The 72,089-nt window shown below is 27.0% G+C and overlaps 2 protein-coding genes across 2 annotated transcripts; both read left to right on the plus strand.

The window, feature by feature from the left end:
- Positions 1-10,661: 10,661 nt before the first annotated feature.
- LOC135930577 (uncharacterized) lies at positions 10,662-37,322 on the plus strand. The gene is made up of 6 exons (XM_065467414.1): positions 10,662-10,671; positions 10,968-11,143; positions 15,040-15,196; positions 31,775-32,361; positions 32,467-32,970; positions 37,017-37,322. The coding sequence occupies exons 1-6, from the start codon at positions 10,662-10,664 to the stop codon at positions 37,320-37,322; spliced, it is 1,740 nt and encodes a 579-aa protein (XP_065323486.1).
- Positions 37,323-46,137: 8,815 nt separating this feature from the next.
- LOC135930581 (prostatic acid phosphatase-like) lies at positions 46,138-47,378 on the plus strand. The gene is made up of 2 exons (XM_065467426.1): positions 46,138-46,440; positions 46,485-47,378. Exons 1-2 carry the CDS (start codon positions 46,138-46,140, stop codon positions 47,376-47,378), a joined length of 1,197 nt encoding a protein of 398 aa, XP_065323498.1.
- The last annotated feature ends 24,711 nt before the right edge of the window (positions 47,379-72,089 follow it).

A 72,089-nucleotide genomic window follows, 5' to 3' on the forward strand; every position in this document is an offset into this window, starting at 1 on the left:
GATACAAATATTAATTTTTATTAAAGCCATATTCAAACAGTGATTTTTTGGGTTAAGGAATTATTTAAAATTATACCAGGTTTTTGAATAGCAACTTTCAATTTATTAGATTTCGAAAAAAAAATAATATATGTGTTGTATTGACATAATCAAAAAATTCTAATAAAGCTTGAATTATGTTTTGATTTATCTTTTAAAATTAAGGGAAGAGCAATCCCAAGTTAAATTATTACCATGTCAAAAGTTTTCAAAAAATAATCGATAACATTACAAAATATATTTTGGCCAATTATAATTAAGCCCCATATATTTAAAAAAATTTTATACATTATATTTTTTACGTGTAAACATGAATTGAGTAGTTTCTTGACGATTCACACCACGTATAAACACCACTGACCTCCAGATCCCCTAAATGTCATTCAGCCATAGTCGATTCAAAAGTCATTTAAATGATCTTCCAAAATATATAGTAAAGTACAAATACAATGAATTATTTGAAATTGCTTCATATGTGTGATTATATTATATAGTATTATAATTATAATTCTATATCCGTGATATAATTTTAAAATAAAAATACCTGTAAATTATTCTATACGATATTGTTATTTATATAATTTTTAGAAAAGAGTTAATAAAATATCCTTAAGCAAAAAATTGTTAATAGTATATAAAGATCTATTTCTAAAAAATATTCTTCAAAGTATTTGTATTTAAATACTTTTCTTTAAAAATATTTTTTTGGATGTTTTGTATTTATATTTAAAGGAATTTTTTTATAAAATAAACATATAATTGTATTTATATTCAAATATTTTTTTTGAAGTGTATATTTGTATTTATATTCGAATATCTTTTGTTGAAAATTTGCCCAACCCTAGTTGTAAACTCTACCACGAAAATAAAAAATTATTTTAAAAAAATATATTGCAAATTTAAGATAGCGTGTCTAATTAAATACACATTATAAATATATACTTATATTATGGGATAAATATATATTATGTGTCTAATTAATAATTTCACACGAAAAACAAGTTAATTTTTACTATTAAAATTATCGGAAATTGGCTTATTCTTTCTTTTTGTAATTGTTATGTATAATAACAGTTAAAACTTTCGAATTAGCAATTTATCTTAAAAGAACGTGGATATTTACCATTACAAACAATTTAAGGAGTAAAAATGAGAAAGATTCTTTTTAAAATCTGTCTAACTAGGCACTTTTTCACTCTATAAGTTAATAATGATATTACTCCCAATCACCACCGCACACTATTCCTACTCAAAACCAAACGGACAGAATATTTAAAGATAATTTGGAATAGAAATTGTAAATCTAATTACACTTGTTTTGTTTTATGGATTATCTCTCTAGAATAACTATAGTTTTTAAACCATTCAGACGTTCATTGATAAAAGTATATATAACGTTTAATGCATATAAATTTTCGTCAAATTAAGAAAATAAATGGTCAAAGTAAACAATTCTTTATTTTTTTAAGTTAAACATTAAGAAATAAATATAAAATAATTATACATATTACATATATAAGCGAAAATATAAAAATAAATGAGATAATTATATAAACCACTTCCAATTGGCCAAAGGAGGTAAGCTTGCCCATCCCTCCAATTTATTTGAATATGAAGTTTATTATTTTCAGAATCGCTGGACAGGTCTCCTGGGATTCAGGGACAGTATCTCTTGTTGCATTATAAAAAAAGACGAGTAAAATCGCATAGTAAGTTAATTTATTAGAATTTCAAAAATTTTTTAAAGCATATTTGATTTGGAAAAAAAGATAAAAATTAAAAGTAAGATTGATGGATATCACAAGGGGGTGCTTTTGTGTATTGAATTTTTTATAGGTCTATAGTAATTTAAAAAGAAAAAATTATGAAAAATTTTGCCTTTGCTATACTTATAAAAATAATTTCTCTTTTTGTTTTCAGAAATGGGGTTAAGAATTTTTAGAATTGCTAATAGACTTTTCTATTAGAACATTTATAGAAATACGAGTTTTTTCCCCTCCTGGCGATTTATATTACGAAGAATTATTTATTAATTTATATATTTTTTAGATAAAAGTTGCAAATTGGATAAATTTATTTTGCCTTTGTATTTCGATCCTTGTTACAAAAAAAACCACTCTTTATTGTTATCGGCTTACTCATATGTTTTAGATTATTTTGATGATAAATATCTTTTTTTTAATGTTTTATTTGCCTTCATTTTAATTAAAATTTTATTTAATTTTTTTTTGAGAACCGGCAAATATATTCAACCACAATTTTTTAACATATTTTCACAAAATAATTTTAAAAAATTGACTAATAATGTTTATTAAAAAATAGATTATATGTTTTTTTTAAACGAAAAATTTTTTTGGCACGAGAGCACCATGTGAATTATTATTTAAACTGTAAGCGACTATTCTAAACATAGAGGTGTGATTTTGAGTGAATTTTTATTCAATTATTATCACAATTGTTTTTTTCTTAATTATTAACTATTTTTTTTTCATTCATAATCACGCCAGAAATTGCTATTCAATTTAATATTTTTTATCTTGATTATTAATTTTTTTTTTGATTCTTTATGATTCACAATATTTTTACTTGTAATTTTGAATCATTTTTAGATTAATTTTATAAAATAAATTATATATAAAATTCGATTAATTTAATATTTTATGTTATATAATATAATATAATATATTTTACTCTTGTTTTTGTTCACAATTTAAATGAAAATTTAAAGGAATTTTTTATTATTAAAAATTTTACCGATAATTTTAAATATTAAACCAAGTTCCTCTTCATCGGAAAAAGTATTTTCTTCGCACCTAATAATTTTTTATGAGCGTTTAATTTTGCCGGGCATGATTTATTTCCTTCCAAATTTAGAAGTAAATAAAATAAAAATATTTCTACAAAGAGTGAAGGAAAAAAAAGATTTAGGAATTTTTATCTAAATCCTTCATCCTAGTCGCCCTTAAAATAATTTTAAATTCACATACAGCATCTTGTCAAGAACTTGTAATGTATCATTTTAAACTTTAAGTGTAACACAACAAAAACCTGTAAAATATAATTTTAATTTTTATTTTACTTGCATCATTTCCTATGTGTAGAATAATCACTTTTAACTTATTTAATAGGTTTTAAAAAATGATGCATGAAATGAACACAGTTGCATAATATTTAAAAAGAGGGGGGGGTGGGGTTGATAAAAAATATTATAGGGTAGAATTATACGCGTTCATAATAAATATATTAGGAGAAAATTCATTCCATTAGCCTTTCTTAATTTTTTTAAATTGATGGCATACTCTTTTTTCCTGTATATTTAATATATCTCTATCCGAAATTACTTAATGTAGCTCTAATTAATTTTTTTGACTCATGACATTTTCGTTTTTCAGATTCACCATGAAAGTTCTTCTTGTGACAACATTTTAGATATTCAATTGGAAAATAAAATCTATTTATTTAATGTAATTAAAAAGTGTTGTATTTGACAGTTAAATTATTTTTATTCTACAATGAAAAATAATTTTATTCGATAAGCAAAAAAAATACTCGACAAGGAAAAAGTTTTTTACTATATATAGTATATAATGATTAGAGTCATAGGGGTAGACACCGAAAATTAATCAGATAATTAAAGAGCAATTATTTTATTTTTCTCAAATTAAAATTTACATTAACCATGCATGGTTTGGCTTTCACCAGTAATTCTTATGTAATAATAAATCACACATGTTAATAAATTTTGAAAAATAATATATGAGTAATTATTGGTAAAAATTATGTTGATTAGTCTTTGACTAAGTTAAAGAAAATTTTTGGATGATAAATAGTAGTGCTGTTAATATTTTTATAAAGGTTATAACTTTAACTGAAATGTTGTTAAATTAAATATTAACAGATGACTAATTAACAATGAGTAGATACTCTTTATGTGGAAATATAACTATGATTATATACATTTTAGATACAGAGCAGATATCAGGAAAGGTTATGGTTAAATTAAAGCGGAATAATGAAGGGAAACTAATAATTGACGAGTTGGAGCTAAAGGTTGTTAGAAGGGTAACTACCAAAAATTTGTGCCCAGATCCATTAATTAAAGAAGTGAAGAGAAAATGGTTGGTTGGTAGCATGCTAGATATCAACGCAGCGAGATAAATTGATTTATCCCAATCCTTCTCTCTGTTGGATTCTGGCGGTGGGATATCAACAACATGTGTCCACTATAGATAGCATCATCTGAGGAAAAGACATTTTTAATGGGAAATGATTGTGGGTTTAAAAAGTAGACTGTTCGAAATAAAGGCAGTGGAAGCAAGATCAGTTGGAGATCTAATAAAGCTTGAGTCCATGATGTTTAGTTATAGAATCGAAATATTTTCGGTTTATTTTCTTTTTATAAATGCTGAGAGGGATAATAAATTAAAATATGCGTTGAGCTCAGAGCATAAAAGATACATGGAATGTTAACGAGGTTTTTTAGGAGGAAGAATGATTTATACGAGAGTATCAAGTTAAGAAGATCACAAAGCTAAGGAGGATACCGAGTGGTGGAAGGCACTGATTGCAGTGAATCCGCATACAGGGGAACCTTGTGTTAGCTCTTCCGTGGAAGTAAATTTACAATTGTGAAGATTTTGATCGGAGTAGTTTACTTGCATAAATTCAGATTTTGTAGGGTTGAGAATGAGACCAACGGCCCATCCCATTTCCTTGACAATGCCGACGGCCTCATTCCAAAGTCCATTAATGATACCGTCGTCGATATACCAGACGTGGAGTGAAAAAATTTCCATTTAAAAAATATTAGAAAATATATTAATATAAAATTAAGGAGGGAAAAAGTTTGTAGTTAAACATATAGAAGCATGGAGGCTACTCATTATCTAGATCTTTCCTACTAAAATCCTATTTGCTTATCAAAATATTGCGTGTACTTTTATGTTGTCCAGAAGTAACCTTCAATGAGTGGTCAATAGAGATATGATGCTTACCGCCTTTCCATAGTATACTATACATATATTTATATTTATAACATAATACTGCTCAAGTTTGTTAAATTGTAAAATTTAATTTAAATTTGCTTTTTATTATTATATTATTATTAAAATCTGAATTTCATAGTTTTATACATAAATTATTTATAATTGGAATGAATTTAATTTAAATAGATGTTTATTCAAGAAAAAAAGTTTTAAAGTTTAATAAATACAAAAAAGATCAAAGTCTTATTTCTAAAAATAAATAAATCTTTTACATCATTTCATTATTTTAATTATATTCTCTCATTCTTTCTTTTTCCACGTCAACATTATATTTATAAGCTGGAATTCGAACGTGTGTGGCCAGTTATTTCATTTATCACATCTCTGTGCGTGTTTTTTTTTCATTTAAGAGTATATAATTGAAATCCTCCCATTTTGAAAATAATATTTCAACAGGCACGACAGGCTAAAATTTTATAAAATAGTTTTTAGAAAAAGAGTAAACAACTTAAATCATTAGATAAACTCAGGGATGAATACTTAACAGAATCGTGATATCAAACCTAAAATCTACCACTTATTTGCCATAAGCTTGCAGGAGATAATAAACAGTATCCGCTTTCTATAAAAATATTTTAAAAAAGATTAAATAAAATCCATATTTTTCTCATTAAAAAAATTAAATTAAAAAAGAAAAGAAAAGATAATTATAAAATTTGATATATTTTTCTAGGGGTTGTTTTTTTGCTATGGGATCAAAACAACTAAAATACAAGCGGAAATATTGTACCAAATTGCAATACAGATCTCATAAAACGTCTTGAATGATTTAGTAAAAAAAATTGGGTGCACTTAAAATTTATTTATGAAGACACTAATAATGCTGTTGGTAAATGATATCTGTCCCTATACACAATTCTGAGGGTGAAACGTTGTAGATTAGGTTCCAAAATCTATTATTATTGAAAAATGACAAAATATTTCTAAAAAATTTTAAATAATAAATAAACCTTTTAAAATGAATGACATATATGTCGTATTAGGATATGGAACCCATGGAGATTTGGAATCTGTCAATTTTGATCACAGAGGGTGATTTAGAAATTTTAAAATCCGATTTAACCGGAAATTTATATCCACCTCATAAATTCCAGAAAGCTTTTGCGATAAACCTTTGTGTATTTTTAAATTTACATGAAATATTTGTATAAAAATCAAAATAAATTCTAAAATTCATAACAAAATTGTGCTAGAATACATTTTCGGTCAAATCAGATTTTTTAAAATATAAATATCACCCTCAGTTAATGATTTGAAGTTGTAAGATTTTCAACCATGGATTCCTCCAAATACGACATATTTAAATTAGAAGCACTTTAGTTATAACCGCTTCTGTTCCTGTTTCTTGGATATTTTTAATTGGGTTCTGGCTCCTATAAATTTTAAGAGAGAGATTCTGGATTAGGGTTTATTTCCAGATTTATCCCAGTTTTAGGTTCTAGTTCCAAATTCAAAACTATGAAGAATTTCACCAAAGACTGGATTTCTATCTGCAGTATTTGTCGAGGGATAGTCATGTTAAAGCTTTACGTAAAGCCTGATTTCCTCTATCAAGTTTGGCTTTAATTTTAAAATACGGTTAGGATCAGACCTATTCTTATTCGGGCTTACTAAATTCGGATATTAATGCCACTTAATTATTTTTGATAGAATAGCATATTTTTGATATAAGAAAGTAAATTTTTGGCGAATGCGGAAAAAAATTATATATTATACTTTATATATTCCATCCTAAGATTCAAAATTTTTATTATTTCTTATTTTAATATCAAGATGGTGCTTGATAACTAATGGGATTTACGTGTTACGCATGAAAAATCTAAAATGTTGCTGAAAGCTGCACATATAAAAAAATTTTAATTTCTAAAATTTACAAAGGAAACTAATATTTTTTATCAGATCTGAGTACGTTTGGTCCACATATTTCTCTTTAAAATAATTGAGTCTCATAGGGCTGATAATTTTTTTAAAATTTATGAGTTGTAAATAATTTTAATTTTTTAAGTTTTTGTCAGAGTGCGTCAGACGCGAATAATTATAACAAAAATATGTCGAAAGTCTATTTTCAGACCCTATTAAATGTTAATTTCAAAAAACATATTACTTTCCCAATTATCTCAATAATTCATTAACTATCTCAATACAGATAATCACAGACTGTTATTAACACAGTTATTCAAGAAAATTAAAATCTAATAAAGCTCAGGGCATGAATAGTTTGTGAGTTTCTACAAACTAGTAACAAAGATCTGATCATAAAATTATGCATAATATTTTATAGTATTCTTAAAACACCTTAACAGCTTAAAAACAATATGATAATTCCTGTTCCTAAAAATGCATGTAATCAGGTTACAGGAAGCCTCCCCCTTGTTATTTTTATTAATTTAAATTTAGGACCCCCCACCCCGTCAAAAAATTTTAATTTTTTTCCAAAGTGTTAAATGAATTCCTTTATTTTCTTATTATTGTCATAAAAATTAAAATATTTGTATAGTCAAATATTATTTTTATAGCCACATAGAAGATAGAAAGCAAAAAATTTTATTTCTCAATATTTTTATTGAAATTTTTATAAGTCGTTGCCATTTTTGCTTTATTTAACAGAATGAGGTTCATCGCCAACAAGCTCTATCTTTAACAGGTTTTGACAACTTTAAAAGGCTTCGACTATCATTGTAGCCTTGATCGTGGTTTAACAAAATCTTTTAATTATTTAAATACAACAATATATCGATGAAGACATAATGAGAAATATTAAAAATTCCTTAAATGTGTGAATACATTATTTTATTGTCAAGTTTTATTTCAAATTTAATGTTCACAAATATCAATGGACTTTCCGGAATGGATTATACCAGATTAATGTATCAAAATATGGAAAGGGAATCATCGCGGACGAATGAAATCTTTTTAAAGGAAAATGCAGCCCAAAGAAAACAAAGTATAAAAAAATTTATCGATTTTATTTTTATTTATTACTTATATATAATATAATTTAATCGATATCGGTGTTATTAAATTTGCTACATTGAATTTAAAATATAATAAAAATAAAGAATTCATATTCACAATAAAAAAAATCGATTTCATATACATCATATTTTTTGACAATCAATATTTAAAAAATCGTAATTGCCCCCCCCCCCTCTAAGGTAAATTTTTCAGCAATATACCACTGTGTATAATTTAACCGTTAAACTTTACAACAAAATTATTTTTAACAGAATGTATTCTCTGGTGGATACTCAAATGACATCATACCATGGTTTCCACAATAGGTCCCGTTAAAACAAGTAATACAATTAGTCAGATTTAACAAAGAATATTAATCTCGCTCTTCGTGATGTTTTGATTCTAGCAAAGTCTTTGATTTACTTATATTCCAAAAAATGTTTGCGACTTAAATTTATACCTACAAAAATATAAATCGAATCGAGTATTTGCATTATTCGTAATAAATTCGTATTTTCGAATCGAAGAATTCCTTATTTGTGTTAGTATGAATAATATTGTAATATATTTTATAATTTAATTTATATGCGACATATAATATACAGGAAAATATAATGTAAAAAAAATATATTCTTCTATGCTGACGTGAGTTCGTAAAACTTTTACCGTCTGCATTTATACATTGTAAACCTTTACTAATTACTAGGCCATTTTCATATCGTCTAAGTTGTCATAATAAAAATGTACTCCAAATTTTCTTTTGTGGATATTTCCTACGATTTCACCAATGTTGTCATCATAAACATTGCTAGTTTCGTAAATTACGGATATTTTATTGGAAGCATATAGCGGACTGCCATTGTATTTTAGTTGTTGTTTGGACATAAAGAATGTTTTGAAGTGTTTGTTGCAAGATAATAATCGTGATAAAGCCCAAATATAAAAAATGATTGAAAAAATACAATAAAAAGATTGCTTATATAATAAGATATTTATTAAAATTGTTTCCGAAGGTAAAATAAAATGACCTTTCGAAGTAAATTGAAACATGAAAACTTGCATAATTGTTTTTTGAATGTCATTAATAACATAAAAACTTGTATAATTGTTTTTTGAATATCATTAACAATTAAAACTAATAGTTTTAAAAAAAGAAAATAAACAATCAAAACGACCTTTTAAACGAAATCAATATTTTAAATTTTAATAAATTAAATAATGATTCCCGAGCTTACAAGTTTATTATATAAAAATAGTATTTTATACTACTTCTAATCTATTTAAGAAAAGTGTTATTTTAGAAGAGCCGTGGAATAAAAATCTAAGCTTTAAGAATATGATCATTTGGTTAATTAAACATTAAACTTATCCTAATTGAAGTAGAAAAATGCAGAATATAAAATTTATATAGTGATGATATATTAATCTGATTTTCAAGGCATGGTTAAGAAATGTAAAGTATAGGAATAAATAGTTTAGCAAAAATTAGGTTTTGTTATCTTTGATTTTAGATTATATAGTTTATCTATAAAAATATTATTAATTCATAGAAATATTGATTTATAATTTTATTTTTGTACATGACTTATTCCCCTCCCGCCTTTACCGCTATATTTTTCATTAAGGCCATGTTTAAATTAATTTAAATAGTTATTTTAGCCCTAACCTTCTTCAAATCCTTCGGTAAAAAAATCCGCGCCATCACTGGTGACCCACAGGAAGGCTTCTATCTCAGACAGCGCATATCTATTGATATATGTAGATCTAACTGCATTGCCATCCATGGCTCTTTTTCTTGACCTCCTCCCACCCAACATACAATTTACTATACTAATTATTTAAATTTTTTTTTTTATTATACAGTTTTTTATATAGATTTTATATAAATAGTTTACATGACATTTTATATATTTTTTTAAAATTATGTATATATGTTTTACTATTAAAGAGTTTATATTTTAAATTAAAAAAAAAAAAATTTCTATAAATGTTATCTATCCTATAAATTAGCCAATAGAATTTAGATTAGATTTGAAATTTAATAAACACAATGCAGCAATCAAGGTACATTATTTTATGATATATAGTGTGTAATTTAAATATGTATTTTATTACTATAGAATTCCACGTTTAATTTCCAAAACTGATATTTCTAATAAAGTATATGAACCTTGTAGAATAGAAAATTATAAATCATTTAAAAAGGAATTTAATAATCATAAGATGCAATCAAATTTTAATCGATTTAAATTTACCAAATCCATCATCCAAGCTGGAGATACTTCCTTAAAGTTAACATTTATGATTATAATTAATAAATATTAATTTAGAATTAATGATAATAATAAACTTGCAATTTCATTGAGCAAATATAAAAGAGATTCAACAAATGAAATGTCCACACTTTCTTCATGTAATATAGTAGAGTTTTAATTAGCATATAAATATATGTCTATTTTTTTTATAAATTAGACAGTAAAACGTTGGATGACAAGGAAAATATTCCTAATGTTAATAATAAACATATGAAAGAATTTACACATAAGGAGACCAATATGCAAACTATGCAGTTAAAAAACCCTATTAATAAAACTAGAGGATCGTTATCTTTTAAAAGTAAATATGTATTTGAGTATATATTTTATTATGTTGATAATAAACAATAGACTTAGGTAGAAAATATTTGCTTAGTTGAATGACACTTTAAAATCAAAGTTTTGCTTGGCCAAGTCTCCAAGTTTGGGTGAATTGAATAGGTCTAGGCAGATAAGGATATAATAAAAAATATGAAATTGGAAGCTTACAATTTATATGATTTCAATAATGGAATAACCAAAATTCAAAAGCAGTTTTATCAATATTTATCTAAAAAAATATCAATAGTTTTTGTTGTAAATAAATTTTTTATATTTAAATTAAATTATCAAGGCAAAACTCAAAATAAAAATGCCACAGACAAACCTAATCTTAAGGTATTGACCAAAGTCAAAAATCCTAACATCAAGGCCTATTTATCTGATGGTCAAACAGTTCTGCCATTAAATTTTCAACAAAGATTTAGGGATGAAAGATCTGAAAATGAAAACCTTGAGGATTTAAATAAAGTTAATAAAATTTTACATCTAGAATAGAATATCTTTGTAAATTCACTATATATAAATTTACAACAAAATCTTTAGACCTATAATCAGAGGCATAACAGATACCCCTGTGGATAAGATAAGATACTGCCATTTTTTGAAAATTTTCACACAGGTTTGTCAAAAATTTTTAGTTTGGGGGTAGGGAGGGAGGATATTGTTTTGAAATAAAACAAATAGTCACACCTGTAAAGACAAATTTTTCGATTTTATTTTTTCCCCAACATTTTTTGCTAAAACTTAACTATTTTATATTTAGATTATTTTTGATATATATTTGTATACGTAGACATATGCGCCGCCTGTCAAATGCGCCGTCGCCGGTGATTTTTGACCATGCCGACGCCACCGCCAAAAAAGTTTCGGTGCTCAACACGCTGCTGCCAATGTAAAAATTTGGCGGTGTGGCGGTGTGATACATATTTATTATTATTAAAAATAATATTTATTTTATATATTATTTATGAATTGTAACTAGAAGAAAAATAATATTAATTGAATTATTAAAATTCAATTTTATTTTTTTAAATTAATAAATATTATTTGCTATAAATTTGATTTGTAACAACCCATATAATACACGTTGGCTCACTTTGGGCAGGTCTGTGACCAACGTGTTAGATAAGATTAGGATAGTAAAACAGAAAAGGTATTGATATTATTATTTTTTATTTTAACTGTTAAAATATTTAATTATTTTATAATAGAATATTTAAATAAAACTGATCTTATCCCACATTTTTTTTATTATTAACTTTTTAATATTTAGAAATATGGCATTATTTCAGATACAAAAGATTTACCAGATAGAACAACACTTAGCCGGAGTGGAGATGATGTGTATTTATCAATGAAAGCATACATATGACAACAAATTAATATAGGTCCTAAATTTTGTGCTATAACTTTTGATATGTGGACCGACAAATATAGACGGCGAAATTATATCACCTTTACATTTCACGAAATAGATAATAATTTTAATATGCTCAAAAAAATATACATAGTACATTATTTTTATTATAAATAATTTTGTATTTTATACATTGGCGACACATCATGGCAATCAAAAACATATCGCTGAAACTATTCTTTCCGAGATAGAAAAAGTTGAAAATGAATTTGATTTAGGGTCCAAGAAAATCAAATGGTTACGGATGCAGGACCCAATGTAAAGAAAAGTGTTCGTCTAGGAGAATATGACCATCATTTATGTTTGGGGCATGGATTACTTAATCTAGTGACAGTCGATGGAAAAAGTTAATAAAATAGAAAATCTCATTAAAAAAGTGAGAGAAATTATATTTGCCTTAAGATTCAACACAACGGATTTTAAAAATATAAACGTTATCGAAAATAGAAAATGTTTTGAATCGATATCATTTACATTGGATATTTTAGAATTGGATGATAATGATTTTTTTATGAAGATCTTTTGGGGTTTGATGATGATAGTGAATATCAAAAATCATATGAGAAAAAACCTTAAAATTAAGTGTGCCTACATGTTGGCATAGTATTTTAATAATGCTGGAAAATGTGACTGGCAATAACAAAAATCCTATAAATATTCTATTAAATAGAATGGAGAAACCGGATCTCAAATTATTTAACTCAGATTGGGACTTGGTGCATGAACTTTTAAATTTTCTTAGAACCTTCAAAGATCATTAGTAAAAAGTTTTTGTCAAAATTTGTTGAGATAGATTATTAACCCCGTTCCGCCATAATAGATATGACTTCATTTTGAATTTGAGTCGAATTGAAAATTTTTTAATATCGTTTTTATAATTTTCATTTTTTTTTGCCGTGTGCATGAAAACATTGTAATAAAAAGTCTCGAAGAATTGTAGTAGAAACAAACCCACGAAAAGGGCGCTCTAGTGTGCCGGGAAATTGAATCGAATCAAATATCTATTTTAAATAATATCGATAACTTAATAGTTCATCAAAATTATCGATATTTCAATGTCTCTTTTTATATTACAATTTCTATCAAGCCATATTGCCTTATTAAATGTCCTTTATTCATGTTTTACAGCCCTCCTTTGCAGTTAAGGCGTTTTTTTTAATTATTACGTAATTTATACATTGTGCCTCGAGAACATCGTCCTAAATGAGGATACATTAAACTTATCTAATTTTTATGATATTTTTCAAAAAATATACACCCAACAGTATAACTTCAAAAAATATACACTTAACAGTATAACTAGATAGGAAAAAATTTCCTTCAGGAGTCTAAGAATTATGAAATTTTAAAGAATTTATACCTGTCAAATTGTCACCCAGACATGATTCAATATAATCTATTCACTATCAATTTTTAAAACATTTCAATACATCTTTAACCAGTTAGAAAACAACTTCTGTAGCAATTCATTACCTAAATTTATGAATCGCAGAAAACATTTTGAATATTTTTTTAAAATTATGCTGTAGAAATGGAAAATACTTTTTAAGGTTTAAAAGTGACGCAGAAGAAATAGCTAAAATTAGGGATTTCGATTTTTACTTTTAAAAAGGGAGAGTTTCACAAGTAAAATTTTTTTTTTGACAAACTATGTCGAGATGGAAAGGTTTAATGAAAATGATTATTTTATGATTGCTGATTAGATTGTATTTATTGATATAATAACTAATAAACTGGAAAAGCGATTTGCGGCATGAAACTTATTTACCTTTAATTTCTTAAACCCGTGCAATCTTTAAAGTTTTCTAGTATTTTACAGGCCAACAATTTGATAGCAAAATATAACCATGATTTAGATCTATCATTTCGTCGGAAATAAAAAAATTTATTACTATATCTGATTTGGAGAAGCCAATAAATACATTAACATACATTTTTAACTTTACGTCTCACTAAAACCACGACGGAGCATAGTTTCTCAAAATTAAAAAAATTTATAAGCCAGATTATCTATTTCAGCAGTAGTAAGTATTGAAGTCAATATTAAATTATTCCTAATATTTTTCTAAATGGCTGAATTATTGATATGCTCACTCTTATAATAAATTTAAAAAGAAGTTTTCATGCATTTATGCAATATTTTATTCTTTTCAATTATTTAAAATGCAATATATTTTATTAAATTATCTCTTAATTAATGTGTACATATTAGTGAAGGTCAACTCTCTGATCCTATCGATTTTATAGAGTTTGCATTTGCAATTTTTCCATATAATTTTTTACTAAATTTGTCTATATTTATTTTATATACTACCTTTCTATAGGATTTACTTTAGTTTTTATGGAAAACGAAATTTGTCAAAAAAGCATTTTACTTTTAAATTAAATATTATATTTGTTATTATTTATTATATAATTTATATTTGATTTGATATATTATTAACATAAAAAATATTTTTATACTAAATAAAATAATAAAACAAGAATTAAATAAAATGATAAAACAAAAATATTTTTAAGATATCACCTCTCCTGGACCGATGTTTTTATTTAGAACCACGGTCTTGGTCAGCCTTGAGGACCATGGTCTAGTTCGATCCGTTTTTATCGCTGGCCAGACCGTACTTTCACTAGTACTTATGGAAATATTTTTAGAAAATATGTAGTTCTCCATCTAGTTATTTCGCAAGGCATTAAGAGCCTGTTACATCTCTGTCTTTCATGGTCTACAAAAATTGGGCCAAAAAATATTATATTATTTCATAACTATTAATATTTTTTGCCTTGGATTGAAGCTTGGCATGAATCGAACATTTTAAGATATAAATCCCACCCAGATCTTTTTTTTCCAGGTCAGATTTGCTGTCTACTAATCACTTTATCACTTCTAATCCAAATGTCATTTATAAAAAAAATCACTAAATTTCAATTATGTCATTAATTAAAGCTTCCGACCCGAACTACTGCATATGGAAGACAGAGCATTTATTTTAACCAGTCTCCTTTTAACTTATGTGGGACCGCTCGTTGTTCTATCCTCAATAACAATGCTAGTTCATTATCGAATGTCGTGCCTAAAAACTTTACTAATGGGAAAAAGGAAAGTAAAAATAAAATGAATAAATTAATGATTTTTATTAAAAAAAATAAGTAATTCAGATAAGAGATATTTTTTTAAAAAGAAATTTGTTCGGGCTGGGCCGGGCCTAATATTTTTTTAAAAAATTCGGGTCTGGTCGGGTCAGGCTTTGGAAATTTTTTTTTAATATATCTAAATTTATCAATTTTATGTTGAATTTTTAATATAAAATAAAAATATTAGATTTTACTTATAGAAACTAGACGTCATATAACATATATCATTTATTTTGAGTAATTATAAAAATTAATTTCTATATTTAAATAAATTCAGGCCAGGCCGGTAAATTGTTTTAAAAAAATTTCGGGTTTGGGCCGGGCTTGAAAAATTAGGCCCGATGTAGATCACTAATTCAGATATGACTACCATTTTTATTAACATTTTTTTAAAATTACTCAGATATTATGTTTTGGGGAGGGAGGGAGGAATAGGGTAAATAAACAAACTAAGAAACGAAAGAAGGAACAAAAAGGATAAATTCTTGACATGTAAGCAGTTTTTTTAGAACTATTCAGTTATGCTAATATCAAGTTGATAGCAGTTTGATAACAAATACCAAATGATCTAATATAAAAATTTATTATATATTGCACTTATAATTTAAAATATATTCCCTTATTCTATTTTATAAGTAATATAATTTAAATATCACTTTTACTACTATATCCAAATAACTTCTCCCTTTATTTTTAACTAGACCCCAAAAAAATATGAAATAAATTAGCTAAATCCAGTTTTTAAGCAGCATATTATTATATGCTAAAACAGGTTTTGTTAATTAAAAATATAGTAAATAATAATAAAAATGCTCAGCATAATATCTTTCTCACAAAAGCTTACCCACTAACCCTTTATTTTCGTTTTAATTAAAGCTTATTATAAAACATTTTTATTTAAAATGTCTTTAATTTTGTACATGTATTTTAAAAAACGTTATTACCTAAAATTCTTTCTATGTTATTTTTAGTTAAAGTATATATGTGCAATATTTATTTTTAGAAGTGTATCTTATCTAATTTTGTATTCTGTAAAGATAGCAATGGTTTTAATTTTTAATATACTTTTTATTAGTATAACATCTATAATTTAACTAAACCATGACACATTTAAATATATTATAATGATCAGTTATAGTTTAAATTCAATTGCAATTCTAAAAGTATATAAAATATTATTATTGAAAAGTCACTTATTTATATAGGTAATAACATTAATCTAGTTACATAATAAGTAATAATTATGAAATTTGAAATAAATATTTAAATTAATATTTAAAATTAATATATCGAAGATTTCTTTTTAGAAATACCAAAATTTTCAATTTATCAGAGGTCAGTCTGCGGTAATGGGAACTGTAAATATCACTAGCTTCACTAAAAGCAGATTCTGAAAAGATTATTGCACATTTTTATAAACAGAATGCGAAAAAAAATAACAATATGGCAGTATGTTTATTAATTAATTATTACTATCAAAAAAATTAAACATAAAAATGGATTTCGATTTTATTTTTAAAAATAAATTGTTTTTTAGATATAACCTTTTTTCAAAATTTTATAATATTTTACTTTTTGTTAAAAACGCCATTTTTTATCGGATCTGATCGAAAAATTTTATAATATTTGTTGATAACTGATATTTTAAAATGTGTGAAATATCGGCCCGTTTCGATATAAATTATCGGTACATCCCTATTAATTTTTATTTTGTTTGATAGTTCATGAGTTATATTGAGTTTTTGGAACTTGGGGTTGCATAGACCCCACTTAATCATGCATGTAACTTTTTTCATCTAATTTAGCATTGATATATTAAGCATAGATAATCACTTATATATTTAATATTACTAATTTATTTATACCTCAGCCAAGACCTAACCTCTTCAGTAGTAGAAGTCAACAGGATCTCTGATAGACTAATGAAGATAAAACTCTGCATTGGTCAATCAATACTACACATTCTATCAGTATATGCTCCTCAAACGGGTTGCAAGGAAGAAGAGAAAGATGACTTTAGAGCTATCCTTGATGAAGCTGTAATGGAAATCCCTAAGGATGACCTAGTCATAATTGGTGGTGACTTAAATGCGCATGTGGGGAAAGCAAGAGATAGCTACAAAAGTCATCATGGTGGTTTTGGATATGGAGAAAGAAATGATGAAGGAGAGCACGTACAGAAATTTGCGCAAGCCTTCGACCTTGCCTTAACCAACACCTACTATAGGAAAAAAGACAGTCATTTAATAACATATGAAAGTGGTACTAGGAAAACACAGATAGATTACATGTTAATCTCTCGCAGAAGATTAAAAGATGTAATAGACTGCAAAGTCATCCCAGGAGAAGATATCGCCGCGCAACACAAACTACTAATCATGGATTTACAAATCTCAAATAAATCCACTCAAAATAAAATAAAACTGGAACCATGCATCAAATGGGGCAAATTAAAAACAATGACAGATGCCTTTGCAATCAATGCAAACATTGAAACAATAAATTGCTCACAAGTCAGTGAAAAAATCTGGACAGACCTTTCATCCAGATTAATAGACACTGCAAAATCGACGCTAGGCTTGACAAGAGGAGGCAACAAATCACACAAAGAATTATGGTGGTGGAATCAAGAGGTACAAACCACTATACAGGAGAAAAAAGCCCTTTATAAAATATGGTACAAATCCAAAAATGCAGATGACAAGTCAAGATACAAAAAATCCAAGAGATTAGCTACAAAGGCGGTGGCTAGGGCCAAATCTATGGCATACGATGACATGTACGAAGATCTACATACCAAAGAAGGGCAAAATAAAATATACAGATTAGCCAAACAGCGAGAAAAGAACTCTAGGGATATAAACGGAGCTCCGAAAGTAATCAAAAATAAAGATGGGAAATTGATAATAAAGGGAAAAAAAATAATGAATAGATGGAAAGAATATTTTCAATAGCTTCTCAACTTTAATTCCCACATATTGCATCTCGACGAACACTCCCCTTGTCAAAACCTTGTACAACCTATAACAGAACAAGAAATAATCACATACCTCAAGCATATGAAAAACAACAAAGCTAGGGGTCCAGACGATATTCCAATAGAAAGCCTTAAAGCACTAGGAGATGATGGAATACATCTCCTCACAAATCTGTACAATAAATTATTTGGAAATGAAGAGGTTCCCCAAAAATGGAGGCAGTAGTTCCTATCTTCAAAAATAAAGGGGATCCACACAATTGTCAAAATTACAGGGGCATAAAACTAATGTCACACTGGCTAAAACTATACGAAAAAATAATAGAAAAAAGATTAAGAGATATAATCGAAATAGGAGAGACACAGTTTGGCTTTATGCCTGGAAGATCAACAACCGATGCTATCCATGCAATTAGGCAAATGAGTGAAAAATACAGGGAAAAGAACAAAAAGCTACACATGGTCTTTCTCGATCTAGAAAAGGCCTTCGATAGAATCCCAAGAAAACTTATCTGGTGGGCGCTACGCCACAAAAAAGTTCCCGAAAAATATATAAGAATAATACAGGATATGTATATGGAACATACAACAATGGTCTAGCACAACAGGTACTTCAGCAGGCTTCAAAATAGCCGAAGGAATTCATCAAGGGTCGGCTCTCAGCCCACTTCTCTTCATTACAGTAATAGATGTATTAGCACAGTCTATACCTCAAACAGTCCCGTGGAATATGATATTTGCAGATGATATTGTGATACTTGCCGAATCCAAGGATGAAATGAAAGAAAGGTTAGTGAATTGGATAAATATCCTAGAAACGCACGGATTAAAAGTAAATAGAGAAAAGACGGAGTATATGGTGATAGGAGGAGATGAAACGGAGAGTATTGATATAAATGATTGGCAGATATCCGCAATTGAAAGTTGCAAATATTTGGGCTCCACTATACAAACAAACGGCACAATAGAAAAAGAGATAAAGAATAAGATTAATCAAGGGTGGTTAAAGTGGAGATCTTTATCTGGAGTGCTATTTGACAAAAGAATCCCACACAAATTAAAGGGAAAAATCTACAGTTCCATAGTACAACCAACTATTCTATATAGTTCGGAAACATGGCCAACCAAAGAATCAGACGAGAGAAGTCTACAAACTATGGAGATGAGAATGCTGAGGATGATTGCTGGGGTAACAAGAAAGGATAAGGTGCGCAGTACAAGAATACTAAATAGTTTAAAGGTAGTGCCCATTAAGACTAAGTTAATGGTAAACAGACTTAGGTGGTATGGGCACACAATGAGAAGGCCTATGAACTACATAGGAAATAAAGTTGAAAGTTTGGAAGTGATGGGCAAACGTAAAAGAGGAAGGCCAAAACTTCAATGGGGCCATAAAGTTAGAGCCAATATAAAGAAGTATAAAATAGATAAAAGAGATTGTATGAATAACATAAAGTGGAGAGAGATGTTGAAGGAGCTTACCACCAGAAAAGGTGAAAGCTAAAGTGAAAAAAAAAAAAAATTTATACAAAACTATATTGGGAAATATTATTAAAATTATATAAAAAAAACGACATTTGAGTTAAAATACAGTAAAACTTATTTAATTGGGGGTAATGATGATTCGGGCAACTCTCTAATTTGGCCAACCAATCAGATTACTATGAACTACTATTATAAAATAAAGAGTTTTGATAAATTGGGGGTCTCAACGGGGCCCAAATTAGACATGCTTTACTGTATTTTCAAAGTAGAAACTTTTTTGAGAGATGGAAATGGGTATTTATAGTCCCTTCATTAGCTATGATCCCTCTAATCTTCAACATAATCTACAGCTCATTTAGGGGGAGGGTACAATAATAAATTTGGGCATTTTCATAAAAATACAATTATGAATTTAAGCGTTACTACATTCTTCCCCTACCAAATAATTATTGTCATATTTAGAAAAAATTTGGTAAAATTATCTCGTTTATAATTTATTTTTAGAATGGATATTTTAAAAACGATTATTATAATTTATTTTAAGAATGGAAAAATGTTATAACTATAATTATTATTGTAGGACTAAGGCATTTTTAGTCGTTGCCATTTTTCCACTTTTCCTTTGTTGGCATATTGGGATTTCCCTTCATTAGGCAATATATAAATATAACTTACACCTAACAGCTTGAACTAGCTGCTCAAAATTATTAATTTTTAAATTGGTTACATTAATCGTCGTCCAATCTTCGTGATTACAAATCATTCACGTTGGATCATCTTTTTTTTTAAAATTTAACGTCAAAATCACCTTTCTAAACATAAGTGTTTTTTATTTTTTATAAAAAAACATTAAAGTTTAATAATAAAATTAATTTATTCCATTTTTAAAAAGCAAGTTTTTGTCCATAAATTGGAAGACTTTTTGAATGAGTTAAAAAATATATAATTTCTTTTTGGGACGGTATATTCTAATGCCTGTACTATTAATTATGATAATATTTTTAACCTATTTTTTAATATAAAAATATATATCTATTATATAATAATCTAGAGTTATTATCTATTAAAATTTTGTCGACCAAAGGAATAGATCGATTCCCTCTCTATATGGCATTTGAATAGAAGGCTGTGAAATCATAATTAAGGAAATTAAGCAAAAGACTAGTAATTGCCTCGATTATATGGATGTTGTTATTTGGTTTGGGATATATAGATCGATATTTATTTTTCAAAACGCCAAAAAAAAATTCAATGGGGTTAAGTTGCGGCTAATAAGGTGGGAGATATGCTATATTTCGATAATTTTGAGTAATTTTACGTGCACGATAAATAGGCGCATTATCCATAAATGATTAAATTGAATGCCATCCATAACTGCACGGGCTGTCCGTAGCCCGACCCGAAAATAAATAATAATATTAATATCTTAAAGTCAGTATAATTTATAATATTAATTATAAAACCATATTATTTAATATTTATCACATTTTAAGATTAAAATGTCAATCATATTAACATGTCATGTCATTATTAATTATTATTTTATAAACCTAACAACCGGATACCAAACTATTTTATCACTAAATTGTGTGTTTCCCGTGAATTACAAGATAAGACATATTTTATGTACTAAAGATAAGTTTTATTCATTATTTATCTAGCCTATACATTGTCTTTTTTAACATTTGTTTTAAAAAATTTCTATATAAAATTTAAGATTGAGATTTGATTCAGGGGAACTTATTTCTATAATTTAAATTTCACTACCATAAATGTTAATTATCCTAGAAATTAAAAAATATTATATAAAATTGGTAATGATATTCTAAGTTACATTTATATATAAAATATAATCTTTACTTATTTCGTTTTGGTATTATTATTTTTTTATCTATCTACCTTAATATGAGTTGTAAATTTTCCAGCTAATTTTGGTTGTCAATATTTTAAAATATGGCAGAAAAAAATTAGGAAATTAATACAAGATTCTCTAAGAAAATAAGATGTATACTGTGATATGTAAAATTTAAAACATGAATATTAAAAAGAATCTGTATCTGTATCTTTTGTCAAGAAAATAAAAAAGATACACGATTCTTTTCAGAATTAAGGATCTTAGATACAGATATTAGTATCTTATTAAAAATGTCAAAATATACTGAGTACAAGATATAAAGGGATCTTGTATCATGTATCTTAGATACAAGTATTTGCAGTACTGCCCAACTCTGTTTATTTCAATAAAGTCATTTTAAATATTTTTTTTAGATTTTAGACACAGCCATATTAAAATTATCTCAATGGATGCAAAATTAAAAAGAATTGGTGAAAAGTTTAAGACAAAAGAGTATGAAGTAAGGGAGAATCTTAATGGAAAATCCGATGTATGGAAGAAATTTTCATTTATATATGATGAAAATAAAGAAAAGCTTAATTATGTCATTTGTATTATATGCAAATTATTTATGTATATAATTCAATAACAACAGGTTAGATATTTATCCATAAAATATGATCTTATTAAATTATTTTAGGCACAAATCAACTTAAAAGACATAAATGTGTAAATACAATTACAACAGCAGAAAGTAAAAAGACATAATTAACAATTGATAGTCTTTTTGGTACTGATCCTAAAAAACTCAAAAGTTGTAAAAAATTGAAAAAAGAGTGCACAAAAGTGCTTACTATCTTTTGTGGACGTGATTTGAGATCATTTGATACAATTCATGGGGAAGGGTTTGTTGATTGTTGCCAATATTTTGCCAAAATAGGTTCAATTTTGGAAATATTGATGTTAAAAGCATCATTCCAAATCCTACGACAATTTCTAGAAATTTAGTAGATACTGCTGATGGTATTCGCAATAAATTATTTCCTATATTAAACTCATATATGAAAAAGGGTCGATGTGCTGGTAACAAATTTATGAAAATATGGTTAAATTATTAATAATTTTTTATAGCCACCACTAGAGAACTGCAAAGTAATTTTTTCGCAACCCGAGCCCGAATTAAAAAAAATTTTTTGTCCGAGCCCGAGCACACATTTTTTAGTCCGACCCGAGCCCGACCCGAATAAAATTTTGCAATTTAAGTTTTAATATTATAATAACCAAAAAAAAATTTATGTGTATTTATTCAGTTCAGCCACCTTAAATAAAAGTTTATTTGACGGCCATTATCTATTCAAGATATATATTAAGTTGCATTTTATTAAATTTGTAAAAAATATTATAAAATGATTAATATACAAGCGAATTTAAAAATTATAACGATTATATAATACAATAAGCATCATTTATGCGAATATAGATATGATATAAACGTTAATAAATATATAAAAAATATAATGAACATATTATATTATATTGACCTCATCAATATCATTATCAATATCATTATCAAAATTATCACAAAGTGAATAATTATGATATATAAATAAAGGCGTCCAGTTAATCTGGCTTTAAACGAGTCCTTCTATCCTCAAAGGCCCTACCTGGAAAACGCCCTTTCACTGCTAGCCGACGAAGCAGGGATAGCCAGGAATTTAAGAGCTAAAATACTTAAATTTGGAAACTCATAATGGTTTGTTTTCCACCATTTTAAAATATTATCGTCATCAATACATAATTTCGGATCTAGGTATTTTTTTAGCTCGTCAACTTCGGCGCTAGCATCAGAATACGCATTGTCAGCCTCCCATAGAGAGAAGTCCAAAAACGTATCTACCACCTCTGTAGTTTCTTAAGAAAAAAATATTCATTAATAATGTTAAGATATATATTTATTTTATTATTTTTTAATAAATAATTTTATTAATAATTTAACCATATTTTCATAAATTTGTTACCAGCACATCGACCCTTTTTCATATATGAGTTTAATATAGAAAATAATTTATTGCGGATACCATCAGCAGTATCTACTGAATTTCTAGAAATTGTTGTAGGATTTGGAATGATGCTTTTAACATCAATATTTCCATATATTGAACCAATTTTGGCAAAATATTGGCAACAATCAACAAACCCTTCCCCATGAATTGTATCAAATCATCTCAAATCATCTCAAATCACGTCCACAAAACATAGTAAGCACCTTTGTGCACTCTTTTTTCAATTTTGTACAACTTTTGAGTTTTTTCGGATCAGTACCAAAAAGACTATCAATTGTTAATTGTGTCTTTTTACTCTCTGCTGTTGTACTTGTATTTGTATATACACATTTATGTCTTTTAAATTGATTTGTTCTTAAAATAATTTAATAAGTTCATATACCTGTTGTTATTGAATTATATACATAAATAAATTTGCGTATAATAGAAATGACATAATTAAGCTTTTCTTTATTTTCATCATATATAAATGAAAATTTCTTCCATACATCGGATTTTCCATTAAGATTCTTCCTTACTTCATACTCCTTTGTCTTAATCTTTTCACCAATTCTTTTTAATTTTGCATCCATTAAGATAATTTTTTTAATATGGCTGTGTTAAAAAAAATATTTAAAATGACTTTAATAAATTAGATTAAAATAAACAGAGTTGGGCAGTACTGCTAATACTTGTATCTAAGATACATGATACAAGATCCCTTTATATCTTGTACTCAGTATATTTTGACATTTTTAATAAGATACTAATATCTGTATCTAAGATCCTTAATTCTGAAAAGAATCTTGTATCTTTTTCATTTTCTTGACAAAAGATACAGATACAGATTCTTTTTAATATTCATGTTTTAAATTTTACATATCACAGTATACATCTTATTTTCTTTGAGAATCTTGTATTAATTTCCTAATTTTTTTCTGCCATATTTTAAAATATTGACAACCAAAATTATCTGGAAAATTTATAACTAATATTAAGGTAGATAGATAAAAAAATAATAATACCAAAACGAAAAAAGTAAAGATTATATTTTATATATAAATGTAACTTACCAATTTTATATAATATTTTTTAATTTCTAGGATGGGATGAATAACATTTATGGCAGTGAAATTTAAATTATAGAAATAAGTTCCCCTGAATCAAATCCCAATCTTAAATTTTATATGGAAATTTTTTAAAACAAATGTTATAAAAGACAATGTATAGGCTAGATAAATAATAAATAATGAATAAAACTTATCTTTAGTACACAAAATATGTCTTATCTTGTAATTCACGGGAAACACACAATTTAGTGATAAAATAGTTTGGTATCCGGTTGTTAGGTTTATAAAATAATAATTAATAATGACATGACATGTTAATAGATGAGGGTTTAACTTTTACATAATCTCTAATATATTTGAATCAATATTTTTATATAATTTTTTAAAATTTATAAATAATATGATTTTATAATTAATATTATAAATTATACTGACTATTTAAGATATTAATATTATTATTTATTTTCGGGTCGGGTTTTCGGGTCGGACAGCTTTTACAAGCCCACCCGAACCCGAGAAATTTTTTTTTTGATGTCCGAACCCGGGCTACGGACAGCCCGTGCAGTTCTCTGGCCACCACAGACCTTTGGACTGATGATTATAAAAAAATATCATATGTAACTCTAACAATTTATTTTATAAATGATTCCTGGAAACTAAATAAAATTGTATTGTTTACATGCAAATTTAAAGAGGAAAAAAAGACAGGGGAAAATATCAAAAAGGAAATTATTAGAAATTTCACCTTGTTAGGTATTGATTTCATTAAAAATATTTATAAAAATCCATGTATCAGGATACAGCAGGACCTATTTATCGAAAATTCCAATTATTACCGACCAAGGAGCTAATATGATTAAAGCTTTTGAAAATCATAAGCGTTTAAATTGTGCTTCTCATCTATTAAATACAGTATTGAGAAATACTTTTGATAACAAAAATATTGAATCTTGTTCGGAGATAAATCAATGTTTTAATGACTGTAAAAGTTTAGTAACGTATATGAAACAGAGTGGGTATGTTAAATTAACTTTTTATTAAAATATATCATTACATTTTAGATTAGTTAATCGCCTCGATAAAACTCTCCACATGTGTGTTGAAACTAGGTGGAATAGTAGGTTGAATATGATTGAATCGATCTTTAATCAATTTAATGACATATTGGAAATCCTCAATTCCAGAGGAGAGTCGATTAGACTTGAAAATATTGATTTTGAAATGATGAGGGATCTGATCAAGTTTCTGACGCCTTTTAAAATTGCGAGTGATGAACTTGAGAGTGATTTAAAACCTACTATTCACAAAGTTATTTTATGTTATCATAAAATATTGAGTTTTTTAGCGAATCCTAGCTTAAACTATCAGCTAAACCAGCTTTCATTAAGATGCCGGGAAATATTGGTGGATAAATTTAAAATAGATTTATTCCACCAAATTTCGACGTTTTTGTGCCCAAAATTTCGGGATATGAAAATGTTATCCCGGGAACATTATAAAGATTTGTGTCAACATATCAACACGTTGATTAATGCAGAGAAAATCAACAGAGATGTGATTGAGCAAAATTCTTTAAACAACTCACCATCTAACTCGTGCTCAACCGATAGAGTAGTAAATAAAGGTTTATTAAATTAATAATAAAATTATTTATCAAAAAATAATAAAGTAAATATATATCTTAATATTATTAATGAATATTTTTTTCTTAAGAAACTACAGAGGTGGTAGATACGTTTTTGGACTTCTCTCTATGGGAGGCTGACAATGCGTATTCTGATGCTAGCGCCGAAGTTGACGAGCTAAAAAAATACCTAGATCCGAAATTATGTATTGATAACGATAATATTTTAAAATGGTGGAAAACAAACCATTATGAGTTTCCAAATTTAAGTATTTTAGCTCTTAAATTCCTGGCTATCCCTGCTTCGTCGGCTAGCAGTGAAAGGGCGTTTTCAGCTGCTGGTAGGGCCTTTGAGGAGAGAAGGACTCGTTTAAAGCCAGATAAACTGGACGCCTCTTTATTTATATATCATAATTATTCACTTTGTGATAATTTTGATAATGATATTGATGAGGTCAATATAATATAATATGTTCATTATATTTTTTATATATTTATTAACTTTTATATCATATCTATATTCGCATAAATGATGCTTATTGTATTATATAATCGTTATAATTTTTAAATTCGCTTGTATATTAATCGTTTTATAATATTTTTTACAAATTTAATAAAATGCAACTTAATATATATCTTGAATAGATAATGGCCGTCAAATAAACTTTTATTTAAGGTGGCTAAACTGAATAAATACACATAAATTTTTTTTTGGTTATTATAATATTAAAACTTAAATTGCAAAATTTTATTCGGGTCGGGTTGGACTAAAAAATGTGTGCTCGGGTCGGGCTCGGACAAAAAAATTTTTAAATTCGGGCACGGGTTGCGAAAAAATTACTTTGAAGTTCTCTATTCATCCATAGTGTAAAATAATGTGGCAATTGAAACCTGTATCTATATATAAGACATTTTGAAATAGCACATAATCATTTTTAAACAATATTCTTTACTAATATTAATATCATCTGGGGAATTCCGTCTTAATAGATGAGAAGCACAATTTAAACGCTTATGATTTTCAAAAGCTTTAAACATATTAGCTCCTTGGTCGGTAATAATTGGAATTTTCGATAAATAGGTCCTGCTGTATCCTGATACATGGATTTTTATAAATATTTTTAATGAAATCAATACCTAACAAGGTGAAATTTCTAATAGTTTCCTTTTTGATATTTTCCCCTGTCTTTTTTTCCTCTTCAAATTTGCATGTAAACAACACAATTTTATTTAGTTTCCAGGAATCATTTATAAAATAAATTGTTAGAGTTACATATGATATTTTTTTTATAATCATCAGTCCAAAGGTCTGTGGTGGCTATAAAAAATTATTAATAATTTAACCATATTTTCATAAATTTGTTACCAGCACATCGACCCTTTTTCATATATGAGTTTAATATAGGAAATAATTTATTGCGGATACCATCAGCAGTATCTACTAAATTTCTAGAAATTGTCGTAGGATTTGGAATGATGCTTTTAACATCAATATTTCCAAAATTGAACCTATTTTGGCAAAATATTGGCAACAATCAACAAACCCTTCCCCATGAATTGTATCAAATGATCTCAAATCACGTCCACAAAACATAGTAAGCACCTTTGTGCACTCTTTTTTCAATTTTGTACAACTTTTGAGTTTTTTAGGATCAGTACCAAAAAGACTATTAATTGTTAATTGTGTCTTTTTACTCTCTGCTGTTGTACTTGTATTTGTATATACACATTTATGTCTTTTAAGTTGATTTGTGCCTAAAATAATTTAATAAGATCATATTTTATGGATAAATATCTAACCTGTTGTTATTGAATTATATACATAAATAAATTTGCATATAATACAAATGACATAATTAAGCTTTTCTTTATTTTCATCATATATAAATGAAAATTTCTTCCATACATCGGATTTTCCATTAAGATTCTCCCTTACTTCTTACTCTTTTGTCTTAATCTTTTCACCAATTCTTTTTAATTTTGCATCCATTGAGATAATTTTAATATGGCTGTGTCTAAAATCTAAAAAAAATATTTAAAATGACTTTATTGAAATAAACAGAGTTGGGCAGTACTGCGAATACTTGTATCTAAGATACATGATACAAGATCCCTTTATATCTTGTACTCAGTATATTTTGACATTTTTAATAAGATACTAATATCTGTATCTAAGATCCTTAATTCTGAAAAGAATCTTGTATCTTTTTTATTTTCTTGACAAAAGATACAGATACAGATTCTTTTTAATATTCATGTTTTAAATTTTACATATCACAGTATACATCTTATTTTCTTAGAGAATCTTGTATTAATTTCCTAATTTTTTTCTGCCATATTTTAAAATATTGACAACCAAAATTAGCTGGAAAATTTACAACTCATATTAAGGTAGATAGATAAAAAAATAATAATACCAAAACGAAATAAGTAAAGATTATATTTTATATATAAATGTAACTTAGAATATCATTACCAATTTTATATAATATTTTTTAATTTCTAGGATAATTAACATTTATGGTAGTGAAATTTAAATTATAGAAATAAGTTCCCCTGAATCAAATCTCAATCTTAAATTTTATATAGAAATTTTTTAAAACTAATGTTAAAAAAGACAATGTATAGGCTAGATAAATAATGAATAAAACTTATCTTTAGTACATAAAATATGTCGTATCTTGTAATTCACGGGAAACACACAATTTAGTGATAAAATAGTTTGGTATCCGGTTGTTAGGTTTATAAAATAATAATTAATAATGACATGACATGTTAATATGATTGACATTTTAATCCAAAAATATGATAAATATTAAATAATATGATTTTATAATTAATATTATTATTTATTTATTTTTTTGATGTCCGAACCCGACCCGAGGCTCGGGTCGGGCTACGGACAGCTTGTGCAGTTCTCTAATTCGGTCAGCCTTCTTCTCTATACCGCTGTCTGCTCAAGTAAGACCATTCTTTGGAATTCGTTTCAACAACACCAATTACGCTTTCGAAGTGCTCCCCATGGGGGCATCATTTAGCCCATACTGCTTGCAATCTATCGTTTTAGACGCATGCGCGAAAACAGTAAGAAAAGCAAACTATAATGTTTACCTAGACGACATACTAATCTACGGAGACAACGAATTTGATGTAAAGTGGTCAACTAGGTACTAAGATGTACTTTAGAGGGGTGGGGCCTACAGATAGCCCCAGAAAAGTCGGTACTGGACCCTACGAGTCACATCACCTACCTCATTGATTTAGTTAATAAAACTATCCAAGCAGACACCAATACAAGAAGAAGACTAGAATAATGCCTACAAATCTTTAGGAGGCATTCTTACCAGCACTAAGAATTGGGCAGACAGCTCGCTGCCAGGTCCTAGGAGTCGTCAACCACTATGCATACACAATAACCGGGATGTCTAGACTATTCTCCCCGTATTATGCTACCATGAACAATTCCAGTCTAGCCCCTGTGGTGGACACATACCTAGTATTCAGGAAAGCTAGTATCATTATTGAAGTCATTTTAATTGTAAAAAATTTTTAACTTGAAAGGAAATCACGAATTTAAATTGCCCCTAAGGAAAATTTCAAATTTAGTAAGAATTTATTTTATCATTAAAATTAAAGGTTTAAAAAATAATTAACATTTATGTTAAAAACTTGCCTTATTTAAATATAAGGAATTTACTAATAAATACATGATTTTAATATTAGAAATTTTATCGTTTTATTTATTGTTAAAATTTAAGATTTCTTTATGGAAAATAAAATATATTTATAGTAAAAAAACGTGTTTTCGAAATTAAATTTTAAAATAAGGTAAACAAAACAGGACACAGCCCCAGTCCTACAATAAATTATAATTGTCTTTTTGAATAACAATTATCAATTCTTACATATGCCAACAAATTTATACTATGATTGTAATTTTTATGAGAATCTCAAATTTAATATTGTTCCCTCCTCCAAAATGAGCCATATAGTGATTTAAAAATGAGATGGATTGTATAAATGTCCATTCCCATCCCTCAATAAAAAATAGTTTCAATTTTAAAAATACAGTAAAATATCAAATTTGGGCACTGTTGGGAATTTAATTTAATTTTAAAAAAGGGGTTAAGGATAGTTTTGAGTTAAAAACTTTTATATTCAAATTAATTTATGAAATTTGTAAAATAAAATAGAAAAAAAATTAACAATACCTTCTTTCTTTTATTTCTTATCAGTTTAGAATATCAAGCACCAAACCTTATATTAGACAAGTTTTACCGTATTTAAAATAGGCCACGTTTTTTGGTGCAGTGTTTATAAATTGTTGTGCAATAAATTTATCAAAAAAAATATAAATAATTTGGGCTGTATTTAAAAAATATTGAGCAGTAAAAAAAATAAAGTTTAATTATAACTATAATTGTTCATTCATATTTGAAAGTTATTTTTATTTATACAAATGTCTTTTATTATAGGCTATCAAGTATATTATATGAAATGTTTAAATATAAAAAAAAAATTAGTGACTGAAATATCATGAATGAGATGCATTATGGAATGTAATTTTATTACACAATGTGTCATTTGATAAAATTTAAAAAAATATCTGGATATTTTATTAAAATTTTCATGTTAAACAAGTGCCTTTTTACTTATTTATGCAATATCTTTTTATTATAAAATATCAAAAAGTAGATCCTTCCCTCGACAAATACCCAAAATCCCTGTTATCCAACCTCATAGAATTTTCCATCCTAAGCTTATCATTCTTTTCACATTTTCAAATTCATGTTCAAAAAAATTAAAACTACAAAATATAAAAAAATGGAGATTAATCTAGTAATTGCAAAAATTTAAGATATCTACCAAATGTTTTCTTCTTATCATTTTAAAATACTGCCCGAATAATTCAAAATAAAAATTGTTTATCGGCTGGGCCCTAATTTATTTAAATGTAGAAAAATTTAATATTTTTTTAAATATTTTATAAATAAAAAATATTGGCGCCTTGTTTCTTACAAGAATTTTAAAATGTATTAATTTATTTGACAAAATATAATGATATCATATTTAAAAATTTAAGCCCGAACCGAAAATATTTTTTAAAATAGACCCGGTGTGATTTGTAGATCTCTAATTTAAATACTTGCCTTAATAAAATCGTGGGAAATTTTTGTATAGGACCAAAATAAGGTCTAAGAATTGTAGTGGTAATTTTTAAAAAAAACAGAAAATTTCCCAAAACTAGGGAGTTTTTTTATCCCTAAACTGAATAAATAACCCGAAAATTGATATTAGAATAAATAAACATAAATAGTACTTAAGGGTTTATTTCAACTAAAAATAATTGTCTTAATTTTAAAAAAATTCTGCTAGGAAATTTAATTGATCATAAATGAATAGATAAAATTTATCCGTCATTCTGATGTCGGATCGGTCAAATAAAATATATCCGCTGATACCGATATTGCAAAATTTTGCATCCTTAATAAATAATAATTTTAAAATTATCAAGCGGCATGCCCCAGGTCATCCAGCATCTTTGACGCCACAATTAAATTTCAAGATAATTCTATCAAACATCCTGAATCCATTATAGGCTCAAAATCGTTTCGTTCTTCCAACAAAGAAGCATCTAATCCTTTCCCCCTTCAAAATAATCTGATTGCCAACACCCATTCTACGTCCTCTGCATCTTCCATATACCCTCTGATGGTTAACAATTTAATTTATCCCATCTGCCAAAATAAGAAACCGTTTTTTAACCTTGAAATCAAGACAGTCGATCAAAATACCATTATTCCATACCAGAGTTATGATGGGACTAGCGCCGACCTAACATTGATAAACGAGAAATCCGACATTAAATATCCATCCATCCTGAAAAAAACTAGTAAGATTGCATACAATTTTGATACATCTAGCTCGTTCTTGAAAGGCGAAATGGATACTTTATATTGTTCTAACAGTTGTAGTAACAGTAACTTTAGTTTAAAGTGCAATAATAGTTATAAAGAAAGAAGGAACTTGCTAGCCACATCTACTGATATCAGTGATTCCACCATTTTTAACTACGATCCATCGGAGCATTCAAAAGTTAAAGTTAAAAAATATATTTTATTTGAACATTTTTATTTTTCATCTATTTTTCTAATAAAAAAAAAGATTTGTTATAAAAAATAAAACTATCTTTTTTTACTAATACAGGATAAAAAACTCAAAAAGGTTGTCAAGTGGCTAGATCTAGACCAATTAGAAAAAGTTCCCAACAACTCAACTCCATATACTTCTCACAAAAATCACAATATTCACAGTACCATTTTTTTAGACCCACCAGACGGATCTTCCTTCAATCATGTCAACCGTTGTATTACCTCGATCGGGTTGAAATCCTTTGATAGCAAATTCAATGATTGCTCCACCCCTTATAAAGATGAGAATAAATTGTGTAACTCGTCTACCCCAAAATTTGGTGGCATCAATAATCTTCATTCGGTTAATACTATCTCCCAAACACCGAAACTCCAATCCGGATATTTTCGTGAAAAATATTGGGACACCATTAAACAGGATAGTATCGGCTTGAGTCAGTTGATCACTGAACTAGAGATCACACGTTCGAGTCCGACAAAGATACTTCTCAACGCCCAAAAGAAAGAAATTAATAAGCCCTTGCCTCGATTAGCCCCTATCACATTTTTGCCATCTCATGTATTAGTTACTTTAACAAAATATACCTGTTATTAGATATTTTAAAGAAAATCAGTGTAGGGTTCTGGCATTAATTAAATCAATTCTAGTTTGCTTGTATTTTAAATAATTACTAGTTTTCGTTTTCAAATAAAAACATTTTATTTTACGATAATATGTATAAAAGCTTAACTTTTGGTTAATTGCCAATATTACAAATGATTTTGTATGTTGTGTTAAGCCTTAATTTTTTATAATAAACCCCTATAAATTAAAAGATTTATAAATATTTCCGTTTTTTTAATATTTATATTGGTTCAATATTTTACTAATACTAATAATTTGCATATTAACTTTTCTTTTTTCAACCTTAAAAATTTTAAAAAAACAAAAGGTAAAAATAATATCTATTTAATTTAAATGATCAAATTGTAACAATTAAAATTTAATTATAAATCATTATACCCCGAATCAGAATATTCATTATGAACAAATATTAAATATTGATAACACGATTAAATACTTTTTAGTAGGGACATGGACAGGAACCTTGAGTAAATTTATGGAACGGAACTGGAACCTTCATATATAAATTTCTTATTTGTTTCTATAATTAAAAAAATAAAAAATTGTAATTCATCTTACAGATGCGTTCTTTTTATTATTTTTTATAAGAATAAATAATCATTAGTCATATTAAACTATACCCCTAGCAAAGTAATAACAATTAGCAAACAAGTAATAAATTATCTAAATGTCGGCATTGTGAAACCGAGATTGCCGGGAAACATAAAGGAAATTTATCAAGATATCTTAAATGAAAACAAATAATAAAAAAGAAAAAAAAATCGAAATTTTTATTGTAGAAATGTTAACTTATTATACCGAGAAGCATAATATTTCAATACCACTTACTTAGAAAACATTATGGGAGGGATTGGTTACACTAGTGAATCTAATGGTAGGCCACTTTCCAAAATAAATGATTTATTAATCTCATCGATAAAAGTTTAACTAACTTAAAAATTTAATGAGATTATTTTAGAATATTGTTTTAATTAAATAATAACTAGGTATCACAGTTTATCAAATTAACTTACAGATACATATTGAAACTAGTTTAAGAAAATTAAGAAATGAAATTATTAGTGATATTAGTCATAAATTAATATCCCTTTAACTTATAGCAACACGTTTCGATAGAAGCATTTTAGGAATAAATATTCAATATATTAAAGAATCTATGATGGAGTTCAAACCAAACATCCTAATACATAAATTCAAAAGTCAAAGATGTTTTGCACATTTATGAATAATCAAATATATGAGATAACGACTGACAATATTTGATTTATTTCATAAATAGCAAAACTTCTTTGACTTTTGAATTTATGTATTTGGAGTTATGGGCTACTTTATGTTCCATCATATATAAAGTTTGTAATTTCAAACTAATGCTTCTATCAAAACGTGTTGATCAAGTTTAAGGGATTTTTATGACTAATATCACTAATAATTTCATTTATTAATTATTTTTAAAAAATAGGCTAAAATAATGTCATGAATTATTCTTTCGTTTAAAAAAAAAGGTTATTTATTCATCAGTTATTTAAAAGAGTTTTTTAAAAAATCTTAAAAATTGTAGTTAACATTTCAACAATCAATAGAAATTTCGGGTTATTTTTTATTATATCATTATATTTCCTTGTATGTTTTCGTTTAAGATGTCTTAATAAATTTCCTTTATGTTTCTCGGCAATCTCGGTTTCACAATGCCGACATTTGGATAATTTTTTATTATCAAAAGTTCATTTAAAATTTTATTTAATAACAGTTAAATATTCTCCTTCGTTTTAATTATTTAATTTACTACATGTTAGCTATTTGTTATTATTTGCTTGTAGGGTATGGTTTAATATGACTAATAATATTTATTTTCATAAAATAATAAACTTGTTAGATGGATTAAAATTTTTTATATGTTTGATTATAGAAATTAATAAAAATTTGTATATATATTTTTAAGAAACTGTCACTTTGGTCTCGGAGTTTTTTCTTAAAAGATAGCAGCTCAAATTTAGAAGAAACTAATATAAATTAAAGCGCCTTAATGTTAACGGAATTTTCTTCGGCAAGAGCCTGAATAGGCGACATTTAGCCATTACCCCAACTATACTAATTACAGAAATAAGATGTTTATTTTGAGGAAGGTACTAATATATTTGCATCGTGATACTAAGAATTTTATGGGGAAGGTATGAGGTAGGTTCCGGAATACACGTTCCGTTCCATAATTTAATTCAAAGTTCCGTTCCATGTCCCTGGTCATAATTTATCTAAAAAAATACTTAATAATGAACAAAAAAAATTATATTTCAAAATTATTTGATAATATATTTATAATTGAAATAATTTGTAGTGGAAAAGTATTGAGTAAATTCTATTGTGATTGATGGTTATTTAAAACTCCTTTTATTTTAATTGAGTGTATTACTTTTTCATATAATAAATGCAGATATTTTTTTATAAATTGATGATTATATAAATTTGTTTTTATATTTTTAAGTTTACCATTAAGTGTTAGATGAGACTTAGTTTATGTTTTATGTGTGTACGATATTACCAGGCCTGTAGCCATTAATTTCCAGTTGGAGGGGTCAACTGTTTATTTATGAGGACAAATTTTGCCATTTTTATTGAAAATTTATAAATTAAATATAAAAAATAATACTAATATAATAGGACTATTGTGATTTTTAAATTTTAACATAAATAAATTTTCGGGTTATTTATTTTTCATATGATATTAAAACTAAATTTTGTTTTCGTTTATCTTTCACTGACTCCAATTGGAATTACAACGTCAAAAATGAAATTATTAAACAATTACCTTTTACTCAATTGGTGGAAATAAGTAATTATAATTTAATTTAAGATGGCTGCCTGAGTATCCTTCGGTGCCTGCTGGTGTTTCAGTTACACTTTAATAGAAAAATTGATATTCTAAAAAAATATTCGTCATTTTCATAATAAAATACTCGCACCTATAAAAATTTTCATCCTCTTTAAATTTTTATTATATTATTTTAATATTTGATATGTATTGATCAGTAGCGTTACTGGGGTAAGGAGGCCTCCTAAGAATTTTGAATTTTTTTTATTAATCTATAATTAACATTTAAATATGATCGCCTGATAGGCAGAAAGTAGTTAGCCATTTTTAATATCTTGAACTAGGAAAATAGGTATTTTGAAAAAGTATTTTTCCTCATGTAAGATATTCGTCTTCTTTCAATCTTTTTCTAAAAATATATTAATATTTGACACTTGACATGTATTGATTAATTACCTTTAGGTAATATCTCATGATTAGCAGAAAATAGTCTGCAATATTTATTCTTGATTAAATCTCGCTAACATTGATGGACTTACCATGTTTTACAATTGATTGAGATGAATCATCACGGGAACTGGCAAATTCGCCAACACTAATGTCTTTGTCGAGGAATGAAAAATGACGATTATTCTTTGTTGTTTTTTCATTTAATTGTTAATGAGTGAATGGATATTTTATAACTAATATTATCATAAGTATTTTCATGTTTATCCAATTAATCTGGCTTAGATATTTTAATAACTAAATTTTCTATGAATTTTGGTTTTTCATTTAGATTTAAATGAATGGCGAATTAAAAGTCAATAATTAATTATTTTTTTTAATTTGGTGGTCAAAAAATTTATCGAAATTCCATGTTTCGAGATCGGGGAAAAATTTCTGGGGTGGAGGGGGGGGGCTGCCCCCTTCTATTAGTCACAAGCCTGGATATTACACTTGAAATTAAAGTTATCATATCAATAATACCTTTTATAAATTGTAATAAAAATGAATGTTTAAGCCGGGGTCTGTTTATCATGGGATGCAGCCCATTATTTTTAAATTATCCATTTCTACCATAATATTTATTTTTTATGAGATTTTAATTGATTTTTTTCAAATGAAGCAATTTCTATTTCCCTTTTTATATTATATAAAAAAAATTATTGGCTTCTCCATTTTTGGCTCACAGACCTTCATCGCTGCCACCAACAAACAGAATGCAAACTATCATTTAGATGTTTGCGAAGGCAACGACGCCTACAAAGATATTCCAAGAAAATCCCCCGTTTCGCCTTTCAAATTCAAAACTGAATTTAGTGAACAACATATCAAAAAGACTGACGACAACCACGCCAACGAATTTAATCGAACAGATTCTTTCTACCCTTCAAACCAAAATTCTTTTAAAAGTCTACTGGAACTTGAGAACTATAACTATCATTCAAACCTCAATTCCAGTATTTTATGGGCATTCGACCCGCTATTACAAAATTAATTTAGAAAAATTTATAATTTTTAAAAAAAATTATACAGTGAAATGACAAATATTTATAAAATCGGGGCATCGAAAAGTCTCATGTTTTTTTAAAGATTAAAACATACTGTTGATTATTGTGATAAAAAAATATATATTCTTAAATTATGAAATTTTTAAAAAAAATAATAATAGACTATCGAAATTTATAATAATCATTTATAACTTAAAATTTTAATGTAACTTATATTAATTGTTAATATTTTTAAATTTTCGCCAAATAGTTAATAATTTATTTATTTTATCATATGCAAATAACATTAATATTTAATATACACAATTAAAACGATTCAATATGAATCATGTTTGAAATTATTTATAACTTTTTCTTTCTTTTTTAAACGACAATATTTAATAAAGAAATTAATTGTACGATTTTATTTTGTCAGTTATATTTTCGGCACGAATCATAGATATCTTTGAGTGATTCCCTGTATAGGTCAACTAAGGCCGCAGGGACCCTGTGATCTCTGCCCTGCTTTATAAGTAGAAGGTTCAAATCCCTTTTAAAGTTCGCCAATAAAAGCCTACCTTTTTTCTCACCGCTTAGCAGAGGGGAACTCGGAGCCGAGATAGCGGATCTGATATGAATTCTCGAATTTTTGTTGTTCCCCGTGTCAAAACATGGTTCACCTGTGTCACTCATAGTGTCTTCGTCGATACGCTCGTATCTCTTATTAGTCACATTTTTATAATCGGCAAAATAATCAAATTTTGGTTTGAGTTCAACCCACCAACCGATCTTTTTTTCAGTTACTATATCATCTCTAGGTTCTAGGACCGAATCTTTTGCAACAAAATCTATATTTTCTATTAATTCGGGACATTTTATGTTTAGAGCAGTGATAGTATTTGTGTCATACATCATTAGAGGGAATTCTTCCACTAAATCATTATTTTGATAATAGATTGGAGCATTTGGAAATGATTCCTTATTTTGTGGTTTTGTATAATAGTTATGCATATTAAAAGATTTATGAGAGGTCACTAGTTCCTTCATAACCTCGTCAAACTGAATTTTCATCTGATGATTATTCAATTTATTAGAATCAGGAGAATCATGAAACTTGAATTTCTTATCATTTGAAAATAGTTCGTTTTCACTTTTTTTATTCATCAATGAACTTGAAATATTGTCAAATTTTCGCTTCTGTTCGTCTAATAAATTAATCCCATCTGAACCTGAAATTTGAAATTCCAATGTTCTATCAGAATATTTATAATTTTGACTTGAACAAGGACCCAAAAATTTATCAAATTGTTTATCGTTATTTATATCACATAAATGTATTTTGGCAGGTGGTATCATGGATATTTCACATTTTTCCTCTCTGCACGATTGTATCGGCTCTGTCCATATTATCCTTTCTACTATATCGGCACCACTTTCCTCTATACTCGAGATGATAATTTGAGGTATAGTTATTGAATTGTTTATAATTAATTTCTTCTCTAATTCAATATTTAGATTATTAAAATCTTGTCTCATTAAACCTACTATATCTGCACTATCTTGTCTCATTAAACCTACTATATCTGCGTTTCTGTGATCAATTATATCTTTCGAAAGATCAGCCATAATTTCACTGGACCCTATCGGACTTTGATATTCTGAAGATGCTATTTCTTCTTGCGATAAAAAATATTCCCCTCCATTAAACTCTTGCGAATACTCGATATCGTTCTGGTTTAACAATCTTTCGTGTTCAAGGAAATACTTTTCGTTTTCTTCACTCGGGCTCATCTTTAAATTCTTTATCTTTTTTTTAATCTTTATCTTGCCTAAATCCATATCGTCTTCATATTTATAAATTACGTCTTTATTGACGTCCAAAGATTGTATATACTTGAATTTTTGGGTAATTCCCATGTCATACGTGTTTTTCAACGTATTGCATTCTACAAAAGGTATTAGAATACTTTCCTTGTGCATTGGATCATATTTATTACAAGGACTTACTTTCCAGTTTTCATTATTGCTTTCTTCCAATTTTTCGTATTTTAGAATTTCATATTCTAATTCCTCGAGAGAGGAATACTCGTGATCACTTATCATGTTACCAAAAATACTTTCTTTGCAGTTGTCGGTTATATCTGCACAACTTTTAATGATACTCGGATCTTCTATGAATGTCTCTATTTTCAAATCTTCCCTCATCAAGGCAGGAATTTGGGTATAATTGCTAATAGTGCCACTCTGCTCTTCCGTCGCATTACTACGGTTCACGCTGATGTTTAAATGATTGTTAGTTTTATTTATATCGTTTGCTGATAGACTTTCACTGTTCTCTCGTTTCTTATTGCTTTTCTTTCTTCTTCTTAATCGATTGCTTACCCTTGAACCCTCGTTATTATCGCATGATGTTTCAGTAAATTCGATACTATCATTGACATCCCCTCCATATTTACTCGAATTAGTTGTGGAAAATGAGTCTACGATTTTCTTTTTCACATCCGAAGGACTACCTTTTTTAACGCAAAGCGTCCCATCGTTTTTAGCCGTACCTCTTTGTCTGTTATTACTACAGCAATCAAAAATGTGTTTCCACATAGTGAGCCTATTTTTGTTTAATTGTTTAACTTTTTAAGTTCTTGTTGATTATGTTTAAAAATCAAAAATAAACATTACAATCCTAATCATACCATTTTTTACTTAGATATTTAGTTTAAAATTATGTAATAAAAAAAATTTAATATATTGTAGAAAATATTATAATATTTCCTTAAAAGCAATTTTCTAAATTACGTCATTAAAGCGTATAAATAACGAAGTTTGATTAGTGCAATATCTTAAAAATGATAAGCACATTCTATAATATAAATAGATTCTTTTAAATTTTATTATATTTATATAATTAGGTTGCGAAAAAATTAATCAAATATAATATATTCGATTCAATTATTTTAAATCGTGTAATTTAATAATCGTAATAATGAATAATTTGTTATATTTATACAGTAAACTAAATTTTTTTAGAATGAACATATTTAAATGTGGAAATATAAATTTAATTTTTTTATAAAAAGTGGGAATTAATTGCAATTATTTCTAGCTCATTATTTCGCTAATATTTGATGAAATGTCCATTCATTTCTTTGTATCTTAATTTCGCAAGCAAATATCGCTTGAGATGTTTGTTGCCGTAATTCCAATATCACCAAAATCCTTATCGCTGATTTATACCAGATTTAGGGGAGGGGGGGGGGGGGGGAATAAAGATATATACAGGTTTTCTTTTTTTTTCAAAGAGGACAGTTAAGTTTTATCCATTTAACATTTTTTTAAATATCCTTATAAGGTTTTTGTTGAATTTTTCTTAACATAAAATATATATTATAGATTTGTGAATTGAATATCATAATTTTCCATTATAACATAAATTAAACACTTGATAGGACATAATTTTTAAATGAAGTAGGAAAAATGTTTTTTTCGGTCATTGTCGGCAAACTTTTAATGAAACCCATTTTTTGAGAGATTTCGAATGTAAAATTAAGGGTTCGAATAAATTTTGTTATTTAGTAAAAAATAAAATAAAACAGTAGTTTTTGTTTTCGAACAAATAAAAAAAATAATAAATCTTAAATTTTAATAAATGATCCATAAATGCAACAATAACTAATAAAGGGCGAAACAATCATAAGGTTTCAACAGTACGAGCAATTATTTAAAATTTTTTAACTATAATTAGATAAGAGTATTCTATAATTTCAAATCAAATACGAATAATTTTTGAATAGATTTATATAATATCAAAAAATAGAGGATAGGGTTCAACAACCGACGTTCATTTCCTAATTAGCCGCTAACTACTTATAATTCACTAAAAGATGAATATTATGGAAGTGAGGTTCTAAATTATAGATTTTTAGAAATCGATTTGATATAATCATTTTAAAAAAAATTTTGAGACCTAATTTTCTCGCACATTATCTGGATACCACCTTTTTAGGATAGTTTTTAAGCGGTGAACATGGAAATGCTTCTTTACTTCATTATTAAGTCATGTTAGACATTAATTTACGACTCAAAATTGTTTCAAAACACATTTATAATAAATTTAGTAAAATGAATATATTTATGTGCATGAAGGCAATCTAAATTGTATAAAAAGAGTATGCAGAAATTATCTGGGGTTTAAAACTATGTCGTAAGGGCTCTTCGCCTTTCTAGGTTATTTTACTTATGAATATTTAATGATAATCAAATAAATGTTGTTATTTACCTTCCAGCTCGAAGAATTTTATTACCGAAGATAGAGTGAAAATGACGGCTACATATATAAATGCCAAAAGGGACAAAAATAAGTGAATTACCATCGACCAGCCGATTTGAAAAAGTAGGGATTTAAACTCATTCCTTTTACGACAGTTGAGGAGATTAGATAATTTGAAAAGTTATATATGGATTTCCTATTCGCTGAAAAATGATCCGTAAAATGCTGAAACAGAAAAATCCCTCTAGAATAAGGCTTCCTTCGAGTGCTCCATTCAGGAACTTCTACAAAGGTGGGGGGGGGGGGGGGTATTACTCAAGATTGTCATTGATATAATTTTGATTTGAATTTTCTTTTTTAGGGAGATAAGAAGAAGTTAGAGGGTGAGATGAGGGATAAAGGGGTGATTCGCCATTGGCTTAGGGAGTTTAGAGAAGTCTGGTGCCATTTAAGAATGGACCATTTTTAGGTACCAGTTTGATTTAACAAATTATTTTGATGAAGGCATCATCTCTTCTAGTAAATTGAACTTATATATTTTTTTACTAAAAGAATAAGAATTTAAACAAAAATTTTAATTAACTTTTCTGCTGAGTAAACAGTTATAATAATATTTTATATTTTAAAAAAATAATAAAGCATTTTAATGCTTTACTAAATACATATTAATCGAATTACTTTCAAGCTAATGAACTTATGTACTCTTTATACTAGTTTTATTTTAAAATTAGTTTGATAAATTATGAAAAATATCAAATTTATTTTTCAAATGGCTTCGCTATAAATGTTATATACTCCCTATTAATTAATATTTTGTTAATAAAAATATTAATAAACTTCAAAATTTATTCTTATAACTAGGACCTATAGTTACATGAGTATAGACAGAGTTGTGAACCTGAATTAGGGTTCAGGAATTTAAAACTCTAATTAGCCGAAATTTTGATAAGAAAAAACTCGTAGAAAATTTATATACCCTGGTCCAATTTTTTTTTAAAGAAATCCGGGCGACAAATACTTTTAGGAAATATCGAGGCCGGGCCTTAAAATAAACCCGGTTTTGACCAAAAAAAAATTTTTTAATCCGGGGCAGGGCGGACAATACAAATGGTATCACCGCAGATCTCTGTTCTATACCTATATTTTTTATTATCAAAATATGTTTACTGGAATCAACGCGTATCTCTATTAGGTCGTTATCAATAGAATAGAAATTTGGGACACCAATACGCGGTTCAATAATATTATCTTCAGAATCAGTAGTAATTTTTTTAAAATTTATAAATACGAGCTGCTCTAAAAGGTGAGGAAAGGAATTGCAAAAGTTGGATAAATAATCAATGTATTTGCGATAGATTAAAAGGTTTTACTTTAATTTTAAATTCTTGTTAATATAAAGAAAAAATAAACTTTAATAAAAAAAATCTCTCATTTGACAGTTTTTGCTAGGAGAGGGATGGCTTCATTCAAGTGGTTCCTTTAGGAAGTTCAAAAACGGGGGGAGGGGGGGGGGATTACGCAAGATCGTTATTGATGATTTAAATTTCCTTCTTTAGGAGATAAGAAGAAATTAGAGGGTAAGATGAGGGATAAATCGCCATTGGCTTAGTAGAAAAATCTCTTATTCCATTTAAGAACTGATCGTTTTTAGGTACCAGATTGGTTTAACAAATGATTGTGAAGATGGCATCATCTCTTCCACTAAATTGAACTTATATTTTTTTTACTAAAAGAATTAGAATTTAAACAAAAATTTTAATTAATTTTTCTGCTTGAATAAACAGTTTAAATATTTATACATATTAATAGGATTACCTTCAACCTAACGAACCTTTGTACTCTTTATACCAGGGTTATTTTTAAATTAATTTGTTAAATTGTGAAAAATATTATCATTTATTTTTTAAATAGCTTCTCTATAAATGTTATTTACTCCCTATTAATTGATATCTTGCGAATAATAATATTAATATTTTTAACTTCAAAAGATTATGAAAATGATACATTTAATCATGTAAACATAACCTGTGATTAAAATTTATTCATAGAAACCTATTAAATAAGTATAAACAGAGTTGTGAACCCATTTGGTTCAGGATTTTATAACTCTAATAGACGGAAATTTTAATAGAAGAGGTCCTAATCGGCCCCTAGTCCATATTATCTCGGATTCGATGTGGGTCCATAAATTGATCTATGTTTTTAATATTCAACCAAACAATTTAAGATTTCTTAACCCTAATTTGGGTTACCAGGAATATATGATATCTAAGTTTACCGACACATTCTTTTTATTCTACAAAAATTAGTATAATATTTTTTTTCTCCTACCATGCTATAATTGATGATTTTCTTCTTGATATCTTCATCAGTCATGTGTATATGCGGTTACAGAAAAAAAATTATGTTTAAAATGCGCAAGATCTATTTTAAATGGCAGCGGTAGCCTAGAGAGTTTACTGAGAAGATTTAGATTAATGCACACGCAGCAAACCATTTTTAGATCCCGGCGAGAGCAATTTTTTTTATAATTAACATTTTTGAAGAGTTAGGGTACGGTTAAAATGGCCAGATATAGGGTACAGTAAATATGTATTTTGAAATGATTTAATAAAATTAGGTTGTTGTAAATATATTGTTACACCCTTTAACCTTACCCCAGTCCTGCCCCGCAGGCTGATTTCGGTTAAAAGAAACTGACCCGGTCTATACTGGAACAAAGGTAGTGATATCAGCAAAATGTGCACCTTCTTAATCCTAGCTGCCATTCCAAAATTCATTTTACCCTTTTATTACATAGAACAATAATTTGAATATTTTGAGATTAGGTCATACGAAACGTTTAATTTATTTATTTTTTATAAAAACAATTTGAACCATGGTTGAGTTCGGGACTTTAAAAAAACAAAATTCAGTTCGGGCCCAAAAAAATTATAAAGGATTGGGCTGCCAATCTCAGGACAAAAAAAATTCTTTTTTGGATCTATTCTAAATAAGTGATTCATTTTTTATTTGAGGAAATAAAGAAGAAGAAAAAAACCCACCAGCCCGATTTGAGTAACAACACTTGATAAAGTGACTTATGATTTATACAAAATTAATAATTAATTTTGGATTCACACTATCTTCTACTTCCTTACATTCTATTCATGATTGATTGGTATCTTCTCTAAATATAACATATATATATATATATATACCACATATTTTCCAAATCAATGTTTATTCATATTAAATTATTTATTTTTATTACTTATGCAATTACTAAATAAATATTTTTCAATCAAACTTAATGTGTTTAAAAAATTATTAATACCACTAATATTATTATATATAAAGTTCAAAAGCGATTTAATTTTCTCTTGATTAAAAAAAATATATATATATTATTTTTTAATTTTGATCTTGCTTTACATTTATAATATAATTTAACAATAAAAAAAGCTCTTTAACAAATTTTTATAAACAGAACATGTTAGAGTTGTTAATAAACTTTGCTCTATACATATATGCCATAATAATTCAGGATATTAGTTACTCTAGGAACCAAAGTATGTAATAATTATAATATGTAATTATTTTAATAAAATAGATGTGTAATATCATATTAAATTGTCTGAAATTCGTAGAGTGGGTGTTTTACGTATGTTAAAATATCCGGCGAAATTAGATTTTCCAAATTTTAAAACGCGCTAAAATTTAAATTGGAAAATAGCAAAATAATATATCTGATTTTGTTTAAAATTATTCCAGAAAGTGTAAAATAACCTATTCTATAAATTTCAGTTAATCTGGTTCAGAAATTTTTGGTTATTTTTAATCTATATATTATAAATAAACAGTATCTGATTAGGCACATCGCTAGTAGCAAAAAGCTCACTCATTATGGATTCTTGGCAAATTATGAAGATATATAAAGCCTTTCATTTTTGAAAATCAATAATCATGCTTGTTTTTTAAATTTTCCCTTTGTACCTTTATTCAAAAATATTTTACTTATATCCACCTCATCTTCCTAATTAAAATTAGCTACAAATTTTCTCTCCATTAAGCAAATTGGTAACTAATTTCAGTCTGCTTCTAGGACAGACATATTTGGGAATATTAATCCTTAAAATTTGAAGGAAGAAATTTTCAGTGAACTAAGCAGAGGTATTAAAAATTGGGGTTTAAATTATTCTCGAAAATAAATTTAGAAATATTAATTATATTTTTTAATAATTTATATGTATCTAGAAATTGATTGAATAACCCTGAATTCATAGTTAGCATAAAATTCATGGCTAATTATACAAAAATTTTAGAAATTTGTGTACCTGGCCATGAGATAACAATTCTTTAGTTTGCATGGAAAAAATAAATAAATAATATATTATTTTGATAGAATTAATTTTTTTATGAAAAGTTTTTTTTAATCTCACACTTTAAAAGAATATATGTGTTAATTTCATAAAATACTATCCTGGTCAACTGCATTGGAGCCATCATTTTTTTCTGTTATATAATTGTTTTTTAAATTTTTTAAAGCTACAAGTGATTCAAATAATTCTAACATAGTAATGACGAACATTATATTGAGACACGGTGAGAGGCCTCCGTATGAATTAGTTATGTTCAAGAACTACGTATTCAATGCGAGTCATTGGCCAAATGGCAAGACAAATTTAACGAATAATGGCATTGTTGCAATTCTCGAAACTGGAAGGCTCCTCAAAAATAGATATGATAAAGTTTTTAATCGTCAACTAAGTTTAAACGAGATTAAATCTTCATCTACCGATGTTAGAATGGCCAAAAGCTCGGCTTTGGCTTTTTTATATGGCTTTATTGGAAAGAAAATGGATTTCAATACGCGAAAAATGGTAAATATTGTTCATAATATAAAAGCTTATTAAAATATTTATAGGTTTTAGGTCTTCACGAATATGACATATTCCACATAGCAACCAAAGATGATATATTATTGGTTAGCCTCAAAAAATGTTACAATCATGCCATCGAAATAATTAACACTCTAACGATACCAAATTCCACTTTAATGAATTACGTCAATAGCAATATCAATCAATATAATAAAGTAATAGAATATTCGGGGTGGGGAGAGAGCATGTCTCCTATATTAATGGTGACTGTGGCAGACCCTCTATTATGTGACAAATCAAATAATTTTCCCTTACCTGATTGGGTAACGCCTGATGTCTATTATTTTATACAAAATTATACGGATATAACATTTGGCTTGATGTACAAGGAAAATAAAGCTTTGTTAAAATGGAGTAATGGCCTTTTGCTGAGCAGAATCTTGTGTAATATGTTAAAACATTTTGATTATCAATGGATGAATATCAAATATCCACAGTTTAAAAATTATTTGATATGTCACGATATCAAAATTGTCAATAATAACATTGAGGACCTTAAACCTATTCATATGTATTCCAGTCATGACGTTACTATTGCCGGATTGTTGTCAATGTTTGAAATAGTGTTTGATTTCAGACCTAAAGCAGCAGACGCTTTTATGATAGAATTATGGAGATATCCAAACCCTAATTATATAAGCTCAAATATTAGTTCATATAATAATTTGTCAAACAATAATTGGATTTATTCTACAGACCTTTATATCCCTTTTATTTATAATTTAAAATTCATGTATAAAACACATAGAAACGTAATCAAAAATATCAAAAAAGATATTCGTTTTGAGATCGCTATTCAAATGGTAAAGGATAAATTAGTCTCTACTCTAGAAGATGCTTTGATAACGTGCACTCCATATGAACAATTTCAATTTTGATATTGCATGTTTAAAATTAATTTTGGGGATTATTTTTTTATAATATTATATTTTATATTGCTAAATCTATAAATCTATAAATTTCAAAACAATTATTTAATGTTTTAATCAGCTAACCTAGATATACTTTTATAAGATTTATTGTAATAATAAAAAAACCTTATATTTTATAATATCTATTTAGCTTAAAATAGAATATATTTGATAGTGCTTTAAAGTAATGTCAAAGATAGTAACATCCGGCATTATTATTTTTAAAGAAGTAAAGTGAGATAAAAAACATGTAAATATACCCCGATACTTTTAAAATTTAATTGTACATTTTAGCGTATTTTATATTTTTCTTTAAATTTTATAAATTAAATATTTAGCCGAGTTTTCCACATCAAATATTCAACAAAGTTTTTATCCCATCTCCTATTTAATTTTATTACTCCATGTTTGATACCCTAATTTTTGACAAATAATTTCCTGAACCAAGTTAATTAAATTAATATTATAACCATCCAATTAATGTAAAGTAAAGTTATAAACATATTTCTGATTCTAAGCTGCCTGATAACATTTAGGTAGGAAATGAAATTTGAATAAAAAATGCACAACGAAGAATGCAAAGATGAACGCCCACATGTTCCGATGTACCTCTATAAATTTGAAGATTTCACCCAATAATGATCCAAATTATAAATTATTTGACTAAACGGTTTTCGATAAGTGAAGGGCCTATAGCGAATGTGCAATATTTGCACCCAAGGTATTTTGATGAAATAAATAATAAAGTTATTTATGAAAGGTTTTGAAGAAAGTGTTGTTAGCAAATATATCCAGTGTCAAATTACGACATTAATTGTATTCATTTTTACGTATTTGCATAAATATAATTTAAATAAAAACACAAACGATAATATTTGTATTAGTGAAGACTAAGAATGTAATAAAATTAACCAGCATTTGAAAAGAAGAAAAAAAAAATCTTTTTAAAAATTTTAGCTCAGTTTTGAGGCAAAAAATCTTTGAAGATCATAAAATTAAAAAATAAAATTTTTTTAAAGAAGTTGCCTAATTACAAAAGATTTTCTTATAAAAAATTTACAAAAAAAGATTTGAAATTTTAGGTAAAATTTGTTCAATAAAGACTATAAATAAGAACACAATAATAAATGTAATCAAACGTTTAAATGTTTCTTTAGAATATTCGACGTAATACCTTATTTGGAAAATAACTATATTTGATTGAACATGCTAGTCATTTGTAAAACACGTTTAATAAATTAAAAATTATAAAAAAAATCGACTGAGGGCAAGTATCGATCAAGATATATTGAATGCACTTTAAATAATGTCTTGTGGAAGGAGTACATAAAAAATTCTTGTTCATTTGCGCTGCGAGCTTTTTCTAACTTAACCCTTGTTTACTATATACTGGGCAAGGTTGCCAGATTCATTCAAACAAAAATGCACAAAAATTTATTCATAATTCTAAAAAAAAATTAATTAAATTTATACATAAAAAATATACTAGACGAAATATGGGAATTAAATTGATCTCATTCATATTTTTTTGATAGATTTTATCTTTAAATTATCAATTATTATCGCATATTACCTAAAAATCTTTACAAAAATATCTAAAAATATAATATTAAGCTTTAAACCCAAATATATAATCGATTACAATCTTTTCTCCAGAAATTTGCAATTAAACTAAATATACGCTCTGAATTAGCATACGAATGTGTCATTGAGAAATAATATTACATATTTTTTCTAATTTGGAGCAACTTTGAAAAAAATTACCAATTTTATGAACTAACGTTTATATATTATTTTGTTAAATCAATCTATTCAGAGTAATATATTCACAAATAATTCATATAATTCGATATCTTTATCTAGTTAAAAATATAATTAATTTGTGCATTATTGAAAATATATCCATCGCAATTGAATTTTCGGATTGGAAATTTTAAACCACGTGGACCTGCATTAATAACTAAACATAATACTATGTATCGTCCTTTTGGAATAGATATAAAATCCTATTTAAAAAAAATTGCTAACCATTTATCTTTTTTAGTGAGTTTTACTAATCAGCTTGAATAGAATATTGCCTGAAGAAACTTGGCAAGCTTCAAATAGGTAATCCATATAATATCCTATTTAAATAATAGAAATAGCGAACTATGAATATTTATTTTTGGTGAATTATACAAAATAATCAGTCGGAATAGAAAGGAATATTGTAAGTCAGGATGAAATGGAAAGCTCCAAAATAGGTATGAACCTTAGGAATAGATTTAGAGTTTTATTTAAATAATAAATATATTACTATATATTATCCTTTCAGAGATATAAAATTCGATTTAAATAATAAAAATAGCGAACCATAGTGTTTGCAGTGGTCCGGTCCAGTTCGGTTACCTTAACTATTGGGTCCGAAGAGACGGTCCGGTTCGACAACATTGTCCGATTGTCCGGTCCGACCGAAGACGGATTAAAAAAGATAAACCTAGAATTGCTTTTTAGTTAATGTACATGTACATTAACACATAAATGACGTGATTATTTAATGCCTAACACTTTATAATATCTCATTCATTGTTTACTTTTTATATTCTTCCGTTTCATTCATTCGTCAAGTAATTTAATTTAGTAGATAGTATTATATTTTTATTTTTAGAAATGTAGTGCAAATAAAAAAATCGATCAAATTTTAATTAGTTCCAACATATTAGATTGGTGGGAAGGGAATTAATATCGATTTCCAATTCTAGCCAAAATAATAATCGACTATCATCCACATCAGGCTACATCAGTAGCATGTAAACGGATTTTTTCTAAAGCTAGTGATAAAATCACAAAAAAGCAACATAGTCTCTAATGACATTTGAATCATGGATAAAAAATGATTTAATTTTTGATAATTTAGAAGATAATTAGAATATTTATATATAAATCAGTTTTAATTTATAACCAAATATCTATCACATTATATATATCAAAAACAAAAGTTAACTAAATATGCAAATCAAATTGATTTAAATTATGTTCAATAAATTTGTATTGGTTTAATATTCGTTTGAAATATTAAGCAGTTGTATGTATAATATAATAAAAATAATTTGATGATATAATTAAAATATTGGTAATCACATTTTATTTTTAATGTATTTAATGCAGAATAAAACTTTTATAGTTTAACAAAAAACATTTTTTAGACCGGAATAGACCGACGGTACCATGATCTGGTATCACTAGACTTAAAGGTCTATCAGTCCGGTCTCATTTTAGGAAAAAGGACCGATAGACCGTTACAAACACTAGCGAACTATGTATTGTTTGCTTTTTTTAGTGAATTTTTCAAAATAATGAGTATGAATAGAATTGAACATTGGTGTATTGTATATGAGTTACAAAATAGTCAACAGGAATATAAGGGAATATTGTTAGGCGCGAGGAAATGGTAAGTTTTAAAAAAGGTAGGATCCTTAAGAATAGGATATTATTCTATTTAAATAATAAAAATAGTGTATAATAATTTTTATACAAAATAGTCAGCAGGAATAAAAGGTTATATTGTTAAGCGCGAAGAAATGGCAAGCTTTAAAAAAGGTAGCATCCTTAAGAATAGATATATAATTTAATTTAAATGAATATCATAATATGTTTTGTTCTTTTATCCTATTTAAATAATATAAATAGTGAACCATATATAATTTTTTTTAGTGAATTTTACATAATCAACATGAATAGAATAGAATAGAATATAATATTGTTCGGGGAGATCAATTGACAAATTTCAAAAAAGTAAAATCCTTAAAATTAGACATTAAATCAAAATAGATTACCTCTTAGTGTCATTTAGCTGGATCTAGTTGAATGGACATTGGTATCAATTACTAGTATAAGTCGGGACTAACGAATATAACCTTACAATACGCCAATATTTTTTTTATCATTGGTCATAATCTTTAGATTATGAGGGGAACAAACTCGAGATTTAACTAAATATTACATGCGAAAAAACAGGTTGAGATGAATAAATACAACTTTGTTTAAGGTTTGTCCTTGAATTTTATTAATTGTCATAATAAAAGCAAGTCTCACGGTAAATTGCTGGCGTTTAAAAGAAAAGGCAAGCCAAAATCAGTTGGAATTAAACATATTCTAGGTATGAAAACTTTAGTGCCGAGAAAGATATCAGAAACACATTCTGCCTCAATTATATTTGGCCGTAAAGAGATTATAATCAATTTCGTCCCATTGTTTAATTCAGGAGTCGCATTAAAATTATAGTTACCCGACTTTGAGCGAAAGTTTGTAGTAATCCTTATATATTTAAAGAATTTAAAAAATTCAGTGGGATAAAATTTCGCCTCCTCAGTAATCGTTTTTCGTTGTATACATAACCAAATCCCCAGGAATCAATTGAAAATTTATGGAATCGACATTTTCATTTTTAGGGGTCAGGATGGCATTATAAACAAATGATGCATGGTTAAAAGAAGTAGAGGTCTGCATCCAATGTTTTAAAAAAATTTTAACCCGCCCGCCCAACCCGCCTATAGTTTTCAAAAAATATACCCGCCCGCCCCGCCCATTTGTCTAAAATTCCTTACCCGCCCGCCCATTAGTCTAAATTTTTTTACCCGCCCGCTCATTATTTATAAAAAAATTTAACCCAAGTCCACTCATAAAATTTAATAATGGCCATTCTTTCAATTTTTTAAGCATCTAATAAAAATATTTCAGCATTACACCTCTACAAAAAGTTTATAATTTAGGAAATTAATTTAAGCATAAAAAAATATTCAATTTAAATTATGAACAATTTATTTGATCAAATAGAATATTTATGAAATAAATATAAATATAAAATGGATATTATATGTAATTATAATGCAAAAATAATAAAGAATCGACATTTTCTGGATTCAAACGCGTTCATCTTTGTTCTAAAAACCTTACAGCAATGCTAAATCCTTGTTCAGGCACTAGTTGCAGGAATTGACAATATTTTTCTTGCTAACCTTGGTAGCTTTGGCAAATCTCTTGTCATTTCCGCCAAAGTAGGATATCCGTCTGAAGTATATCCTTTTCCTCAAATGAGATCCGGTGTCCCGTATGCAATTTATGTAAAACTCTTTTTTGAAGTGAGTACGAAGATTAATCTGCCATTCTATAATAAAATACCGTGCTATTTTCGTAATCGTTTCATGCTATTCGGAATAGTAACAGAACAAAATACTATACAGTTTTATAAACCAGACCTGGAGTTAATATTAGAAACAGATGCATCTAACCAAGGGTTTGGAGCTGTATTTATGCAAAAATATGATAATGGTAACGAATTTCAAATAGCTTATTATAACTCAAGAACTTTACAAGATGCTAAAAAGAATTATTCTACAATAGACAAAGAAGCAAAAGAAATAATAAACGGCGTAGAAATATCTCATAACTTTTTGTATGGACGAAAATTTAAAATTTGAACAGACCACAAATTATTCTTTAGTTTGTTTTTGAACAAAAATTTTTAATTTTCTTTACCCGCCCGCTTATTGTTTAAATTTCTTAACCCGCCCACCCACAGTTTCAAAAAATTTATTACCCGCCCACCCGCCCGTTTACTTAGATAAGTGGGTGTGGGCGGGCGGGCCGAAACCCCGCCCAATGCAGACCTCTAAAAGGAAGTTATATGTTTTATATCGTAAACAAACTCGATAAGATCCTCAATATTATTAGAAACTATAAAATAATCATCAGGAATTTTCTATTTTATCCTGGAGCCATAATATGTTTAATTGCTTTCACCAACTCTTATTATTTATAAGAGATTCCTAGGCGTCTTGGAATTGTAGCAGTTTCATATTAATAACTAACTTTAATGGCAATATATGCGACTATAAAAACGATCGTTTTAAAGTTGAGATAACTATGCCGCATTTTACACCACGTTTAATAATAGGTAAAATTTGTCTAAAATCTTCGCCCAAAACAATAGTTTTACCACCAAAGGGTTCATCTATTTTCATGATATCCTGAAAGAACCTTTCCATGGCCTTGAATTTATGTTTATGCATCATCAATATTTTGTTTCATATTATAATGGCAGATTATCTGAGAGATTACAAGAAATTTCATGAATATTTAAACAAATGTTGATACGGGAATGTGCAGTGCCACTATTATGAAGAAGCCTCGAGTTCTTAATACATATAATATTGTTTTTAAAAGAAAAGATTATCCAGTATGGGATTAAATAAAGACAAGGACATAATTTTGTTATAGAATATTTTGATCACGATAAAACAAATTATAGTTTGTCAGAAATTTCTATGCGCATCTGTATCGTAAGAGGTTTTTACCCAAATAAGGAGACACCAAATATCGATAGAGATAAAGCGGATAATGTAGGAATAGGTTTGCCAAAAAAATCTTTAAGAGTTTTACCATTTTGAAGCAAAATTTGTTTTATGGCACAAAGCCAGATTCACAGACAATGCTATCAGGGAATTGTATACATTTTTGGAGGAAATCTTCACAAAAGAATAATTTAAAAGTATTCCATAGAACAATTGGATCTCTTTGCTCACAATGTAATAAAATAACAGCAAACAACAATTATATACATTTTTGGAAATCTTCACAAAGGAATAATTTAAAAGTATTTCATAGAACAATATCTCTTTGCTCATAATGTAATAAAATAACAGCAAACAACAATTATATACATTTTTGGTTGAAATCTTCACATGATTTAAAAGTATTCCATAGAACAATAGGATCTCTTTCCTAACAATGTAATAAAATAACAGCAAACAACAATTATATACATTTTGGATGAAATCTTCACAAAGGAATCATTTAAAAGTATTCCATAGAACAATAGGATCTCTTGGCTCACAATGTAATAAAATAACAGCAAACAACTGGCGAAATTGATAAGGCATCTTAAAGGAGAGATTTTCCTCTAAACAATTATTCTATTTGGCACATTAGATAACATACCACGTCGAATACATACAACATTAAACGTATTACTGACAATTCCATAAAGAAGCGTAAACCGTCAAAGCATGTTACCCATCTACATAAATTGAGTCTTAAATAAAAAAAACTTCACACTCTTTCGGAGAAACTGTCTGTATTTGACCAATAACCTTAACCCCTTCCTTTAGCTTTTACCTATTGTTTAAAGAGAGGCGTCCTCACACAATATATAAAATAGGCATAAATGTATAGTCTGGCATTTGTGTCACATGCATTAATTTGATATCATTACATTAATTTTGTATGAGTAGCTAAGAGATTGTTTAAATTAACGTTTGGTTGGAAAAGAATCAATTGCTGATTGGGTAGATAAAAAATTAATCGATAGACTGTCAGAGAATGATCCTGCAATTCATAACCCAGAGTCCACCATAGCGATTCTATAGAATGAATTGTAGGGTTTCATGCCTTTATAAAAATCATTATATAAATATCAGAGACCTGCAGACCCAAACTTAAGCCTGGCCCTGGTATACTCGCCATGCCATATTTTAATTTTTTAAATATACCCGGGCCCTACGATTTTACCAGGGCCGAATATTTTTATTTTAAAAAATTCGATCGCTGAAAATACACGGGGCCGGTACCACTGTAGGACTTAGATAAATATTTAACGGATTGAACTGAGATAGAGATTTCTACATTAATGTGTCATTTTATTTTTTGTTAAGTGATTATTGTAAGTCACTATTCAACGATTATGAAATTCAAATCAATTCATTTTTTTTAAACGTCTAAGTAAAGGATAACCATGGTTATCAATCGAAGAGGTATCTATGAATAATTTTGTATATTTTTTGATTATTTCCATCAACTATGCATGGACTATTAGGAAATTTGTATGTGTATTACTACGAATAATTTTAAATAGTAATAGTAAGTTAATTTTGTCAGGAATATCAGTAAAATCACTATTCTGTCACTTATAATAATTATCAAGTATAAGACACATATGACAATGAGGTAATTTCTGGAATTATTACTTTTCCAAGAATATAATAGAGCAAATATTTTTTAAGATGTTTTAAATTTTGGGAGAAAAGTGACAAACTAAATCAGTGACATCTGATTTAGTTTAAATTTTGAGATGAAATAGGACAAAATTTATTGCTGTAAAAATTAATACTTTTATTATAGAATTATTATAATAAAATTCATCGACCAAATCTATATATTGCAAACAATCATACACATTGTTTTCCAAAAAAATTTTCTGCTATCCTTTTAAATGTAATTTAAAAGGTTTAGATATTTCAGCAAGCTCATAATGCCATAATAATTAATTCATTGTAAATAATGGTGGTTTTAATTGAATTTATTATCTAAAAAATAAATTCTTTATATTCACTGTTATATAGAGATAACGGTGGTGAAAGATAATGGTGGTGTTTTTTATTTATAATAAATTTATTCTGAAACTATAAATAAATATAAAATAAGGTATATATATATATATATGTATTATAAAAAAAACAATTTAAACGAAATACATAGTTAAAGGCTAACATGTTTAAAATAAAAACAATTTAAACAAAATTTAAAGTCAATCTCGATTAACCTTCTTCTGAAAAGCCTTCCCATAATCCATCTGAGCTGTCATAGCAAGCTTGTCGTCCAAATGATCATTTTGATTTTCAAGTTGTTGCATATGTCGTCTTAATCGTTAGCTTGTTTAAATCGTAAGCTTCATATCTCAGTGGTTATTATTATCAATTTTTTTAAAATTGTTATTATCATTATTATTATCAAATAGGATGTTGGGATATATGAATAATTAAAGAATTGATCAAATTTGGATGTTAGAATAATAAAAGGATGATAAATCAACAAGATTGTTAGATAATATTTTTAGCGTTTTTATTATTTATTTTTTTAGCGTTTTTATTTTTATTTTGCGTTTTCCAATTTATTTTTTCGCCTTTTATTATTTAATTTTTCAATTTTTCGTGTTTTAGTATTTAATTTATTTTTACATGTTTTAATATTCTAAGTTATATAATCTTTTAGACATGGTCGTCGCTAGCCTTTACAATCTCAGGGGGCTCAACTAAAAATTTTTTATGGAGGGCTTCGCCCCCCATATCCCCCAATTTGCGGGCCTTCGGATCGCTTTTGCCCGGCCTTCGGCTGGGTTTTACATTAATATATTATACTTTTTTAAAATTTACTAACTCTAAATAATTATTCTGAATGTCATTTATTATATTTTGAATACAAAATAAACTAGCATATAAATCATTAAAATAATACAATAAATTTTTAAAAATAATTTTTTTAATACAAAATCTATTTTATTTTCGATTTTTGATATAAAAAAATTTTGCGTTTAAAGAATTATAAATGATAAAAAAGGTTAATGAATTCATATATATGCCTCAATAGATAATGATTTTTGAAAACTACATAATATAATATAATCTTAGCAACTTACATTGACAAAAGGTCATGAAACTAATATAACTCTCTATTACCATTTTAGACAATGTTTTATAGAATGGACTAATAAGAAAAAATTTACAGACCTTACCAAATCAACATTGAAGAAGAGAATATAAATGACCAATCCAAATCATAAAACTATATGGTGGTTAGAGCTTCCTCTTAGATGACATGATGGAAGCTAGATAAGTAATCGAGAAAATTATTGTATGATATTGAATTTCTAAAAGATTATCTTCCATTTTTAATGATATATAAATGACTACACAGTTGACCATTATTGCTTATCTAAAATATGCGATCATATGCTCTCAGCAGCTGTAGTAATAATCTTAAATTACATTGTCACACAAATAATAGATGCTGGTTAATTTGAAATCCTAGCCATGACACTCACGATAGTAACCCATATCAGAATTTATTCTGTTAGATAAAAACAAAAACACTAAAAACCTTTGGAAGAAATTATGCAAATATATTGAAGCCTTGAGTTATTTACACAGCAAAAACGTCATATTAGAAGTGAAACATTTTGTAACTACAAAATAAGAACCAGAATTATATCATGAAAGCAATTAAGATTTTATATATTATTGTCGCACCATTTCTAGTTGGTATATTATATCTTAAAATAATAGTAGTTTGATATAATATTAAAAATATATTCGTAAAATTTAACTCAAATCTATATTTCGAAGAAGAAAAAAATAGCTTCCCTAAAAACACGTAAAAAAGAGAAGAAAAGATATTAATTTATTACATCCATTGTTGGGATGAATAATAATACATTTAATTTTAATTATATTGTAAATAAATAGATGGCGTTAAATATTTATAAGCAAATTGTTACTTATATTTATTATCAAAAGCATTTATTAGTAAAATTTTAAAAATATTAACTGTAATGTATTATATAACTTTCAGTTACGTCTGTAAAAGTGGCATTTTACCTAATATTTTATAAAAAATTATATATAATAGAGGTTAATAAACTATATGTCTACTTCTTTTTATAAATAAATCTCTTATACTTTTTTGGATTTGGACCTTGAAAATAATTTTAGGAAGAGACATGATAATTAAATTTAAAAATCAATAATATAGTTGATTATGGATTTTGAACTTGGCTAAAATATTAAATTATTAATTTTCAATTAATAAATGATTATATTTATTTAATTAGGGTTATATAATAATTTAAATAATAAAAGTCAATTAAGCTTCAACTGTTAATGCTAAATTAATATTTAGTGAGTGATATTCAGAGTTGGGCAGGTCTTCTGGAAAAAGAATCTAGATACAGATATAGATTCTTTATAAAAAAATGAATCTTAGATACTTTTCAAAATGTCAAAAAGATACAAGATAAAAGATACTTGTATCTTTTACTAAATTAGAGTATCTTAAATACACTTTTAAATTATCATTACAAATTAAATTAGAATAGTTTATAAAATACAGTATTTATTATTTATTTGCGAAGAACATAGCATACACATATAAGAAAGAATATTTGCAATAATTAATAAAATATTTATTGATGACTACGTTTTATGTAAAAAGAAATTTAATAAAATCATTCGTATTCACAAAAAAAATTTATAATAACCAGAGATTTTAATATTAATTTTTGCCCATTAATAGTATAAACAGGAAAGGGAGAGTAGTATATTTAATGGTAGCTGAAAATGTGCAAATAAGAAAAAAAATTAAATCAAATGGTTAATTAGAATTTGCAGGTTATTTTCTGTTGTTTTAAATATAGATTATATTAGGAGTATATGGGTAAATGGCATCTCTAAAAAAAATATACTAGTTTTATTTTATTCATTATCTTTGATAAGTATTTATCATTACTTGTTTGTGATATTTATGTATTTTTTAAATTAGATATATTTTCTAATTTGACTTATTAATTCTTGCATTTGTAATATAATATATATATATAAATATCATTTAAATCTCTTTTCAAATTTTTTTTATATATTTCTTGCAAAATCATTAATTATATATAAAAAATATGAAAATAATGTACAACATTATATTATTTAATTGTTAATTACATAGCAATTTTCTTTAATGCATTTTAAATTGATTAAATTTTGTAAATAAATACTGTAATGTAATTTTACTTATATCATAATGATGTACTTTGTGATCGGGTCATGATATTTTATTAATAAAAATTCCAAAATTATTTTTAAACATAAAAAAGATTAATCAAGAATTTCAAAATTATTTTACAGGAAAAAAATAAAGTATATCCAAACTATAAAAAATTCGTCCCTTTTATAGGGAAAATAAAAGGCGCAATTATAAATTAAAATTAAATTGGCGCAAAGTGAAAAAAAGAACGTTTTTGTGGAATCGAGTTGTGTTAGTTTTATCGTACATAATTGGGGATAAAACCTACCCCCCTAAACTTCCCGAAACTCAAAATATACCTTGGGATGCAGGGTGGTCTCCCGGACCCAACGGTCTAACTCATATTTTCGGATCACCTTACTGAGGACTCCTAAAGTAAGAAATACAGTAAAGTGAGAGAAAACACAAAAGCCATATGTGTTAATCTCACTGTGTTTAACTTAAAACAAAAATTACCAAAAAAAAGAAAAACATTTTTTAACTTTCATTTTATGATACACAAAGGAGATGGATAAAAACTTTAATTAATTTTAACATAAACAAAAGAAGGGGATAAAAAACTTTTACATCTTACACATAATAAAAGAGGGGGATAAAAAAACTTTTTTATCTTTAACATAATAAAAGAGGGGGTTTAAAGAAAAACTTCTTTTTTTTTTATCTTTAACACTCCTCCCCCCCTAAATAGGCCACGGGGAGGGGGGATGATCCCGGTCTCGACTTAGCTTAAAAATTTTAGAATTATTACGAGTTCCGAAAACCGTCCCAACAAAAAAAACACAACCAATTCCCACAATAAACAAAAATACGTAACTGAAATACTAAGAGTGACTAATAGAACGCCCTAGAAAGTATAACTGAATTATCATTATAAAACTAATTAACCCTCCTCCCCCCCTAAATAGGCCACGGGGAAAGAGGAATGATATATATTGACTGGGAAAAAAAAATAAAAAAAAATATTTATAGTTTATAAATTGAATATTTGGGGAAAACGTTTAAATTTATGAAAAGAGGAGGAGGGAAAAAAAAGAGTAATTAATTGTTCGATTTATCGGGAAATCGTCTTTTTCGGATTTGCTTATCATAGAAGCTCTGTAATTCAAGTTTCGTTTTTCTTTGACATAACTCATTGCTAATGGTATTTTGCAGTGGTTGGCTTGCTTGGCTAGGTTGGATACATTTTGGTTGGTCTTCTGGTTTTACACGTACGTTAATAGAAATTGGAAGTTCTCTTAGTATATCGTCGGTAATATAGGGGATCTTTGAGATTAGTTTTGTAGTGTTCTTTTTTGTGAATATGTTTGATATAATTGAGGGAAAAATTTCTATTACATCCCTGCCTATAATAGGGTTGTAATCATTTTTGGTGATTACTATTGTTATGTTTGCCGATTGTTGGTTATGTATTATTTCGGTATTTATTGTGCCTACTATAGGAACCGGATGTCCTGAATACGAATTTAATTTTATGGTAGGTTTAGTTACATGAAGGTTTTTAAACTGGGCGTTATATAAATTCTCTCCTATGATGGTAATGGGTGAACCCGTATCAACCTCCATTATTATTGGAATTTTATTAATCTTTACGGAAGCTCGATAGGCTTCGGGTATGGTGTTTTCAATAATATTGTCGACGAGCAGGGATGTGGTGTTTGGAGGGGGGTCTTTTGTAGGGATAATTTCTATAGTTAAAGAATTTATCGAATGCTGATTTGAAGGATAGCTTTCAAGCTGTTCTATTGCATTTACCACATTGTTCGTTATCGCTTTCTTCGTTTCGGGTTGTAGGGCGGGTCTCATACAGTTTCGCTCTAAGTGACCTATTCGTCCACAATTGTAGCATTTGGGGGTTTGATATTGTTGCCGGTTATATGGGGGCCATTGAGAGGAATTGTTCGTGGGATATTGGTATTGTGGGGTTTGGTGATACGGGGGCACATAAGATGAATTGTTGGAGTGATTTGGGTATTGTTGTTGTTGGTTGTATTGAGTCCAATGCGATGAATTTTTGGTTGAATAATTGTCTCTATGGGTAGGTTGAGCGTTTGACTTGAATGTTAGGTGTGTATGAGTATCCTGAGGTGGGGGAATATCATAATTTCCTCCGTCTGATGTTGACCAGGATTCGATAAGCTCCTCGGTTTTTGCTATTTCCACATATTCTTGGAACTGAGTAGGGGGTAGCGATAGTAACTTGCGTTTTATTACTGTTGAATAAACGCCAGACATAAATTGAGTAGCCATAAATAAATCGTGGCTCTCCTTTAAATCGCAATTGTGGGCGATTTCGACCAGGGCTTCCGCGTACTGGGTTATTGATTCGTGGAGATGTTGAATTCGATTCCTTAGTCGGTAGCGGGCTTGATTGGGTGGTTCGGCGAATTTGTCGATTGATTGATTAATTTTTAGAAACCCTTGGGTCTCTATTGACTCTGGATAGAACGTATTTTTTAATTTGGCAAATAATGTTGGTCCGCAGTAAGTTAGAAATAATATACCTTTCTCTATATCATCGGATATATTCGTTGTTTGCAAACGAAACCGGTGTAAATAATTACACAAGGGTTCCGAAGCCGAATATTCGTTGATGTTGAGCGGTCTGAGCCCCCAGGGCGCCAATGATGTACTTTGTGATCGGGTCATGATATTTTATTAATAAAAATTCCAAAATTATTTTTAAACATAAAAAAGATTAATCAAGAATTTCAAAATTATTTTACAGGAAAAAAATAAAGTATATCCAAACTATAAAAAATTCGTCCCTTTTATAGGGAAAATAAAAGGCGCAATTATAAATTAAAATTAAATTGGCGCAAAGTGAAAAAAAGAACGTTTTTGTGGAATCGAGTTGTGTTAGTTTTATCGTACATAATTGGGGATAAAACCTACCCCCCTAAACTTCCCGAAACTCAAAATATACCTTGGGATGCAGGGTGGTCTCCCGGACCCAACGGTCTAACTCATATTTTCGGATCACCTTACTGAGGACTCCTAAAGTAAGAAATACAGTAAAGTGAGAGAAAACACAAAAGCCATATGTGTTAATCTCACTGTGTTTAACTTAAAACAAAAATTACCAAAAAAAAGAAAAACATTTTTTAACTTTCATTTTATGATACACAAAGGAGATGGATAAAAACTTTAATTAATTTTAACATAAACAAAAGAAGGGGATAAAAAACTTTTACATCTTACACATAATAAAAGAGGGGGATAAAAAAACTTTTTTATCTTTAACATAATAAAAGAGGGGGTTTAAAGAAAAACTTCTTTTTTTTTTATCTTTAACACATAAATAAATAAAAGTAACTAATAAAGTTAAATTCTACCTTATTATAGTTATTTTATTAAGAGCCTTTTAAAATTATCTAATATTATATATCAATTGTAGCTTAAATATTTCCTCTAATAAGAACTTTCTAAAATAATTAAATATAAAATATATTAGGGATGTGTCGATATTTTTTACTTATTTTAAAATATCGGTTATCGGTCAATATTATTAAATTTGATCCGATATAAAAATGGCTTCTTTAACAAAATTAAAATGTTATAAAATTTAAAAAAATAGTTATATCTGAAATCATTTATTTTTATAAATAAAATCGGAATCCATTTTTATGTATATTTTTTTTAGTAATAATAATTAATTAATAAACCCTATCATATTGTTATTTTTTTGCGCATTATGTTTATAAAAGTGTGCGATAATCACTACAGAATCTGTTTTTAGTGAAACTGGTGATATTGACAGTTACTATCGCCGCAAGCTGATTTCTGATAAATTGGAAATATTGGTATTTCTAAAAAGAAATCTTCGCTATATTAATGTTAAATATTATTTTAAATATTTATTTCAAATTTCATAATATAATTGTTTATTACTTAATATGTATATAGATTAATGTAATTACTTATTATATAAAAGTAGTGCTGTAAACGTTACCTCAAAAAAGAAACGCGTTACCGTTACTCGTTACATTGGAAAAAAAGAACGCGTTACCCTTACTCGTTACCTTTTTAAAAAAGGAACGCGCGTTACTGACTTTTCAAAAAAGTAACTTATTAATCGTTACTTAAAAAAATTAAATATTATATACAAAAATATATTTTTTTTTTACAATATATAATATAGACAAAACTATAAAAAATAATACATAAAATGATGAGATCTTATTATAAAAATTTTTCACATATAATATATAATCATAAGATAACATTTTTTTGTAATAATTTTTTATTTATTTTTAGCAATAATTGATTTTCAAAATTTTCATCAGACAAACAAGAGCGCTTAGTGCTCAACACAGCCTTCGCCGTGCTAAACACACGTTCAATTGGAGCAGAGGATGGGAGGGTGGTATTATATTTAATAAATAAAAATTTTAACTCGGGGAATTTATTAAAAATATTTAAAGAAGTATCTTTATTTTGAAAAAAATTTAATAAAACATCTTCACAAGGATTTTCATTCATTTCCTCATCAAAAAATTTTTTATCTTTATCAGAAAATATTTTGGTATTTGTTTTGGATAATGGAATCAGGTCTGCTCTTTCTCTATCAAGACCTTTTCTCAAAATGGAAATAAGATCTTGCATTCTTTGTTTATTCATCTCTGATTTTATCCAGGGCCAATCTAATTTAAAGAGTGGGTGAATCATTGCTGATAGTATATAGGGTTAAATTTTCTTCATCAGAAGAATCAACTATTATAGAGTTTGGCATATATTCTTAAAATAAATTATAATATAGAATAATAATATTAATATATACTTTGAATTTTGATTGAATATTAGTTAGATTGATTGAAAATAACTAGCGAAAATTTAAATAAGAATGAAAGGAATGGTGGTTGATATGAATTAAAAACTCGGTTTATTATTTATATTAAAAATAAATAAAAGTAATTTTATAGCACAATAAAATATGTTTTTTTATTAATATTTTTTTAAGAAAAAATTTAAAGTAACGAGTAACGTTTTGCGTTACCGTTACCCAAAAAAAAGAAACGCGTTACCGTTACTCGTTACTTCTAGTAAAAAGTAACGTATGACGTTCCTTTTCTTCAAAAAAAGGTAACGACGTTAGTAACGTCGTTACTTTTTTGACGTTACCGTACAGCACTATATAAAAGTGATTTAACAATAAAAATATTTTATATACTTTTAGAATTGCAATCGAATTGAATATAAACTATAACTGATCATTATAATATATTTAAATGACATAAGTTATGGTATAGTTAAATTATAGATGTTATACTAATAAAAAGTATATTAAAAATTAAAACCATTGGTATCTTTACAAATACAAAATTATATATGATATCGGATCGGTAATCGGCCGATATAAATTTAATATCGGGAATATCTGATCAAATCGACCTCTAAAAAGTGGTATCGGTATATATCCAAAATGATTTTAATTTGATAATCAACCATCCATCTTCTATAAAAAATTTTAATAAGAATTATCTAAGAGGGACTTATGTATAGGTATTATTATGTTAATAATTATAAAATAAAAATGTATACTATACTTTAATATGTTTAACAAAGTTTGTAGAGTGTTCAACCTTTAATAACTTTTTTACTTGTGCAATTTTGACATTCGGCTTGTACCTTGTCCTTTTTCACATGAATTACTTTATAAAATTTTCCATCTAGAATTTTAAGATTCGGATTTGATTCAGGAGAACCTATCTCTATAATTTCATCTTCACTACTAAATATGTTAACCCTTTCTCGCCCGGTATATTTCCCATGAACAAAAAATACTTATACTTTGATATAATAAAATAATGATTTTGACAGGTTAATGCGAAATAATAAATATTGTTTTATAAATTAATATCTCTAAGTACCAACCATTAGTTTCTTTAAATATAAAAATTAATTGATTAAAAATTTTGATGACAAATGATCTCGCTGGGCGCGAAAGGGTTAAACATTATACAATTTAAAAAATTATAAAATATATCCTTTTCTTATTTTGGTGTTGTTATTTTTAATATATCTATTTTTGTGATCTGTAAAATTTCCAACTAATTTTGGTTATCAATATTAAAATATAGCAAAAAATAAAAAAAATAATACAAGATTTCACAGAAAATAAAGTTACATTGTGTGATATGTAAATGTTCTAAACATGAATATTAAAAAAAAATCTGTATCTGTATCTCTATCTGTATCTTTTTAAAGAAAATGAAAAAGATACAAGATTCTTTTCAAAATAAAGGATCTTAGATACAGATACTAGTATCTTATTAAAAATGTCAATAAGATACTGAGTACAAGATACAAAAGAATCTTTATCTTAGATACAAGTATTCGCGGTACTACCCAACTCTGGTGATATTGTTATATTTTTAACATAGAATTTGATTGAAAGCTGACATAGTATAATTTAAATATAATAATCTAATCTAATAATTAAAATAGTATTTAATAAAAATTAAGATAGTCTTATTAATTTTTTAATAAAATTAAATCTATATATTACTCAATAGAATTATAAAAGAAATTATTCAGAGGGCAATTTAAAACACTTATTTTTAGCTCAGAGGGATATTAAGGAGCCATTAAAAAAAATTTTTTTACTTCAGGGGGCTATAAAGGGATATTCCACTTTTGTAACCTTAAGGACATGGTACTATTGTCCTTGAGTCCCTTGGTAAAAATGTGGACTAGTGGTTTATGGTCCGTGATGATAGTAACCAAATATTCTTGAAATCTTTTAATTGCGAACATTATGGCAAGAGCCTCACGCTCAATATTGGTGTAATTTATTTCCGATTTTGCTAAGGTTCTAGACGCAAAAGCAATGGGTTTTTCTTTTCTATCTTTCTCTGTGTGAAATAGTACAGCCCCTAATCCAGATTTGGATGCATCAGTCGCAATCCCAATAGGTAATTCCGGATTAAAATAGGTCAGTGCTGGCGGGAGACTAATCAACTTCTTTAAATCATTACAACTTCTGGAATGTTCTAAGTTCTATTCCCATTCTTTTTTGTTGACCATTTTGTACAACGGATCAGCAATATCAGCAAAGTTATTCAAAAATTTTCTATAATAACCAGCCATTCCCAGAAATATTGACAACTCAGCAGCTGATTTTGGTTCTGGCATATTAATTATTGCTTCAATTTTATCATGGTTAGCATGAATCCCCTTGTCATCTATATCGTAACCCAGGAACCTAACTTTATTTTTTAAAAAATAAACTTTTGGCAAAGTTAGGTACTAACCCGTACGATAATATTCTCTCAAAGACCTTTTTGATGTTTGTTTAAATGTGCTTCATCGTTATTTCCAGTTATTAATAAGTCATCAATATAAAATATGACATTTTTCATATCACCGAAAATCTGATCCATGCTATTTTTATCGATCGGAACTTGTAGAAAAGCATTTTTGAAATCGATTTTGGTAAAATTTTTTCCTTCTGAAAGTTTAACTATAAGATCATTTATACATGGAAGTGGGTATCTAAAGTCTTCGAGAGCTGGGTTTATAGTGTCTTTAAAATCTGCGCAAAGCCTGATGCTCCCATCATCTTTGTATACGGCCGTTATAGGACTCGCCCATCGCACATCATTAACAGGCTCAATAATTTTTTCGTGTATCCATTTATTCAGTTCTTTGCCCACAAGATCAATCTTTGAATACGGTATACGTCTTGGTGGTATTATTTTAGGTTGGGCGTCACATCTTAAATGTAAATTGACATTTACTTTGTTAATTGGTTCGCTAGTCAATTTGGATTCACAATCTTTATAAAGTTTATTGATTTCGTCTTCATAATTGGTGTCGACATTTCCTGTGAATTTATTTAAAATATTTTTAAAGGCATTGATCCAGATTCTTCCTAATAACGCGTTCTTTCTCGACTCTACAACTACTGCTAGTGAATATTTGGTGATTCCTTCATAAATTACTTTAACTTAAGTTGTCCCGATGATTTTAATCAAGTTTCCGTTGTAGGCAAGCCGCAAACTGGATTTCTTCATTTCTCTTTTGCCAATTTTTTTAGCCATATCATGAGGTATGATGGTATACTTCGATCCAGTGTCAACCTGCATAGTAGTAGTAACATTATTTAATTTCAAAAAAGCACTGCCATCACCTTTGTCTGTATTTTGAGCCAGGTTGTTGACATTGAAATCATTCTCATTATTGTCTTTGGCAGTGCCAACTTTATTTTCCCCAACTTCTTCAATGTTCATATTACAATTATTGCTATCGTAGAAGTTTTGATTATTATACTGAATTTGTTTTCTTTGATTAAAATCCCTCCACCGATTATCGTTATATTCGATTTGTTTTCTTTGGTTATCCTTATTATGCCACCTGTTGTTTCCTTCATAATTATTTGAATTGTTGTTATAAGATCGGTAATTATTATGATTTTGATCGTCACATTGAATCTGCCTCCTCTGAATATAATTATACCAGACGTTGTTCCTACCATAGTTGTTGTTATAAGATTGATGATTATTATTATGAAAGTTTCTGTTGCTATTGTTATACCGATAATTGTAATTTTGATAGTTACTATCATTATACTGATTATTTCTATAGTTGTTATTATTATAACTGTTATTGTTTCTAACGTTACTAAAATTCCTATTCCTGTTGTCTTTAACATTATTAAAATTGTTATCACCAAAATTTTTCCTACTGTCAAAATTTTGCCTCGAATAATAATTAGGTCTATTATAGTTACTATTAATCTCATTCCTATTAGAAGTACTTTGGATATCTAAATTCTTATCATTATTTCTATTATTGTCATTATTTTTATTAAATTTTTTATCCCTACTAAAAACATAATTAACATTGTCACTTTCTGATTTAATGTTAATACTATCTAATTTTCTTCCTATTTCAATCATTTCGTCTAATGTGTAGTTAATATTTTTATTTAATTTATTTTTATATTGTCATTTAAACTAGATTTTCTCAATTTTTCTTTTATGCGATCATCATTAATAAAATTACATTGTCTACTTAATTTAGACAGTCTAAAAAACCAATCCAAAAAAGATTCATTAACACCTTGTGAAGCAAGGTTAAACTTCCCAGTCAATATCCAAACATCTTGACTGGGTAATAAAAATTTTAATTTTTTAATAATAATTTTATAATCTTTGATATCTTCCTTAGTACATAATGACTTAATTTTATCGTATAGGTCATCAGATAAATTGCTCATCAATGTTTCAATTTTTACTGAGTCGGATAAAATTGTTTGAGAGAAATAATCGTCAAGTCTCTCCAAATATATGTCCGTCAAGCCTCCCTCCAACTTTGGGAACTTAACTTCCCTGTTGGAGGATATGCTAATTTTACCATCCATAATGCAGATTTTTATTTTAAAGACTTTATTTAAATTAGTAAAGATAAATATTGTCACTATTATGTATTCAATTTCTTTTTTATCCAAATTGCAAATTTTTATTTTAAAACTTTATTTACATTAGCATAAAGATATTTGATTGTCGTTGTAAAGTCATATAAAAAAAATTTTTTTTTTTTACTTTGTGTGTGTCCTTTATATCGAATAATTTTTATAATTTATTACATAATTCCCAAAAAATTATTTTATTTTTTTATATATATCGGCATATGCACAATATATATGAGATTTTTTTATATATCATTGTGCGTGAGTTATTATACAAACCGGGGCACCATGTTATATATAGATAACGGTGGTAACGGTGGTGTTTTTTATTTATAATAAATTTATTCTGAAACTAAAAATGATACTAAAAATAAATATAAAATAAGGTATATATATATATATGTATTATAAAAAAACAATTTAAACGAAATACATAGTTAAAGGCTAACATGTTTAAAATAAAAACAATTTAAGTTAAACAAAATTTAAAAAGTCAATCTCGATTAACAATCACAAAATATGGATAGTTGGTAGTAGAGAGAGATTAATTTAAGTTATCCTAGATAAATTCTCTGAAAAGAGTATCAATAAATTAAAAAGGTGAAAATAATAATAAACAGACACCTCCGCCGAAGGGGGCGGAATTTTTTAGGGGGGTAGGCAAAGGTTTTTGAAGGGGGTTTACATCCAGTGAAAATCCTGTCATGTAGAAGCTGGGATGATAAATAGAATACATAAATGAGAATTATCAAGCCATTAAATTTCTGAACCAAATCTGTATAGGGGTCAATATTAGATGCATATTTTTAATAGTTGAGAGACTATCATCAAAAAATTTGTTTTATATTTTTTCTTTGTTCATTATTAATAATGACAAATTAATCAATATTTGCACAATTATTAAAAGGAATTAAGACAGGGCCAGTTACCTAAAATAAAATTATAAATAAGGCACTGAACCTGTAGAGGAGTTAATATCAGGTATCTTTCTAGTATTTCCAGGGCTATCATCAAATATAACAAAAGATCTAAAACAGGTTATTTAAATGTAAGAAAGTGTTATATGAAAAAAATTCATATTTTTAGTATGTATAAATATATATGCATATATAGAGAACTGCAAAGTAATTTTTTCGCAACCCGAGCCCGACCCGAGCCCGAATTTAAAATTTTTTTTTGTCCGAGCCCGACCTGAGCCCGAGCACACATTTTTTAATCCAACCCGACCCGAGCCCGACCCGAATAAAATTTTGCAATTTAAGTTTTAATATTATAATAACCAAAAAAAAATTTATGTGTATTTATTCAGTTCAGCCACCTTAAATAAAAGTTTATTTGACGGCCATAATCTATTCAAGATATATATTAAGTTGCATTTTATTAAATTTGTAAAAAATATTATAAAACGATTAATATACAAGCGAATTTAAAAATTATAACGATTATATAATACAATAAGCATCATTTATGCGAATATAGATATGATGTAAAAGTTAATAAATATATAAAAAATATAATGAACATATTATTTTATATATTGACCTCATCAAATAATTTATTGCGAATACCATCAGCAGTATCTTTTAAATTTCTAGAAATTGTCGTAGGATTTGGAATGATGCTTTTAACATCAATATTTCCATATATTGACCAATTTTGGCAAAATATTGGCAACAATCAACAAAGCCTTCCCCATGAATTGTATCAAATGATCTCAAATCACGTCCACAAAACATAGTAAGCACCTTTGTGCACTCTTTTTTCAATTTTGTACAACTTTTAAGTTTTTTCGGATCAGTACCAAAAAGACTATCAATTGTTAATTGTGTCTTTTTACTCTCTGCTGTTGTACTTGTATTTGTATATACACATTTATGTCTTTTAAGTTGATTTGTGCCTAAAATAATTTAATAAGATCATATTTTATGTATAAATATCTAACCTGTTGTTATTGAATTATATACGTAAATAAATTTGCATATAATACAAATGACATAATTAAGCTTTTCTTTATTTTCATCATATATAAATGAAAATTTCTTCCATACATCGGATTTTCCATTAAGATTCTCCCTTACTTCATACTCTTTTGTCTTGATTTTTTCACCAATTCTTTTTAATTTTGCATCCATTGAGATAATTTTTTAATGTGGCTGTGTCTAAAATCTAAAAAAAATATTTAAAATGAATACTATAAAATTAGCATATGGAAAATTTAATATCATCAAGTTCTGGAAGTATTTTCTATTTAATATTTATAAAATTTATATAGGTGAAGTAGATTTTGAGTCAGATGATGATTATTTGTATAACAGCAGTCACAACTCTGAGACAGAAAAGGACAATATAGATAGTGATGTGTGTGAAGATAGCTATAAATATTGTTTTGTTAAAGTAAAAAATGCTAGTCTTTAATAAATTATATAAAAATATGAAGGTAAAGATGGAAAAACTAAATGGAATATGGAATGCCCTACACAAAAAAGGACAAGATCCCATAATATAATATGTTTGCCAGGGGTTAAATCTCATGCAAAATCACCATTAGAAAGCCTCAAATTATTCATTTCACCTAATATTACAGATTTAGTTTTATAATATACAAATCAAAAGATTGAGTCCATTGAAAAAGATGACTGTTTATCATGCCAAAATGGATGAAAATGAATTGAATGCCTTAGTTGGTTTGCTAATGATAGCCGGAGTTTATAAATCCAGTCATCAAAATATAAGAGATTTATGGAATAAGGATGGATTTGGTGTTGATATATTTAGATATACTATGAATATAAATAGATTCCAATTTCTATTGAAAGTGTTTAGATTTGATGATATGAATACAAGAAATACAAGGAAAGCACTTGATAAAGCCACACATATTAGAGAAATTTTTGATATTTTTAATGATAATTGCAATAATACTATTCTGTTAGACAATATGTTACTATTGATGAAATGCTTCCTGCATTCAAAGGAAAATGTCCATTTAGGCAATATATGCCAAATAAACCATCAAAATATGGTCTGAAAATATATGCTCTAGTTGATTCTAGAACTTTTTATACATTAAAAACAGAATTATATACTGGCAAAATCAGCCAGAAGGGCCATATAAATTGTCAAACAAGCCATTTGATGTAGTTGAAAGACTAATTCAACCAATTTCAAAAAGTAATAGAAATATTACAATGGACAATTGGTTTACTATCTATGAATTAGCTAATTATTTAATATCTTCACATTCCCTAACAATAGTAGGGACTATTAAAAAAAATAAAAAGCAGTTACCTGCATTATTTTTTAATAAAAAAAGAGATATATATTCAAGTTTATTTGGATCAAAGAAAATACTACTATAGTTTCATATATACCAAAAAGGTATAAGAATGTAGTGTTGCTTTCAACACTACATTATGATAATAAAATTGATGTAACAACTGGTGAATTGTTAAAACCAGAAATTATGTCAAAATTTTACATATTTGATGATTAATATTTTTTTTGATATATGATATTTTTTTATAAAATTTATGTAATTATCATTATTCAACATTGATTTAATAAAATTTGAATTTTTTGAATTTTATTTAGTGATAATAAAATAATTAAAGGAAGTACTGAAAAAGAAAATTTTATTTCAGTAATTTTAGGAAAATTTGTCTAAC

The sequence above is a fragment of the Gordionus sp. m RMFG-2023 genome, chromosome 1 (genome assembly GCF_954871325.1).
Source record: "Gordionus sp. m RMFG-2023 chromosome 1, tfGorSpeb1-WG-v2, whole genome shotgun sequence".
Taxonomy (NCBI): domain Eukaryota; kingdom Metazoa; phylum Nematomorpha; class Gordioida; order Chordodea; family Parachordodidae; genus Gordionus; species Gordionus sp. m RMFG-2023.

Excerpts from the sequence above, each read along its gene's own strand:
- LOC135930577 (XM_065467414.1), top strand. Across the intron at positions 15,197-31,774 it reads TACTAATGGGAAAAAGGAAA|CGGCATGCCCCAGGTCATCC; the intron begins GTAAAAATAAAA and ends AAAATTATCAAG. Across the intron at positions 32,362-32,466 it reads CGGAGCATTCAAAAGTTAAA|GATAAAAAACTCAAAAAGGT; the intron begins GTTAAAAAATAT and ends TTACTAATACAG.
- LOC135930581 (XM_065467426.1), top strand. The coding sequence starts at position 46,138 with ATGACGAACATTATATTGAGACACGGTGAGAGGCCTCCGTATGAATTA. Across the intron at positions 46,441-46,484 it reads ATTTCAATACGCGAAAAATG|GTTTTAGGTCTTCACGAATA; the intron begins GTAAATATTGTT and ends AAATATTTATAG.